Source organism: Gadus morhua, chromosome 8 (assembly GCF_902167405.1).
Source record: "Gadus morhua chromosome 8, gadMor3.0, whole genome shotgun sequence".
NCBI lineage: Eukaryota > Metazoa > Chordata > Actinopteri > Gadiformes > Gadidae > Gadus > Gadus morhua.
Window position 1 is genome coordinate 24,974,461 of NC_044055.1, and position 72,089 is coordinate 25,046,549.

Genomic DNA, 72,089 nt, shown 5'->3' on the forward strand with positions numbered 1-72,089 from the left:
AAGGGTCGCTGCACGGCCCTGGACGCACAGTAAGGGAGGGAATTGTATCTAACGGGTATTGGAATAATATCGTGCACCAGGCACGGCGTTATGGGTGGGCCTGACGGACCCAGGCCCACCCACTGTTCAACAGGCCCACCCAAAACTTAAAATAACAAAAATAAAATAACATATATTAGATATTTAATTTACTGCACGGCTCTTTTCAATGCTGTTGAACGAAAGCGTCAAGGGAAGTGTTTTTGCCTCTGAATCACGTCTTTGATATCACTCCGCATGTCAGGTATTCATCAACCCCAGCGTATTCGGTTGCTAAGCAACGTTAACGTCTTATGCAGACTATCTCTCTGCTAATCAACGCTACGAATAGTAATTATAAAAAGACACACTGTGTGAAGTTATTTTTTCGCATTGGCAATATAGCCTTTAACTTCACGTCTAATAGCCTCCAGGCCATCACCGCATCAGTGACAGACACGATTGATTTGATCGAGAACCTCAAACAAGAACTGACAGACATTCGCTCAGGTGATTGTGCGTTCTTAAAGGTCCCATGACTTGCAAATCTCACTTTATGAGGTTTTCTAACATAAATATGATTTCCCCTAGCCTGCCTATGGTCCCCCAGTGGCTAAAACTTGCGTTTGGTGTAAAACGAGCACTAGCTGTTCTGCTCGCCTTTGAAAAAACGGAGGCTCAAGCGCTGATTTGGAATGTCTTTATTTATGTCGTGATAAAGCATCTAAGCTCCTCCCCTTCCTCTGCCTGGCCTGTCCAGAGACGTTGGCCCGCCAATGAGACACGACCGTGCGAGCACCACAAGTGTGTGTGTGAATACACACACTGTAACGCAAGTGTTTCTTGTCGGTTCTTTGACGTCTCTTGTATTTCCACAACGAGACAGTGGGGGTTATCTGAGCCATGGTTGAGAAGGAATTGGGGGAAAGGAACTTTGGCTTTGACTCGCTGAAGTACATGAACTGCGACATGCCGCCGGTTGCCGCGAGGCACCATTGCCCGGCAGCCGACAACAGGCAGAAAGTGGAAGAACCAGAGACGTCGCAGAACCCAACAAAGTCGTTTGTGATTCATAATATCGTCTGGAGGCGCACACAGCTTTTGGCCGTGATAATATGTATTACAGTTGCAAGAAAAAGTATGTGAACCCTTTGATATTACTTGGATTTCTGCATAAATTGGGCATAAAATGTGTTCTGATCTTCATCAAAGTCACAACAATAGACAAACAGTCTGCTTAATCTAATACTGTACAAAAAATTATATGTTTTCATTTTTTTATTGAACACAACATGTAAACATTCACAGTGCAGGGTGGAAAAAGTATGTGAACCCCTAGGCTAATGACTTCTCCAAGAAGTAATTGGAGACAGGAGTCAGCCAACCTTGAGTCCAATCAATGTGATGAGATTGCAGGTGGTGGTTAAAGCTGCCCTGCCCTATAAAAACACACACCAGTTTTGAGTTAGCTGTTCTCAAGAAGCATTACCTGATGTCAACCATGCCTCGCACAAAAGAGCTCTCAGAACACCTACGATCAAGAATTGTTGACTTACATGAAGCTGGAAAGGGTTACAAAAGTATCTCTAAAAGCCTTGATGTTCATGTGTCTATGGTAAGACAGATTGTCTACAAATGGAGAAAGTTCAGCACTGTTGCTACTCTCCCTAGGCGTGGTCGTCCGGTAAAGATGACCGCAAGAGCACAGCACAGAATGCTCAATTAGGTGAAAAAGAATCCTAGAGTGTCAGCTAAAGACTTAAGTATTTTAAGAAGCTGCATTACCCTCACATAGCCACAAGGGGAGCAAGACCTTATTGAAGGCTGCTCCACCACAGAAGGCATCACCTTTAGTTAGGTGAAGAAGCCGAAGCCATTACGTCACCCTGGCCACGCCCTGTAGGCCACGCCCACTTGACGTCCTCTCTAGCGGGTGATTTCGAACTCCAGAGGGAGAGATCAATAGGTAGACGGCGCAGAAAGCCACCTGGGCCTAAGCCCGGGGCGCTTGAAGTAGATCACGGTATTTTCCTCTCACACGCGTTAGATACAATTCCCTCCCATAGCTTCAGTTACCATACCGAAACATGCCTACGTAACAATAAAGTGAGTTAAAAGCAAACCGGGATTGGACAACTTTCTTCAAGAATATGCAACATATTTGGTGACCCCGACGTTTGGAAGAAAGTCCCGAGAATCCCGGCGGGCGCGACGCTAAAACAACTTCAACAGGCCACACAAATCTGAGGTAAGTAGAATTCATCGTCTTAAAGATTTAATCTGAAATAGGATTGGTTATAAGAACATTTAGGTGTAAGTTTGTTTTAGCCACCGTCCGATCGTGCTGCTCCAGAGGCCTAGCATAACAACACGTTTAGATCAACGGTTGCAAGGAACTCTGAAGGCCCTCCCTCCCCCATTCTATACACTTGAGTTGTTTTGAGTACTCGTCGTTAACGATCATTCTTGGTACTGGTTGAGAGGTAAAGTCCTCCACTATCGGTCTCTGTATAGATCGGGCCAAAATAGTATATTAACGAGAGTTATATTTCACTTCTCCGCTGAGGCCGGCACGGTCTGTGTTCCTAAGCAGTAGCACCATAGCGGACGTTCGGAGTGTATACTATCTTATCTGCCGATCCGCTAAATGCCACCCAAGACTGCATGTTACATTTTACATTCAAGTCTGTTGGTATTTTGTTATTAAAGACGATGAATTATTAAGGTAAAAGACCCCCTGACCCCCTACACACGTGAAGTCCCCACCGCCCCCCCGCAAGGCCCCCTACACACGAGTACCCCCCCCCCACCCTTTGTCCCAGTCTTCACAGGTCCGGTCGTCAGACCCCCCCCCCCCCCCCCCATCCTTTTGTCCCCGTCTCCACAGGTCCGGTCGTCAGATCCCCCCCTCCCCACCCTTTGTCCCTGCAAACACTCTCTTCCCCTACCCTTCCTTATTCATATTGCTTAGCCAAGGCCACTCGCCTTTCCATTGTTAGTTAAATTGAAGTTCTTGTCTTATTGTTCTTTCTTCCCCTTCCACCCTCCCACCATAGACCGGGTCATGTGTTGGAACCAGATTGTAGATTTAGCATAGGTGTTTGTATATTTGAGGGTCTGTGTGTCTGGGTGCTGAAATACAAGGAGCCAGTCCCTAGTTGATATCGGCAAAACACGCAAATATTTGTGTAGGTTGTAATCAATGTTTTTTGATTCACCAACATTAATAGTTTAAACGATCTGTAAATGTTCACATTTGTACTAAATTTGTTCTTCCTCTTCAGGCCTTTGCAACCCAAGCAGTGATGGATACCCGACATTCATGGTTTTAACCGGTGCACAAGGCGGGAGTTAGCTCAACTGCTGTAGTTCAATTACAATAACATTTGTTTCAACCGATAACTTCTGAATTTTTCTTTTAGGTTCAGTTTTTGTTTTGTTTATAGAATATCACCATATATTTAATACCAAGATGTGCATAATTGTTGTAAGTTTGGATGACTCTTTATTCTACCTAGTTTAGACGGTTTTGATTGACCTAGCTCAAGATTCACCAGGTGTCAGACGTAGGATTGTGGCACTTCCTGGGAGCCCCTGAGCCACACGTCGACTGCACCAGGTGTCCAGACGTAGGATTGTGGCACTCCTTGGGAGCCTCCGAGCCACGCGTTAATCGACTAATCGTTCCTGCAGTGTTCTGAGGTGGTAACGGTGGAGCTCAATGGGAGGCCCCGGGAGAGTTGTCAATCACGGGCTCACACGGGGAGAAATCAAGTAAGTCAGTAAGTCAGAAGGTTGAATTAATGTATCGATTTGATGTTGACCAACAAAAAACTAGATAATTATAATAATAAATACTGTTCATGTAATGGTATAGTTAGGTCTGGGACCTGCGTAGCTAAAAAAACTGTTTTGGAAATAGTAATGAACGTGTCCGGGACATGTATAGCTATAAAATAAGTAAAGATAAAACTGGGTTTTACTTTTCTTCACTTTGCTAAGACATATGCACGTTTGATGTGGTATGCAAAAGGTAGCGCAATAGGATGTTGTGCAGAGAATAAGGCGTATGCACGTTTGATGTGGTATGCGATGTACATAGGAGTGAATCAAAGTGAGGACAACATCAAATGCGAGCAATAGGTAGAATAAATGAAGATTAGGTCATCCAATATAGATAGTTAGTGTAGGACAATCGGGTAGTATGATGAAGGTAACTGTTATTATGAGATACGGTTAACACAGAAGTGATATTGAACATGCAAATTTTAACATTGTTATTTCCCTTTTACATCTTTTTGGTTATAGCAACTTGGTTGCACTACGGCGTTGTTAGGTTTGGTTGTCATTCAATGCGCATGGCTGAAGCAATGCGCAAGGAGGGATGTAGTGTGAAATTAAATCAAAGTAGATACTGTAAAACAATTAAAATTAGAATTAATGGAAATATGTTTTTGAACAACTAACTGCTGTACATGAGTTTGTATTTATGCAATAGAAACAAAAGTTCCAGAACCAGATGCAGACACACCCGGAGCCTACAAACTACCACCGCCGAGCATGGACTAAGTCACATGAGGAGATCAAATAACAGCAGGATTTGAATCGGTTCTGTTTTGGTTGTCCACCATTAGAAAAATATTGTTTTGTATAAATAACATATCATAATCAGCAACAGTTCGTACAGTTTTCCACGAATAAGGTTAAAGGAATATATAAGGTATGGATATGTTATTGACAGAGCAAGGAGGGATGTATGCGATGATAAGGCACAACATGAACATGTTTTACTTTTATCCCCAATAACACAGTTCCGGTTGGGTTGGTGGCCAGGGCGCTGGCATGATTACAATCCCTCAGGTTCGAATTGGCAGAGAACTCCGGCATTAATGACCCTTTCACAGGATGGATGGAGAATATGTTTGGGAGGTGGAAAGGCATGATCCAGTAAGTGCCCGTCGCGGGAATAAATGCAGAGACTGTGTTAATTGTCACCGGCTGCCGTTGTATTTCCTGTGCACAAGGGCTACTGCATCTGCTGATCACCACAGCAGTGGGTGCTACAGAAGCGCCAAGTGCCATTCAGGCTTACATGGGGATCAGATATGATCCGATGAAAGTGAACGATACATCACTTGAGGGGCCCGACCCTATCCAGCTGTAATATGTAGAATAGTCAACACCTATACTATTCTAGTAGAATCGCCTGTATATAAGACAATCAATATCCCGGATTTACTTGAATAACAAATTTTGAACCACCAAGACGGGTTGTGTTTGTTATTATATAGTATTGTTTGGTTGCGAGTGCAACCCATTATTCTGTATCGCTGCATTGATAATGGTACTGTTGATCTTCTTTGAGACGGTTGTTTACAGGCCACCTGTTGCTGACACGACGACGACGGAGAACCTGTTTGGAGGCTCCCATGATGTAAAAGTAACCTCTCTGAGCCCTTGACAAGGAGGGACAAGTCTTGGGTTCATGAATTACAGGCCTGACGGCGACAGAAGAAACAATGGCTACGATAATAACGCCCAAAACCACCCACATGCAACAGCGCACCAATACACGAAGATCACCTGAACCACCCAAATCCATGCTAGCCTATCAATAATTTTGAATTTTTAACATTTCATTATGACTACCAATTTTTATTTTACTTTTGCACATGTTGAAAATTGTATGACCTTGTAGCACATAACCAAAAGTATTAGCTCAGGATTTCTATGGATACTTTTGTTTGTGTGCTGTTTGACCATATGATTGTATGATAACCAGGATACATGTTCATTGTTGTATTGTTAATGACTTGTATTACCTATGAGACCCATCAGGGCAAATGCCGTTACAGTGTTATGGTAATCCGTGGTGGTTTTTTGCTCGGTAAAAACCGAGTTTTCCCACTCGGTTGGTGGTGTTGATGAATTATCCTACTTTGACTATGTTTTCGGTGTGGTAAATGGTGTTTATGACTTAAAATATTATTGTATGGTCATCTGAGATGACCAAGGAGGGATTGCTAAGTATTTTAAGAAGCTGCACTACCCTCACATAGCCACAAGGGGAGCAAGACCTTATTGAAGGCTGCTCCACCACAGAAGGCATCACCTTGAGTTAGGTGAAGAAGTGAGGGGAAAAACGGTCTGTCTAGTTACTGGACCAGATACAATGAGACGGACAGGTAATAAAGTCTGTCGGCACGAGGACCTTGGATTTATTAAGTAAAGTGGCGACGGTTATACAGAGTCATAAAGCGTGAGAAATCGAATATGTCTAAGTCCCTAATCAGCGCTGATGGTTCGTCCAGAGCTTCGCCTCCGTGGAAGGTCTGCTTCAGAAGAAGGTGCAGAGTCCCTGTGTGATACAGTCTTATGCTGTATCCTCCTCTCGATGAGGTGTGTGCGTTTGAGGTGTGTGTGGTTCTGTGTGTTTTTGCTTGACCTTGGCTCCCAGGCCCTAGTATATGCATGTGTATCTTCTTGTGTTCTTCCTAACAGGGGAGTGCCCCCGAAGTGTCTCCTGTGTGATAAATTAAAAAGGGGGAGCGCCCCCCCGAAGTGTCTCCTGTGTGATAATTTAATGTGGTTCTCAGGCCCTGGTATGGGCAGGTGTATCTCTTGGTTCCTCCTAACGGGGGAGAGCTCTCAAAATGTCTCCTGTGTGATAAATTAATGTGGCTCTCCCGTTCTTGAGGATGACTGGTGCATTGTCTGAGTGTCTACCATTTGCCTGGAGGAGAAATGGGGCCTTCGGCTCCGGCCTTGACCTGACTATATTATCATGTTTGTGTTATGTGTTCGTTGGGTTAGAGCAAGAGTTCACTATATTGTAATGTGTCTGCCATGTGATGTGCTCATCAGGCTAGGGTAGGAGTTAGCTATATTTGTAATGTACATGTGATGTACTCAGCAGGTTATTTTTCCCAACAGAAGCCGAAGCCATTACGTCACCGCGGCCACGCCCACTAGGCCACGCCCACTTGGCGTCCTCTCTAGCGGGTGATTTCGAACTCCAGTGGGAGAGATCAATAGGTAGACGGCGCAGAAAGCCACCCGGGCCTAAGCCCGGGGGGCTTGAAGTAGATCATGGTATCTTCCTCTCACACGCGTTAGATACAATTCCCTCCCATAGCTTCAGTTACCATACCGAAACATGCCTACTTTAACGATAAAGTGAGTTAAAAGCAACCCGGGATTGGACAACTTTCTTCAAGAATATGCAACAAGACTGACAAAGATCTCTGGTACATGCTAACATTTGTTGACAAATCTACAATAAGGAAAACATCAAACAAGAATGGAGTTCATTGGAGGACACCACGGAGGAAGCCACTGCTGTCAAAGAAAAACATTGCTGCACGTTTGAAGTTTGCAAAAGAGCACCTGGACGTTCCACAGCACTACTGGCAAAATATTCTGTGGACAGATGAATCCAAAATTTAGTTGGAACACAACGCTATGTGTGGAGAAAAAAAGGCACAGCACACCAACATCAAAACCTCATCCCAACTGTGAAATATGGGGGAGGGGGCATCATGGTTTGGGGCTGCTTCGCTGCCTCAGGGCCTGGACGGATTGCTGTCATCGATGGAAAAATGAATTCCCAATTGTATCAAAACATTTTGCAGGAAAACTTAAGACCATCTGTCCGCCAACTCAACTATTCGATTCCTGACCACTTTTACAGTCTATCTATAGGCCTTATGTCTGTAAAGTCACGCGCCAAAGCATGATGCGTAATTGAGATTCCAAAAGCGCTCCTTTGTTCAGAGCCAAGGAGAGCGAACGCGGATGGGTCCGTCCTATGCAACGAAACTTTTACAATGCAACAAAATATTAAAGAGCATCAAGTTATTAAAATCTCTACTATGCACAGATAATATAACAGTATATTAGTCAGTCATTTTTATTAGGTAAACAGGGATTTGATAACGTTTTTAATTTAAGGACCACCCACAATATGTCCGGCCCACCCACAACTGGAATCCTGACGCCGTGCCTGTCGTGCACTACTTCGAGTCCCGGGCAAAGGCCCAGGCCACTCAGCCGGGCTTACCTATTGATTCTCGCCTCTCAATCTGAATTCTGCGCTGTTGATCGTCAAGTGGGCGTGGCCTATGTGAAGTGGGCGTGACAGGTGTGACGTAATGGCTCCGCTATCCTCACCTGTCTAAAGGTGCTGCCATCTGCGGCTGGAGTAGTTATTGCAGCTTATTTGTTCGATCCTGCTTCCTAGTGTCACGCCCAGCTTTACCGTGCTGGGTGGGTCTGTCGATCTGGCTACCTGGCGTGCCAGTGGTACCTGTTGTTCCTTTGTTGTCACTAGGGGAGCTGTCTCTAAGCTGATTGGACGGGAGATAAAAGGCGTCTTTTCCCGACGGCTCGCTCTCTCACTGCTGCCCGGCCTGACGCGGGAGGGCTGGCTGCAGCTGCGCGCCTCAACTGCACCTCATTTTGCTGTGTCCGTCATCTACTGATCTGCACTACACTTTTGGTTCTCATTACTGATAACATCTTGTATTTCGTTCGTCCTTTAATAAATGTTTGTTATCCCTTTTTTGATCAGCGTGGTCTCCCTGGTTATGTCAGTTCTACTCGAGCCAAGTGGTCCTGACACTAGTGGCTATGTGGGGGCAGCTTATGTGCTTAAAAATCGTAACAGCTGATGCACCTATGTCAGTGGAAACAGAACATTTAGGGCATTTAGCAGACACTTTTAACCAAGGGACTTACAATAAGTACATTTGTCTAAGAAGTGCAACAATATATCGATATAAGGATGTTCATAGAACCAAGTGCAAGTACAACAATCGCTAGGCTAACCAATTCCCCTTGTTACAGCAATGATAGCAGCTACTGCAGTTGCTACTTAGTTAAGTACTATAATACAATACAACACAATACAATACAATGTACAATGGTGGCCAGAAGGGGGAGGGTGGCTATGCAGAGTCGAGGTGGACTATGAATAGGAATAGTCTGACTTGAATTCTGCCCCTGTGATGGAAAGCCTCCATCTGTTTCCCAGAATTAAAAGAATTGCTTTCTTTCTTTCTTCAAAGGGGGCCATATTTGAAAAATGTAAATACCTCGAAGGCCGAATGCCTCTCCTGTCGTATCTTTGGACCATAATAAAGTCACATATACTAGTGAGTTGACCTTACATTTATTAACTGATGAAAATAAAGCCCAATCAAGATAACTTAAATGTATGAGTTGATTTGTAGCGCAAATTACATTTTATAGTGGATTTGATTTATTTTTAACCTGTAAAAATAATGCTTGCTCACTACATATATCTGCATACATCACATTATATACTTGCTCAGGATTTTTTTCACTGACCAACAGTTTTATTGTAAATAAATGTTTTGCAACAAAACGCAACAAAGAGACAGAATAGCCTTGTATATACCTTGGCTAAGCTTATGGGGAAATCAGGCGATGTCAAACAGATCACATCCACAGTACCCTCTTTCAATGAAATCTTCACAAAAAACTATCAAATGTTAAACCTGTTAAAACTTGTAAATTGTTGAATGCCAGCTAATGTAACAAATATATAGTGTAACAAAACGCAACAATGAGCATTTACAAAAAGTGCATCAAAACGAACATCAACGATGTAAAAAGCAGTGTAACTCTGCTTTTTATGCTTAGTTTTTCTTCCTCAAGAGTCGGTTTTCTAAGCCATGAACCAATGCAGAACATTGCCCTCCACCAATGTCCATAAGCACCTTCTGAATTACCTCAAAAGTGTACCTAAGGCCTCTGGGGTAGTCGATGTTGAGGGCAAAGAGCAGACCCATCAGCAATGAAGTTTACATTTTACCCACTCAGAAACTTCAATTTAACATTTTACATGGCAGAAACAGGCAACTTACTGCAACTAATGAGAGGGGTGATACTGAGATCTGGATTGCAGGACAGGGGTCAGGTCTGGTTTGACAGCAGTGGTTGAGATGCGTAAAATGTCACGCAGGTGGGCGTCAGTTAGTCTGGACCTCAAGCAGTTCTTGTTCAAGTTCATAGCAGAGAATGTCTGCTCGCACAAATAAGTGGAGCCGAACAAGCTCAGCATTCTCTTTGCAAATGTTCGCATTTCTGGAAATCTGCCTTTTTCCAGCTGACGATAAAAGTCAGTAAGTGAGAGCTGCTGCTGTTGGCCGCGCAACTCATTATCGCACTGTAGTTCAATAAGTTCCAACTGCAGCTGATGTGGGGCGGAGAAGGGAGATGAGAAAAGTGAAATATCCTTTTCCATGCCATAAAAGTCCCGAAAGCACCCGCTGAACTCTGCAGAGAGAACGATATGCGATAATAGCTGCATATCTCCCTGCTTGCGCACCGATATTCCCCGGTGGAAAACTGTCCATGACCTCGCGCAGCGCGGGGAAATGGGCGGTGCTGGGCTCCCTCTGTGACAGGTGTCTTTGGAAAAGCTGGAGCTTGCTTCTAAAGGCCTTGATGTGTGCAAACAGCTGGCTCACCACTGCGACTTTCCCTTGTAGACTAATGTTGAGCACATTCAAATGCTTTGTGATGTCGACTAAGAAAGCCAAATCCCCCAGCCAGACAGGATCCGACAGTTCTTGCATCGGTTTTCCCTTTTCAGCCAAAAATTGTCCAATTTCCCTTCTGAGGGAAAAAAAGCACTGCAGCGCTGACCCGCGGCTGAGCCATCTCACGTCGGTGTGATAGATAACGTCTCCATATTCCGCATCAATGTCGAGTAGGAACCGCTGAAATTGACGGTGGTGCAGCGACTTGGAGCGAATGAAGTTAATAGTTATTACCACCGGTTGCATAACATGTTCACATTTCACACATTTAGCGCAGAGGACCTGTTGGTGAGTTATGCAGTGTTGTTTAACAGCGTTGCCTCCCTGTTCGCTGACTTTGTCACATATCAGTTTTGATAAGCCCCTGTGTTCCCCAGCCATAGCGGGTGCGCCATCGGTAGCAATGCCACTAACTTTACTCCACGGCAGTTTAAAGTCATCAACAGCTGAACAGACAGAGTCAAATAAATCCACTCCTCTTGTCTGGCCTTTTAAACTTTGGAGGTCCAGCAGCTCTGTTATATTCATTTCATCATCCACTCCTCGCAAAAAAAAAAGTAACTGTGCAGTGTCAGACGCGTCTGTGCTTTCATCACAGGCTAAAGAAAAAAAGTCAAAATTCACTCCCTGTCACCCACTTGCCTCTTTACGTCCGCTGATAATTCTTCAATTCTGCGGGCCACGGAGTGGCGCGCTAGAGACGTATTAGCAAACTCTTGCTGCTTTTCGGGGCAAATGTTATCCACCATCTTCATTACACAGTCTTTGACAAACTCGCCCTCTGTAAAAGGCTTCCCGTGTTTAGCGATTAGCATCGCCACTTCATAGCTGGCTTTGGTGCTGTTTTCTACTGAGTCCCGAGCCTTGGTGAAGAGCCGCTGCTGGGAAGCTAAACCGGCTTCAAGCTGCTTTACTTTTTCTGCACAGTCGCTCCCTGTGAACTTGTTGTATGCATTAGCATGGGTTGTCTGATAGTGTCTCTTCACATTGAACTATTTTGCAACGGCGACACTCTGTTTGCAAATAGGCCAGGTTCATGGGGGTCGCGGTTGTGGCTAGCGCCAGAATGGTGCTGCCATCAAGTGGTGAAAAGAGAAATTGCAACGTGGCAGGCTGGCGGGCCATGAATAATAAATTTTCGTAAGGGAGCCGCGGGCCAAATAAAATATAACCCCGTGCCAAGATTGGCCCGCGGGCCAGACTTTGGACGTGCCTGACCTACACCATCCAGCGCACCAGTCGAAAGACTTTTCAGTCTCGGGAGTCTTGTGCTCACTCCAAAATGAAACCGTCTTGGAGATGGACAATTTCAGCGCCTTCTTCTGTTGCGCTATAACAGGTATTTTAGTACCGGCCTGAGTAGAATTGTTGACGGGGGGGGGGGGGGGTTGCAGTTGTTGACGGGGCTTCGCTGAGTTGCAACCCGGTCTCACGAAAAGTCGTGACACTGTCACGTTATTTAATCTATTGAAACGTGATCAGGATCACGTATTTTCAAAATTTTCGTGTTTTAAAGCACAAATTTCCGGCCGTGGTGCAAACAATATTATTCAAGAGTTATAATCAAGCCCAACACATCAATATTAGTGACAACCCATTAAGTACGATATGATTTCTAGATGTCATGGCAACGTCCGCTCGCGACACTGGACTTGCAAGGCGTCGACGCGGACTTTCATTCACATAACCAAAAACAAGACAGTAGATGGCTAGATAAAATAAACATCAAGACATACAGCGCACCTGCATTTAATATATCCGTGAATTGTCACAATTTCTCAGAATCAAAGGTGAAAGTAGAAACGGGTGGCCTAAAGCTGTCATATTGTTCACAGACAAGTTTAAGTAGAAATGGGTGGCCAAAAGCTGTCATATTGTTAGTTATCATTGACTTGAAATACATGGGTTTGAAATTTGTGCTGTAAAACACGAAAATTTTGAAAATACGTGATCCTGATCACGTTTCAATAGATTAAATAACGTGACAGTGTCACGACTTTTCGTGAGACCGGGTTGTGAGTTGTTGATGGGCCCCTGAAGGCTATATAAGTTAATTTTACCAACCTTGTTTGGCTGCATGCTACCTGTTTATTTATTTGGTAGTAACAGGTCCTCTGTTCAGACTTTTATTTCCATTTGTTCATGTAAAGCCACTTTAATTTCATTTTTAAGCACTTTGATTGTGATTTGTAATTTTGAAAAATTTGGCTATCCCCACAGAACATAGCCTTAGCCATAGGTCAAGCTATGTCATTCATTATGCTGTGAATTCTCTGTGAATGAAAGAAAATAAAGGGATAGAAATGCAAAAAGGGTTGTGTATCTTGTTATGTTTTTTATTTTTTATAATCTACAGTAGGGCTGGGCGATGCGGACCAAAACTCATATCTCGATATTTTTTGTTCGAATGGCGATATACGATATTATAACGATATTTTGAACAAAACCGGTAAAGTGTGTCGTTTTAACTCCGCGCCACAAGTATTCACTATACACCATTTATTTAGTGTTTTTTGTTTTTTTTGCTCAACGAAGCACAGCTGTGCTTTAACAATAGATATGTAAGGGATAATGTAAAGAACGCCGGTCATTATCGGGAAAATAAGCCCCGACAGGGCGAACAGGACACGACCTGAAGGGGCTTAATTTCAATAATGTTACGTATTTTAAGAACCTAAGCTACCCACACATAGACCCTATGAAGCAGCATCAAACATATAAGCCGTAAATACTATACATAGCCACAAGGGGAGCAGGACCTTACTGAAGGCTGCAATAAATACTTTAGCCACAGAAGGCAGCACCACAGACAAGTGAGGAAGCCGAGGGTAATACGTCACAACGGCTTCTCCCACTCCTCCCGTTCTTGCGGATCAGACCATAACACTGTAAACACGGGCCAGAGGGCTCCAGAATCTCTCGGCAGCCCATACGATAGGGTTAATAATGTTTTGGTCAGCTAGGAGACGCTCGTCACATGCTAGACACACTTTCAACCTCCTTTTGCTCCATAGTATTAGTTACCATACCGAAATACTTTACCAAATAAAGTAACTATTAAAAGCTATCCTTTGGATTTGACCACTTTCCTTGAAGAACTCTGCAATAATGACCGACGACGTTCTATACATTATCCCGCTTATTACATGGCTACTTGCTAAATGAAAAAATAACTTCATGGTGTCTTTTTACAATTTATTTGTAACCAGCATTCGTAGTGCAGCATTTTTCGAAGAAAGTAGTCCAATCCGGATCACTTTTAACTGACTTTATTTGTTAAAGTATTTCGGTATGGTAACTACGGAGGAAAAGGAGGGGAAGTGTGTCGAACACGTGCTGAGCGACTCCCAGCTGATCAAAACTCTAACCCAGGAGTCCTGAGCTACCTGAAGTTTCTGAGGTCCAACCTCTCTGTCGAGATTGATAGGGTCAAGTGGGCGTGGCCTATGTGACGTATTAGCCTCGGCTTCTTCACCTATCTAAAGGTGCTGCCTTCTGTGGATGGAGCAGCCTTCAGTAAGGTCTTGCTCCCCTTGTGGCTATGTACAGTATTTACGGCTTATATGTTTGGTCCTGCTTCCTAGTGGCTATGTGAGGGTAATACAGCCTGCGTGTTTTTGAATCTGCTTCCTAGAGGCTATGTGGGGGCAGCTTATGTTCTTAAAATACGTAACAGTAGTGTTGATCAGCAGAGAAATAGTCCGCCATAGACGTTGACGTCGCGTAGCAACCGAAGACGCTGGAGTTGACAAGTTACCGGACTATTTGCGGAGTGATACCAAAGACGTCATTAGAAACAAAAAAATCCATTTTCCTTGACAGCCTCTTCTATAATATGAATGATTTTAGCTTGTGTGTGCCCGTGCCCGCGATAAAGCACAAACAAGCTAAAATCAATCAAATTAATGTGCTTTATTTTTATCTTGCACTATTGGAGCACGTACTACTCTCTTGCGCTCCGCCTCTGACTATGAGATGGTTAGTGTTACAACTTTCTGCTGTCGACTCCCAGACATGTTCTCTCCAGGGCCGATGATCTCTCAGGGGCAACAGACCCTTCACTTTGACCGGCAGTGGGTCTGCTTATAGGTCGGAATATGGTCGGAATGAAGCGGCCACTGATTCTTGCCGGGTGCTTTATTCTTTTACACACAACCGGACTCGATCATTACTTCACTAAACTGACATGCACGCTACCGCTCGGTCGTCCACTGCACTCATGTTGGGCAAAATAACCTGCTGAGTACATCACATGTACATTATAAATATAGCTAACTCCTACCCTAGCCTGATGAGCACATCACATGGCAGACACATTACAATATAGTCAACTCTTGCTCTAACCCAACGAACACAAACATGATAATATATAGTCAGGTCAAGGCCGGAGCCGAAGGCCCCATTTCCCAGGCTGGCAGATGGTGGACACTCAGACAATGCACCAGTCATCCTCAAGAACGGGAGAGCCACATTAATTTATCACACAGGAGACACTTTGAAGCTCTCCCCCGTTAGAAGGAACCAGGAGAAACACCTGCCCATACCAAGGGCCTGAGAGCCACATTAAATGATCACACACGAGACAGTTCGGGGGGGCACTCCCCGTTTTAATTTATCACACCGGAGACACGAGGAGCTCTCCCCCGTTAGGAGGCATACACCAGGGCCTGGGAGCCAAGGCCAAGCAAAAACACACAGAACCACACACACCTCAAACGCACACACCTCATCGAGAGGAGGATACAGCATAAAACTGTATCACACAGGGACTCTTCATCTTCTTCTGAAGCAGACCTTCCACGGAGGCGAAGCTCTGGACGAACCATCAGCGCTGATTGGGGACTTAGACATATTCGATCTCTCACGCTTTATGACTCTGTATAACCGTTGCCACTTTACTTAATAAATCCAAGGTCCTCGTGCCGACAGACTTTATTACCTCTCCGTCTCATTTTATCTGGCCCAGTAACTAGACAGACCGTTTTTCCCCTCACTCACACGCTGACCACACACACACACACACACAGTGAAATGCGCACCAGATACTTTCTCGTGCGAACAAGATACTTTCTCGTGCGCACCAGATACTTTCTCGTGCTCACGAGAAACGTTAAAATCATTATTTTTACCCAATGTCCCTTTACGGGTTCAGTACTCTCTACCACCGTGTCCGCCATGTTTTTGTTCGAAGTTTGTTGTTGTTGGGGAAAATAACCTGCTGAGTACATAACATGTACATTACAAATATAGCTAACTCCTACCCTAGCCTGATGAGCACATCACATGGCAGGCACATTACAATATAGTCAACTCTTGCTCTAACCCAACGAACACATAACACAAACATGATAATATAGTCAGGTCAAGGCCGGAGCCGAAGGCCCCATTTCCCAACCAGGCAAATGGTGGACACTCAGACAATGCACCAGTCATCCTCAAGAACGGGAGAGCCACATTAATTTATCACACAGGAGACACTTCGAGGGGCTCTCCCCCGTTAGGAGGAACACAAGAGATACACATGCATATACCAGGGCCTGAGAGCCAAGGTCAAGCAAAAACACACAGAACCACACACACCTCAAACGCACACACCTCATCGAGAGGAGGATACAGCATAAGACTGTATCACACAGGGACTCTTCACCTTCTTCTGAAGCAGACCTTCCACGGAGGTGAAGCTCTGGACGAACCATCAGCGCTGATTAGGGACTTAGACATGTTCGATCTCTCACGCTTTATGACTCTGTATAACTGTTGCCACTTTACTTAATAAATCCAAGGTCCTCGTGCCGACAGACTTCATTACCTCTCCGTCTCATTTCATCTGGTCCAGTAACTAGACAGACCGTTTTTCCCCTCATTGTGATGCGAAACGTCCGTGGGTGGGAGAACGCTACGTATATATAAGGGGCAGGATTGAGCAGCTGAACATGGTTTGTAGGCTCAGAGAGTAGCGGTCGGCTTTAAAAAATAGCACTCGCAAGGCAACATGAAAATAATATATAATATACCGGTATGGCGATATTGTCTCAACTACATATCGCTTTTGTTACGTATTTTAAGAATCTAAGCTACCCACACATAGACCCAATGAAGCAGGACCAAACATATAAGCCGTAAATACTATACATAGCCACTAGGGGAGCAAGACCCTATTGAAGGCGGCTCCACCACAGAAGGCATCACCTGAAGAAGCCGAAGCCACCACGCCCACTAGGCCACGCCCACTTGACGGTCTCTTACCTGTGCACACTAGGTGAAGGTGAAGACACCCGCGAAGGGTCACGGGCCTCTGCCCGTGGCCCATAGTAGCCAGAGTTATTATCTCTCACACGTGTTCTACACGATTCCTAGACTTTCGTTCCATAGCCAGTTACCATGCCGAAACATGCAGACTTTAACAATAAACTGAGTTAAAAGCAATCCCGGATTTTGAACCTTTCCTTGAAGAAATACGTAATACTTTCAAAAATATACCGGTATATCGCCCAGCCCTAATCTACAGTAGTAGGCTCTAGCTCTATTGATTTCAATATAAAGACCTAAAGATACAGTATTTCTATTATAAAATGTATTTCTCCTTGTGCCATAACTGCGACCATTATATTGTACTTTTGTTAGCCTTAAGCCTAGCTCAGCCATTATGCCAACCACATCACCTCCTGCTGCATTGAAACCAAGAAGATCTATTGAGAACACCAAATCCATATTTCCTGTTATTTTGGTGAAAGTAATGTAAAAGTAGTGTAATGCCTTACAATTCAAAGAAAGTGATGTTGTAATGTAACTAATTACTTTGAAATGACAGTAACAAGTAACAAATAATGCATTACGCTTTTGAAGTAACTTGCCCAACAATGATGGTATATAGGCTATGCTACTACGACAACTTGATAAAACACGAGTGAAAAAAATGATGAATGTCTAGCCATAGGCTACAGTGCCACCCCCTGGTAGATGTAGGGACCTGCCTCTGTAGTCATAGACTATAGCTCTAAATCTCTGTTATCGATTAGTCAGACCTGTTTAGGTGGCTAGGCTAACAACCGTCACCGGAGCAAGTCCGGTTGTTTTTCAAAGCATCTGTCATTTCAAAAGCGACAACAAAGCAGACACAAGGTTTTCGTGGCCCTTTTTGTCCCTGCCGAGCGAATCGCCATTTGCCTACGGTAAGGATACTTTTCTTTTTAATGATCACACAACTAGCGTTTCCATACAGCTCATTGGTGTGCACATACTGCTAGGCAATAGAAAAGGTGCCCATTTTCATCCACGGCGTTTGCATAAAATTACCTAATTAGGGAAGACATCTACCCATCTATAGCCATAGTAGTGTGCAGAGTGTTCCTGGTAAATCTCAGGTTTTGTGGTAGAGCTATCTGTAAACAATCTAGTCATATTAGTTGTGGATGTCACATGGGATTATTTATGTATCAATGAAGTGTTTCAGATAAATGTGTTCCATCATAAAGCCTTTCTATGAACATGGAATGCATGCAACCATGTATGAATAATAAATATAACTAAGCTGTCATGACTCATGCCCTGTATATTTTAAAGTATATTTGAAGTACATTCTTTACTGCTTTCTTTGTTAGGTATCTGGCCACTGGCGATTCCTTTCATACGATTGGCTTCAGCTATCGTGTGGGCACTTCGTCAGTGTGTAGGATAGTGCGGGAGGTAGCCAGTGCCATCTGGACTGCTTTGGTGGAGGAGGAGATGTCTGTTCCCACGAGGGCGGACTGGAGCACCATGGCCGAGCAGTTTGAGTGGCGCTGGACTTCCCCAACTGCATCGGAGCGATTGATGGGAAGCATGTAGTGATACAAGCTCCAGGTAACTGGCTCCTTGTATCACAACTACAAGGGTACCTTCTCCCTGGTCCTCCTCGCTCGTAGTGGACGCCGACTACTGTGGTAGAAATTAGTGAGTATATTCTATGGTAAACCATGATTATTAATAGGTTTTATATTTTTAATTGTGGAAACCACAAGATGCTTGCAGAGTCTGTTCAGAGCAGATGGTAGGTGCACAGGAATGTATAGGGAACTGGGGGGAAGCTAAGTTGGTCTCAGCCCTTTCAGCCTTGGGTCAAGCTAAAGTTGACCTCAGTCCTTTCAGCTTCTGTCATCTTGGCTAATGAGGTTGATCCATCCGGACAACAGAAATGGGCAGTTGATAACATGCTGCGACGAAGATTGACGGGCGGAAACCCGTTGTGACTCCATTGTAAACAAAGAAATTCCTATACTTGTATAAAGTGAGGCTGCAGCCCAATGTTGGGCCAGTGACTCTGCAGACCCACTCAGGCTGTTGTCGTTGTTGTTTTTCTTCACGATAAAGTCTTTTTCAATTCTTGCTCCGGACCCCTCGATTTCTTTTACTCTCTCTCTCTTAAATTAGTCTAAGTGTTTTAAATCTCGATTAATCTACGACACTACCTGTCCGGGTTGTGGATGTTGGAGGCTACGGCAGGACGAGTGACAGCGGCTCCCTCCGTAACTCTGCGTTTGGGGAAGCTCTTCGTGATGGCACCCTTGACCTCCCTCCCGCCCGTGTCATCTCCGGAGCAGAGCAGCGGGGGCCACTTCCTCACGTGTTTGTGGGGGATGAGGCGGTCCCACCCATGACCCACCTGCTGTGGCCATTCCCTGGACAACATCACACTCTGGAGAAGCAAGTGTTTAACTACCGCCTCATCCGGGCTCGTCTGGTAGTGGAATGTGCCTTCGGGATCTTGGCATCTAGGTGGCGACCTAAAAAAAATCTCATCCTCGGAGGGGGGCTGTGGCTGCGGCTGCGGCTGTGGCTGCGGATGCGGCTGCGAGGCAAGTGTAGCCAGTGGCTTCATTAACGCAAGCATGCCCTGCTCAAAAGAGGACATCTCAGGCCTACGTCTCTTTCTACCCCTGCCCTCTTCTGGGGGCTGCACACGCCACTGGCTCCTACCCACAGGTCCACTGTCCGCTGCTGGGGCCGTGGCTGCCTCATCTGCCATTGCTGCTGCTAGTGCTGGGGGTGACAGCGCACCTGCCTCTTCATGTGAACCACCTCCATGCTCCTCTGTCACCGCCACCACCGACACCGGGGATGGGTTCCGATGCTGGAGGTTGGAGGTGGTCCCTCTATCTTGGAGGAATGGCGCTAGGAAGCCCATCACCGCCATGTACCTCCATACAGGCTGCTTCTCACTGGCCCCTGCCCCACTCCTATGGGCTTCCTACTCCTTCATCCTCTCCCTCCGATATCTGTCCCTGAGGGATCTCCACCTCTTCACACATTCAGGCACTATAAATAAATATATATGAAATAAAATTATTGATCACATTACAATCTACTTCATTCTTTTCATTATTATTTTCTGTAAAGACTTGAACATTTATGTCTATGTACTCTTTATAATCTATGTGTCAGCAATTGCAACTATACGTTCTAGGTAGCAGTTAATTATATATTTTGGACGATGCTAATGCTGGACCATGCATGCTGTATTGCTAGCAGTCATTCAACACTGATTCAATTTGAAAAGTACATACATACATCGAAAATAATCAGAAAAAAAATACATATCACCTGTTTCCCCCACCTCCAATGACACATGCCCGATCTTTGAGTGTGGTGTCCCTGTAGGTGTACATGGACTGGTCGTATAAAATTGGGCGAGAACCAACGGCGATTATTAGTTTGTCCTCCATTTTTTAATTAAATTCCCCGCCGCTTTCCCGCTTTCCAGTATCGTCAGAGCCCGAGTCTCGTCACAGTTAGTCAGGTTCACTATGTAATGTCGCCAGAATTTTTTGGAGAGTATCAAAACTATATATTATATCAATATCTCAGCTTCTAAATAACCTAGAGCTTTTATTTTGACAGCTAAACTACCAATTTCAGGGCCAAGGAATCCAATGGTAACAAAATAAATAAGCTAGATTCAACCTAAAACTTAATTGACTGAAATTTTTAGTTTTATTGAATGTTTTATAAGTGATCAATCATGAGCGTTCCACTAAGTTAATGTCCATTAAGAGCCAACATGCTCCTCATGACAGAAATGGGTTTAATGTTTAAGGCAATCAAGGAGTCTTTACATATCATCACCCTCATCGTCATCAGTTTCATACTTATTCTCGTGTGTCCTCATCATTCTGACACGCACTGCCAAAGATCGGTGCAGGATAAGTTGTTTTTTCTGCAAGAACATCTGGCAGAAGAACAGTCTATTTTGCATTGACAGCTAACCATCTCAATGATGGCCTTTGGAGCTGGAAGGGCATCTGTCATGGTTGGTTTCAGCTGGCCATCAGACTCCTTGTGGTAGCCATTCTGCAGGGGATCCATCTGAGAATCTTGCAGAGCAATGCTGGCCTGTCCCCACACTCTGGCTTGGATATGGACTCTCAGGACATGTTGTCTTAGAGCTCCATGGGTAGGAGGTAGCTTATCACTTTCTGCCATATGCTTGCAGAAGAGATGCCATCGTAGTTCGGAGATGGTCTTGATGTAGATGCCTTTGAGGGAGTAGGCTGCACAGACGAAGCTAGCCAGAGTGGCCAACATAGTTTCGGTCACTTCTTCCTCTGTTGAAAGCATCTGCAGTGAACTGATTACATCTTTATCTGCATTCATGTAAACTTGCAGCCAGGTTGCTTTGCCTATACGTGAGAACCTTCCAGTGTTGTCAGCGCCAGTGAACGCATGGAAGGCTGGCAAAGCCTTTGCTCTTTCTGACCCTATTGCTCTCCATATTGGCTCTATCCCCATAACCCCAGAGGCCATGGAAACGGACGTGTTCTTCAGCATGAGGTCATAGTTTGCTATGACCAACACTAGGACATCTGTGTCTGGGGAGAAGAAAACCATCTTTGCATCAGGTGGGTTTCGCTGTGTTGCCAGCACAGCCTGGTGGATCAACAGTGTGTCTGCTTCTTCGTGATTGTTGTCCTGGAACACCAAGTCTTTGTTGCTCCTGGTATGCCCTGAAGAAGAGGTGATGACCAGTTTTATTGATATACTCTTGTACTACTTGAGTCTTTGCAGCAAGATAGTTGGTTAGGTCAGCCTTCGTCTTGTCATGTGAAAGGAACCTGCTCATTGGGATGTGTTTTATGTTTGTGTCATCTCGGACCTGATACTGGATTGGTGCTCTTCCTTGCCTTCTTCTATCCCTGGTAGCACTCTTCAGAGAATCATCCCTGTATGTGTCGAACACAAGGATGATTTCATCATAATCTCGTGTGAGGGACATCAGCCTGTCGTTGAAGCATTCACTGAGATGTTTGACTGTCACTATGGTTGCTGGTTTCTTGGCCATTTTCTGCAGAAGAACCATTGCATCTACCAGGGCTATCTTGCGACTTAGAGCATCTGGTGTGGTGTCCATCCCATTTTCTGGCTGCTGATCTTCCTGTGGAGTTTCTGCTGTAGCGAACTTGTTGAGGAGGTGGATCAACTTTGATTTATCAGGATTGTACCATCTGGAGCAAAAAGGGCTCTTGGTGTCAAAGTGAATTCGTAGTTCCCAATGGCCTCTTTCTGGTTGATGTCTCTGCTGGACCTGGCCAGTACCATCAGTCTGCCATACAAGTCCTTGGTCTCCTTTAGATCCACATTCTTGTCTCGAGTTTTACTGTGATTTTCTTGTTTGCAGACATGAACATCTTGTTGTTCTCCTTCTTTACTGGTGCCCATAAGCTAACATCTCCATTAATTCGCTCTGAAACGTTGTCTTCATACAGCTTTTGACCAGTCACATCTGCATTCAAGATCTTTGGTACATACTCATCAGGGATGTAGGCATGAGTGATCACATTGTGCAGCTTGTCACCTTCAACAGCAAATGGGTTTCCATGTTTCAGTATGGCTGCCTTGATCTTGTCAATAACATCATGCACCTTCTTGACAGCACTTGGCCCAAGGTCATGATGCTCTCTGGTTTGGTCGGGTTCCAAGTCAAACTGACTCTTGAACTGTTTTGCAATACGGGAGAGTTCTGGTGTGACCAAGAAGAACCTCTGTCTAGCATTGGCATTGTTCGAGATGCCGACGAGTCCAGAATGAATTTTCATCAGCTTGTTCAGATGCTCGTATGCATGGTCCGCCCCGATGGATACAAAGGGAATGTCATTATTCGTGACTGCAAGGTTGCCTGCTTGCAGCTCTTTCCAGGTTGCAGGGTGATTGGTCCTCAGATCATGCATGTCTGTGATGTATCTGGGCCACAGTCGCTTGTATTTAATCCGGTCAAAGGCGAAGAAGAGCTTGCTCAGCTGCTCTCCGGCTTGGAGATGAAGCTCCAGCTCAGCATTCCGGGTTGCAGCAACAAAGAACAAGATTGCTTCTACTCGATGTAGGTAGTTGCATTCTTGGATCTTTGTTTCTCCCATTCTTGGAAAACTGTGATGACATCAGCAGTGGTCAAGGCCTCAAGTAGGGGGGTATTGGCTTGTTTCACAGACTCAGCTTTTGTGTGCTTGCTCCCATCTGAACAGGCAGCTTCAACTTCCTCTGTTGCCTTCAGACAGACCTCTTTCAGTTGTGGGTTGTCGTTGAACTCCTCCAGTGCCATTTCATAGAGAGCTACATATGAATAGGTGTGGGCACGAAGAGCACGCTTGTAATGGGTACATTTCAGGATTTGCCTTGTTGTTGCAGACCCATAGACATCAGCTTCTATCCAGGCATCATCGATGCCGGAGTTCTCCATGGAGGTACCAAGAGCGCGGAGGGCAGCCATGACAACATGTAGCTCTCCCAGTCGTGGGACAACTGTGCGTTTCAGGTCAGGTCTGTTTTCTAGCAGTTTGACCACCTTCTCATGAAGAGCCATGTCAAAAGAAATTACAGTGGGGTGATCTTCACCAACAGCCAGCATTCTCAGTTGCTTGCATGATCACAGTCAGCAGGGTTGACCACTCGTGTGCCACCTCTGGGAGTAGTGGTAGGGCTCCGACCTGGGTCAGTGGCTTGCTTTCAGACAATAGTGAGTTGTATCCTGCCCAGCCTGGAATATTGCTTGATTCTTCCCCTGCTTCCATTCTGGATAAAGCAGTAGCAACAATCCATCCTAGTTGTGTCAGCTGGTAGGATCCTGAGATTCCCTTGCTGGTGACAAAGGGGTCTGTTCTCTTGGCAAGCTGTGGTTTTGGCTTGTCACAGTGCAGCATATCTACATGGTATGGAGTGATAGATAGACTCTGGGCATATCCTATCTTCAAGGGTGGTGCAACTTGTTCTCCAGGTACCTCTGCCTTCTGGTACACAGCAGTAATCGTTCCATGGGTGGTTCCTTTCCCGTCAGCAGTGTCCTCTGAAAAGTCTGTGTTATCTATTGCGAAGAACACAAAGGAACCCTTCCTCAAGAATGGTGGTACATACAGACCTTGGAACTCTCTGGTGTTTTGTACAACAGCATTGGCCAGAGCTGTTTCCAGTAGCAGTGTACGGCCATACGGAATACAGTAATCATGTGCACTGAAAAGATCCAACAGCATCTTGTTGCGGGTGACGTGATGAATAGTCAGAGCCAGCCCCAGGACCTGTGGGTTTTCTCGCGTATGGGGTGGCCTGAATGCTGCTGATTCTCTTCTTGGCTTGTAGTTGACCTGTCGGTTGGATTTGGATCCATACATGATGTTCTGGCTCACCGTGAGTGCTGCTCTGTCAACAACTTTGGCCCTCCTTTGAGTTTCCAGGCAGTCAGCAGGCCCTATCATGATCAAGCGGATCATGGTATACAGCTCAACTGGAACGTCATGGATGTCACTGGTGACCTCTATGGTGTTTGTATCCTTGGTTGTCTTGGTAAAGTTTGCGATGCTTTTCCTTATCACCTGTGCTGCTCCTGTGCTGCTCTGTAGATGTCTGAATGTTGTCCTCTTCATCGCCATTACTTTCCGTCGCAGAATGAACCATGCTTTCCTCGCATACCTCTGGGGAATAGAGAACAGCTGACTTCCTTCGATTTTTTTGAAGGCAGGACTTAAGGTGTGGCAAGGCATTGAGGGTCTTTTCTTTCAGCCACTTTCTATTGAATGTAGGTACGTGATTTTCCAAGCCTTCTTTGCCAAGCATATTCACATATGGGGTTTCGATATCGTCCATAGGTAGGTATGCTTGGTTCTGTGTTTGGACATCAATAAGGTTGATCAGCTCGAGCAGACTTGCACGCTGTAGCAAGGGTTCTTTGCGCCCTGTTCTGCTTCTACTGGTGTTCGCTTCTCGCTGTCCATGGAAAACATGCTTTGTCCAGCAGGATTTGTGGTACCGAACATCAATGGAATGTGCATCCCCTGGTGAAATACATGAACTCGTCTGTATATAGAATGAGGAAGACGAGCGCGATCCCCCTACTGGAGCCCAGAGGCATTACCAACAGATTGAATAATCATTAAACCACACACATAAGGATCTGAATTACCTATCTGCATTCCTCTTCTTGGTATTACTCTTTAGTTGCATCGTTTTCATATACATTCACAACTACCATAATTGAAATTACATATTCTAAAAACTGAAATTAGCTTTTCAAATGAATTATGTTTACCTCAAAATAAATTGTATGTATGAATAAATTGTTTTATACAACTTGTCACACTTACATGTAGGGTAGAGTTACCTATACAATATAGACCTACTACAATAATCAGACCACTAGATAAAAATGTCCTTGTGTTTGCTGCTTAGTATGCCTAATGACCAATTTGTCTTACATAATTAGTAACTTTTTGCAAGAACTGCTGTAACAAATGTCTCAACACCTCTGCAACTAGTAACATTGGTTTCCACGGCCCTGAAAATGGTAGTTTAGCTGTCAAAATAAAAGCTCTAGGTTATTTAGAAGCGGAGATATTGACGAAAACATTTTTCACCCAGCCATTTTGTAAAATTCAAGATGGCGGCCATATAGGACTCGAGGCAAATGGAAACATTGTTTTTCTGATTGCTTATACTATAAGGTTTCCAAAAATGTATAGTTTTCATACTCTCCACAAAAAGCCAACGGAAGCTCAAATCCAACCATAATGAACCTGACTAAGTGCTTAAATTTGCATACGCAATCTGATTGGATGAAGGATCCGTCGCTGCCGAAAAAGTTGAATTTTTTTCAACTTTTTGACGGAGCCGAAGGCTCCAACGGAACGAACGGATCCACAATGCATTGCGCGTCCGTCCCCATTCAAAGTCAATGGGGATCAGTCAATGGACGGAGGTAATGGACACGAGGCGTTAGGCCCGGGTCTCTGTGCGGGTCCGTCTATCTCTCGGGACTCCAATCTCACTGCCGCGCTGGTTAGGGTCAAGTGGGCGTGGCCATCTGAAGTAGGCGTGGCCGGTGTGACGTATTGGCTCCGACCTCCTCACCTGTCTAAAGGTGCTGCCATCTGTGGCTAGAGTAGTTAATGCAGCTTATGTGTTCGATCCTGCTTCCTAGTGGCTATGTGAGGCTAATGCAGCTTGTCTCCTGCTTCTTAGTGGCTATGTGGGGTCAGCTTATGTGCTTAAAATACGTAACAAGCTTTACATTTGCGGCAATACTTGTCGTGAAATTATAGTGAGGAGGCCGGGCGTGCTGGTGTCATATACCATTGTTGGGAACGGCAGTTACCGTTCCTGAACGGCATATGCCGTTCCTGAACGGCATTTGCCAGTGGTCGCGGTGGCACATGCCACAGGCCAATAAATGATCTCGGCGTCTCTCCTTTTCAGGGCACTGAAGCTGCACTGGCTTCAGCCGATGATACCGGCAACACCCTCACTAACTTCTCCAACTAACCAAACCGGTCTCTAATCTCTCTTGGCATTGCTTTAAGAATACCTGCTGCCTCCCTAGTAGACCTAATTGGAGGTTTTGAGCGAAACATTGGAAGCTGTATCTTGAGTATATCCCTGTTTATTTCTGAATACGGTAAAATGACATCATCTATATGCCCTGTGATGAGAATATTATTTTCTCCAAGTCTGGTTGGTTGAATCTTTCCCTAAACTGCACGTCCAAACAGTCCAACACCTTGAAAAACTCCCTCTCCACCTTGAAAAACCCTAAAGAACTCCTCAGGAGTCTTTTGCCTTGCCTTTGGTAGGGGATTTGAATGGGTTCTATTCCAAGATCTTCAATCATAGAAGATGCCTTCTCAAACACCAGAAGATGCCTTCGCAAACTTTTGTTCAGTCCTTTTTGCTTGAAGACTTGCTTACATAGGCAACAGCAGCCTGCATGCCACTAATCGTTTCGGACTGTTTTATGTACTCTGTTTAAACACTCTAAACTCTCCCAATATTGCAGAAGCCACCAGCAATCCAAGAACCGTCTTTCCCTTAAGAAAACGTTCCAGTAGACAATTGGCCCTGGGTCCAGAGTCAGGTGGAGGCCATTTCCTCCAGACTGATCAACACAGACTCATACTGACTAAGAACTGTATCAACAGCTTTGCCACAAACTGTCCACCTAGTTGGACACAGAGGTTTCACTCTTTTATTGTGCCCCTCACCTATTGCGGGTCCTGTCAAGATTCCTTAGAATTTCCCTGATTGGTTACTCAGGGTTCTGAGTTCATGGACCTACTGCAATGTGTTGCGTACTAAGGTAGAGGCACTGCAGGCACACTGTGTTATAAGTTTCACAATGTGTGCACCACAGTGCACATACAACGCTAGTGGCTGTTCTTTCTTCAAAACTGCCTGTGCCCCAGAGAACTTCCCTGCCATATTGGCTGCTCCATCGTATGTCTGACCTCGCAGGCAAGAGATTGGAATATTCAATCTCAGGAGCACATCAACAGCTAACTTGGCCATCTGCTCACCAATTGTCCCTGGCACCTCATACTTTTCCACAAAATCTTCCTGTGGCACTAGGTCTTCATCCACATATCTTAAACAAATGGAAATCTGCTCTTTCCCCTGCACATCCTCAGTGCCATCCATTAAAATTGAAAACTGAACCACTGGCAGGGACCTGATCTTTGAGACAATTCCCCATACAATTGCGTTACCAAACAAAGTCAGGTACTCGTTTTGGCAAGACGGACTGATATAATCATGGGAACAGGTACGCCAAGAAGTCAGAACAGGGTCAGCTGTTGCCATAAATTTAACAAGGTAGAACAAATTCCCTTCACCCACATCATGTCCTCGAAAGGCAAGCCCCTGCCTTGCAAGATACCTCATGCATCCCATGATTTTCATAAGGCAGTGCCTTGCCTCCACCTGCGTTTTAGCCATTACACTAAGTAATTGTTTATGAACTGGGGTTTGCTCCAGTGCATTAAAGTAACTGCATGATGGTGTGCATTGCTAGCATGATGGCTACTATGGGTGCACTCACACTAGGCCATCTGGCCGTGGCCGTTGGCCGTTTTCACACCTAACCGTGTTCAACTGGCCCCATTGTTCTCTGGCCTGCATTCAACCTAGGCCATCTGGCCGTCGCAACTGTGGCCTGGCCACGGTAGGCTCTTGTACATACGTCATCACGTCGTAACACTTCATCACCAAGCGTCCGCTGCATGGACCATAATAAAGTCTGCCGCCAGTCAGAGTTTTAACAACAATGGACAACAACAAAGAGAACACAGTTCACTTTGCGTCTGTTGCTTATTGTGAATGTCGCCGTTCGCAGATAGAGCCCACTCTCACTGCTGGTTTTTTCGAGTACGCAAGGCAGAGATCTGAAGTTAATCGTGCTGCACGCGGAAGAAGATTTGGTAACACTTTATAATAACCCTCCATAATAAACCATTTATGAAGCATTTGTTCATAGTTTGTTCATCATTTACAAATTGTTATCCCAACAATTACAAACCTTAGTAATGTATTTGTAAATGAGTAGTAATGTATTTATGAACCTGTTTTCTAATGATCTATAAGAGTTTTTTATAAGGACATTAGTTAGGGATTTATAAATGAGTATTAATGTATTTACAAACATGTGTTAATGTATTTACAAACATGTTTCAAATGATTTTCTAATGATCTATAATATCATATATAAGGACATTAGTAAGCTATTTTTGAATGAGTATAGATGTATTTATGAACATGTTTCAAATGATTTTCTAACGATCTAAAAGATAATTTATAAGGACATTAGCAAGCTATTTGTAAACGAGTAGTCATGTTTGTAGGAAAATTTTTCAAACCATTTTCTAATTATTTATAAGATCATTAATAAGGTATATAATAATGGTCTGCTCACATTTTACAAATGATTAAGCAAGCAGGTTTCAATGAGTTAGTAATGATTCATAATATCCTTTATAAGGCATGTGATGATGGTCTGCTCACCATTTATGGGTCATCATGAATAACCTTTATTTAAAAAAATCCAGTCTGACACCGCTGGATTTTTAAAAAAAAAAAGTTAGCGGTTTCACAATAACTCTCAAAATGTTGCAGTTTTCGGCTAACGCTTAGTTCAAAACCCTGTAGAAACCCATAGTAGCTAGCTAGTCTCGCTGCTAATACGTAACGTTAGCGTGCCCACAAAGGCAAAATTATGTTTGCCTCTCTGTTGTTATGTGCATTACGTTAACTGCATTACCCCGAATGCAGTAGGCATACTGGCAGTAGACTGTGATATACATGTAAGTCGCCGAGTAAAAGTTATAGTAAATCCCACGATGACCGTGTCAGCCTTTTATTGTAGAGTGCACTACACGGTATAACAGCCTTCAGTCTCCTTCACTGTCGTTTTATTTAAGGTCAGCCATTCTAAATAGGTTTTAAAATACATGAAATACATTCCCTATTTAACGGATAGAGAGCAACCAGCATTACTCCGTAGCAAATTACTTAAGATGTCAAGAATGGAATTTAGAATCTAAAGCGTTACCAATTCATCAATGGCAATAACACACAACAAAACAACAAGGAAATACAGTGCAATATTTAATTGTACATTTTAGAAATGTCATACAGGAGCCGACCAAGTACCCCATGTCTGTGCTTTTTCCCCAGCCATTCACTCCACTCAATTACATTGAGGTGCTCAGAGAGAAAACTCTCCGTTCTATTTCCACGTAGCCTCCATATCTGCTCCTTGTAGGTGCGCCATGCCCTCTCTATGTTCTGTGTATGGGCACCAGTACGTGGATCCACGTACCACCTGCTGTGGTTTACCGTGAAGTGGCGGTATCCTAATGCAGGGAGGACACGATAAGCTCGCCACTCATCACTTACGATGGAGGAGCCCTGCCTCACATGACGCGTAATCATTGGTAGAAGGTGTCTTCTGGATCTTGTTTCGACCAGCCGCAGTATTGGCTTACCCTTCTTTCTCCCGTCATTCCTCACACTCAACATACCAAAGACCCACTTCTTCCTCTTCCATCCTCCAGCCATTCTTCCTCTTCCATACTGTTGGATTAATGTAATTTAAAAAAGCAAACAAAATGGATGACAGCAAAGAACGAAACATAATGCAAATACCCGAATAACTGTGAATAGGCTTCATAATTGTAGACCCAACATAATTTTTTTTGTGCTCAAGCAGCCAATTGTACTCCACCTATGTATTAAAATTGGCCGATATTGCCACGGAAAGAGATGCGGCGGAAAGACAAAACACACCTTTCTTTTATGTCGTAAATGGCTCGCATCAATCTGGACGAATTCTCTCCGTCCACCAATGACCTGTCCTCTCCGTCTTCTAAATTTTTCAATCGCTGTCACACAGACCCTCCGCAACTTTTTAGACATTTTAGTGAGGGTAGCAGAGCTCCCTGCTATGTCGTAAGCCATCATATCGATTTGTCTCATGCGTAGTCCCTATGAAAATCTAAATAAACATAAAGTAAACATTGATTTAAATGTATTTACTGTATATTGTCTGCAATGTGCACCGAATGCAGCAATTGTATACAGTCATACCTGTGAATGAACCGCATCCAGTCACAGAGAGAGGTTTTCGAACGGCTGAATATGGACCTGTGCCTGACAGATTTCTGTCTCTTATGCCCTCTGTGCACTGCTCGTTGACATATCCTATTAAAATAGTATCAAACATTGTAAATAGGCATATTGGGATAACAGTAAACCAGGATAGATTTGGGATAGTGCATGAGACAGTCAGAAGCATGTTCACTGGTAATGCGCGATGGCTTTATGATAGGACTATGAAGCATGGGGACATGCTTCCCAGAAACAGGGGGGGGGGGGGGGGGGAGCCTAATTAATGTACTTTTACTGTAGTCTATACATATTTTATCAATTAGCTTAGGCTGTCAATATGCATCAATAATCCACATTGATATTAACACCTTTTCTTACCAAGTGTAATTGTCTCCTCCCTTGTCTTCTTTCAATTTCATCCTGCGATTGCAGAGATTGCATTTCATTTGTGGCCTTAACAGATGTTTTTTCTGTTCTATTAGCTTCAGGCTTCGTTTCTTCGACCTGCGCCTATGAATAAGCTCCAGCAATTTCCTATTCAATCTATTCATCATTAACTAGTATTCCAGCACACGCACTTATTTGGCACACAGACCAATGTTTCCTCTTACTAATGCGTAATGGAAGGAAGGAGAAGGTAGAGTTTTGGTACAGTCCCGTCAACGGTGGTTGTTCTTCACCCACAAATGTCTCACCAGAAAACAAAAATAACTAAAGTTGGCTAACCAGCAATAAATTGAAAAGTTGTTCAGAAGAACTTTCCAGTTTATTTAGCGCATATTTCCATCACATGAAACAATTAAACATGTAACATGAAATACTTTTATTTAAAACCCATTCATAGTTCCTGCAGTGTTGAGCAGAGGGGGACTGCCAATCAGGTGGGCACTTAGATTCATCACACGAGGGAGTCGGAACACAACTGCCAACTTGTTGCAGACATGAGACGTGCTGATACCCGCTCTCGGTCTAAACGTCCAACGCTGAGCTCGGCAAGGAATACCCCTGCCGCCGGAGACGAATCGGTTGAGGAGGAAGCGGCGGGAACGTCTTCCACCGGTAAGTTGCAAGGCCAAGCTAATGCACATGAGAGCCGCGGTGGTAAGCGAGCTAGCTAGCTTGCCATTGACAGCTATTGATAGTTTATTATCCGCGTGTTCAACTGTCTCACGCCTGAGTGTCGTTCCGACAGGCATTAATGTACAGATGTACCACCTAACTAGTAACCTAGACTATCAAAACGATTTCCCTTCTTGCTTAATATGCATATGATTATCCTTCATTATTGGAAATGAGCGGTGTGAACATTTTTATTGAAAAGTTGTATTCTTTCCCCCAAACATTAAGCTAGGACCACAGTCGCTCCTAATGCCCAACTGGCTTCAACGAGACTGCGCCATGAGCTGCAGATGGCCAGGCAGAAGTTGGACTGGCAGCAGGAGCTGGTTAAAGACTTGACCAAAGAAAGGGACTTCCTGCTGGAACAACTGGCTATGAGTAAGTCAATTTGCCATATTTGACAATACACTTGCTAACTTGAAACCTTTTCGTGCCAGCCCAAACGTGCCCTCATGGTCTAATACCACGTGCTTATAATCTCTTATGCTAACATAAAGTTATCATTGTGTTGCCGTATGCGTTACTGATGATGTAAGTGCATAATTGTATGTTCCTGCTAGCATTAGCCTACTCTCTTCGTGTTTATGTTGATTAACATTATTGGTTAAATTCTAGTCATTTCCTCACGTACGTTTGCATCGACCTATGCTAGCCTGTCTCCTACACTGTGCCACGGAGATTTGCGTGTTCGGATCGTGGTGGTAGCTGGACATAGGCTCCTAGGCAATGCCTGTATTTTCCATTAGTGGTCTTAGAGCGCCATTTTGTGGTATATTTATGTAACTGCATTGTAATTCTAGTGTTTATAATACACTGAGTGCAGGTGATTGGTATAACAATTATTATTATTATTTCAGTTGTTTGCATAGCAAATCTGCATATTGCATAATAGTGAATTATATATTATGAATTATTAATATGCAATTGCACAATAGTGAATTATATATTATAAATAATGAATAATTACTATGTATATTGTTAAATATTAAGGATATTGGTACAGGTTGCTATTATGTATATTTGTTTTCTGTATTCTGTATTTCTTTATTCTACAGAAAGCCAAACTTTAATTAATAATAACTAATGAATTATGATATTTTTAATACGGTAAATAATAAAACAAAAAACAGTAACGGGATGATTTTGAACTCAGAAAACTATCTTCCAAAGACCATCACACTTACTAGTGTGCCACGCACATGCCTATATTTTCCACTAATCATCCTCGGTCATTGTCTGTTTTTAGCAGCAAGAAAAAAGGACTAGGGCAGTCCACCCCAGGCGAAGAAGTGCCAGTCGCAGGGAGCCGACTCAACCGACTCGTCCAAGTCGGGGCCTGATTCTTCCCACTCTTCTTCCGACTCTTCTTCCGACTCTTCCTCCGACTCTTCCTCCTCGGATGAGGGACGGAAGAAGAAGAAGAAGAAGAAGAACAGCAGGGGAAAAGGACGGAAGCAGGGGAAAAGGGCAAAGAACCGGAAGGGGCAAGGTGTTTACCAGCGAGGTAATAAGAATATACAGTGGCGGGGGAAAGTGTACACCCACTTTCAAGTGTATCAAGTTTGATAATTGAATTAGTAGTATATGTATGATGTGCGCTGTACTCATTTTACCTTCTCTCATTTGAAGCTAAAGATCCTGAAGAGGTGGTGGCCCGGTACCGCAAGGTGCTGAAAATCTGCAGGAAGGGAAGAACCATGGGGGCAGCCTTCAAAGCTGTGGGGGTCGACCGCAACACCATTGTTGTAAATGCCCCCATGGCAGAGCTGTGCATTGCTGCCCCAGAGGCGTATGCAGAGCTAAAAGAGAGCGCCCCCAAAAAGGAGAAGCTCTCCAGTTTTGCACAGAGGTGCAAGGATGCCATAGACGTGGACGAAAACATTGTTACCCGAATCAAAGAATATAAAGACTGGCAAACGTTTGCCAATTACTAAAAAAAACTAGCTGATCCCCTTATTTAAAGTTACGTTGTTGTTGTTGCTGTTGTGTTAGATATTCGATTATTAGAATGCATGTTTAAAGTGAATTTATTGTCAGTGTGGTTTTTTAAATAAATGTTTTACAATTTCACTTCATTCCCTCGATGCTGTTGTGTGTTTTTGCCATTGATATGTTTAACAACATAACGTTTGAGGTCATTTTTGGAGTTGTTGCTGCAGAAGTGTCTTCTAATGGTATGTCCCTCAGTAACAGGCCATTTGTAAATGCTTATAAAGTATAGACAGTACCAACTTTATATCAACCCATGCAAAACACTTTACTAATGGTAAGTAAATGGTTTCTATAGTATGGTCCTCAGTTACTGGCCATTTGTAAATGCTTATAAAGTATAGACAGTGCCAACTTCATATCAACCCATGCAAAACACTTTACTTATGGTAAGTAAATGGTTTCTATAGTATGTTCCTCAGTTATTGTCCATTTGTAAAGGCTTATAAAGTATAGACAGTGTCTACTTTATATCAACCCATGCAAAACACTTTACTAATGATGATACACAGCCTCTCTACCGCCAAGTCTCCTACAGTGCCTCCTCGTGGCCACACACGGTAACTGGTACCTTGCGGTTCCAGGCTAAACTGGAGGAGATCTCGGAGCAGCAGTGGGCCCCAGTGACACGGTGTGCAGGCCCGCCAGCATGCGGACACGCCCTGGCACCTGTCAACCACTGTCCCAGCTATGGGTAAATAGTGAGCAGATGGGGCTCTGCCATGGTAGGCCACCCATCTAGGAGAAGGTCACTCCGAACAAAAACCACAGGCGTTGCTCGCGCCTGGCTCCGCACCGTATACCACCTGAAGGTGTGCAGCAAGGGCGGACGAAGGCATTAAGCCTGAAACGGCCAGAGTAGGGCTGTGAGGAGCTGCGCCCCACAGTCTTTAATAATGTGCAATGTATAGCTTCCATGGAGACACAAGACATCGATAATCCTATACTTCCAGCGGCGGGAGTCCGCAGGAGCCACGCAGCGGACGGTGGTGCTGGTCCTCCTCCGGGGGGACACTATGACGACTGGACCCCAAACCCTCTCCAACGGGGAGGGAGGGTTCAGTCTGACCACAGCCCAATGTCCAATGCACTCTTGCGCTGTAGAAGGCCACTTATTATGGCAACCTACAACGCAAACACAGTGAGGGAAGAGGCGAGGTTGGAAGAACTAGCGCACTGTGCCGAGGATAGGGGAGTGGAGATCCTGGCAGTCCAGGAGCATAGGAGAGTACACACAGACCAGACAATTAACTATCGCAGAGTGGGGGGACGCACGTTCATCACCTCATCTGCATGGCGTAATGATGCCCAGGCAGCAACGGTGGGGTGGGACTCATGGTGAGCCCCCGAGCACGAAAGGCCCTCCGTAGGGTGCACCCGCACACCAACAGGATCCTTAGTGCCGATTTCGAGGGGAACCCAGTAACAACGGTCATGAGTGTATACTCTCCCACCAACGTAGCACCGATCGAGGAAGTGGAAAAGTTCTACGATGACCTAAGAACAGCGATCCACCATGTGCCGGCTCACAACTTCCTCATAATCCTGGGGGACTTCAACGCGAGACTCGGACCGGAAGACGCACCGTTCACGTACCACACCAATACCAACCGCAACGGAGAACATCTAGCTGCCCTTCTTACGGAACATGAACTACTGGCCGCCAACACCTTGTTCCGTAAGAGAATGGGCAAGAGATGGACATTCCAGGACCGAGCCAGCAGTATGCGACGTCAGCTGGACTACATACTGGTAAGGAGGAAGTGGAGGAAGTCCATCCTAAATGCAGAGTCCTACAGCACGTTCGATTCTGTAGGCTCCGATCACCGTGTGGTCGCCACGAGGCTGCGCCTGAGCCTAAGGGTCCCCAAGAGCGCCCCGAGAGCCCGGCCCGACTGGGAGGCCTTCGCGGGAAGCCCTGAACTCCAGGCCAAATACACAGCGGAGGTGAGAGCCCGCCTACATCTGGCCGAGGAAGGGGAGCCAACGGCCTACGAGCGGTTCCTATCCGCCAACGAAGAGGCAACCAGGAAATGGGTGCCAACAAAGGGGAGACATAGAGCCTCTCCTAGGTCCAAACACCCGGAGGTTGTGCGAGCGCGGACACTGGTGGAAGAGGCACGCAGAAGCTTTGAGAGAGAGGGGACCGCAGAGAGTAGGGTGGAGCTGAACAGCGCCAAACAGCAGCTGTTCAGCACCTACGACAGGATCAAAGGGGAAGAATTGATGGAGAAGGTGAAGAAGGTGGAGGCAGAACATGGCAAACAGAGATACAAGGAGTCATGGAAGGTCATAAACGAGATGAGTGGGCGCAAGAAGACGAGAGAGGGACAGCTAGCAGGCTGCAGCCCAGAGGAGAGAGTGACCTCCTGGTTCACCCACTTCCGGGATCTCCTAGGCACCCACCCAACAGTGGACGCAGCTGAGGAAGAGATACCTGCAGTCCTCACAAACCTCAACATTGACGATGGCCCCTTTACAGCTACGGAGTTTGCCACAGTGAAGTCCACCCTGAAGCAAGGAAAAAGTGCTGGGCCGGACGGTATCCCCCCAGAGGTCCCTAAACACTGCGATCTAGATAACATCATACTGGAGATCTGCAACCAGGCTCTGATAGAAAACATCAAACCCGATATATGGTCCCTCTCTAATATCATCCCGGTGCCCAAGTCTGGAGATCTGGCTAAGCCGGACAATTATCGTGGCATTAGCCTGACCTGTGTCATAGCGAAGATGTACAACCGCATGATACTAAACCGGATTAGGGACGCCATTGACCCACACCTGAGGGACAACCAAAATGGCTTCAGAAAGGGAAGAGACACCGTAGGCCAGATCCTGGCCTTAAGGAGAATCATTGAGGAAGTGAAGAGGAACAACTTGACAGCGGTGCTATGTTTCATTGACTTCAAAAAAGCATTTGACTCAATAAACAGAAGCATGATGCTGAAAATCCTTAAAGCTTACGGGGTCCCCCCGAATCTACTCCGGGCCACAGAGGCCATGTACAAGGGCACAAGAGCCAAGGTGGTAACCCCAGATGGCATCAGCGAGGAGTTCGACATTCTGGCAGGGGTGCAGCAGGGGGACACTCTTGCCCCCTTCCTCTTTATCATAGCCCTTGACTACACGCTCAGGAAAGCCATCAACGGGCGGGAGCAGGAGCTGGGCTTCACAATCACACCAAGGAAGTCTAGAAGAAGCCCTGCTGTAGCCCTGGCAGACCTAGACTACGCAGATGACATCTGCCTGGTGTCTGACCGCGTGGAGCAGGCACAGGAACTCCTGAACAGAGTAGAGGTGGAATGTGCTAAGGTTGGCCTCAGACTGAACATAAAGAAGACTAAGGTAATCACCTATAACATCTGCACAGACCATCTGCCGATTACAACATCAGGAGGCAGCTCTTTGCAAGAGGTCAATGACTTCAAATACCTGGGTTCCTGGGTAAACTCCACAGAACAAGACCTTAAGGTCAGGAAGGCAATGGCGTGGAGAGCCCTGAACGTTATGTCAAGCATGTGGCGCTCAAATCTCCCTCGTCGCATAAAGCTGAGCCTATTTCATGCCACTGTGGAGTCCGTCCTCCTGTATGGCTGCGAAAGCTGGACCCTGACGCCCACCCTGCAGAAGTCCTTGGATGGGTGCTACACCAGGATGCTACGAGCAGTGCTGAATGTAGACCAGAATGCCCACATTACCAACAAGGATCTGTACGGGCGGCTGCCGAGGCTCAGCCAGAAGGTAGCATCCAGGAGGATGAAGCTGGCCGGCCACTGCCACAGACATCGGGAGCTCCCGGCCAGCAGGCTGGTCCTGTGGGAACCAACGCGCGGGCATCGATCGCGAGGACGTCCCGCGCTAACGTACGTGGACGTGCTTAAGAAAGATGCGGGAGCTGAAAGTTCTTCGGAGCTGGCCGGGTGTATGGAGAACCGAGAGGATTGGAGACTCCGATGGAAGCTCGTCTGAGGACGACCGAGAGAGAGAAATGCTTTCTAAAAACCTATATTAAGCATAAACTAAGGTGTTACATGTGCTCACATATATTAGTTCACTTATGAATTGGACGATACCTTGTGCTTGACAAAGGTTATTCATGATGAGCCATAAATGGTGAGCAGACCATAATCACCTGCCTTATAAAGGATATTATGAATCATTACTAACTCATTGAAACCTGCTTGCTTAATCATTTGTAAAATGTGAGCAGACCATTATTATATACCTTATTAATGATCTTATAAATAATTAGAAAATGGTTTGAAAAATGTTCATACAAACATGACTACTCGTTTACAAATAGCTTGCTAATGTCCTTATAAATGATCTTTTAGATCGTTAGAAAATCATTTGAAACATGTTCATAAATACATCTATACTCATTTAAAAATAGCTTACTAATGTCAATATATATGATATTATAGATCATTAGAAAATCATTTGAAACATGTTTGTAAATACATTAATACATGTTTGTAAATACATTAATACTCATTTATAAATCCCTAACTAATGTCCTTATAAAAAAATCTTATAGATCATTAGAAAACAGGTTCATAAATACATTACTACTCATTTACAAATACATTACTAAGGTTTGTAAATGTTGGGATAACAATGTGTAAATGATGAACAAACTATGAACAAATGCTTCATAAATGGTTTATTATGGAGGGTTATTATAAAGTGTTACCGAAAAACGTACATGCGTTAGTGGGCTTCTATACCACAAAGGAAAAATAAATAAAACGCGACATGGCCCGTTCCAAGACCACCTCTGCTGCCAGAGCTGACATATCTGACTCCTGTTCCCCCTCCACCTTTCATCAGCCAGCTCTTCCTATGATGGTTGCAGTTCGTCACTTCATGATCAAGTGAGCCAATGCTCACAGTGACTCTGCCAAGTAATCGTGACTTGTCCCGGGCTTCAAGGTGGGATCTTACCCGTCGTTGGCTAACCAGCCTTCCTTATTGGAAGGCTGGTTAGCGGCTTATTGCAGGATGCCGTACCTGGGATTCAATCAATCCCCACCCATACAGTGGTATAGATCGCAAGGCGGAGGGATGGAGACAGAGTCTTCAGCCACATCTGCCCTATGCAGCCAAGTGTGTGCGTAATGGATACACATCAGGGAAACTATAAAACAAAAGGTAATTTATCAGAGTTAAAATTATTAAAGTGTTGCAGCAGCAGTAGTGGCATTTGAAAGGTAAACCCACTACTTACGAATCCAAAATGACAACATAGCATGTAGGACCCCTTCCCAACAGATGTGGCGTCAATCCACCTATTGTCCTTAACTAGGGAGATGTGAAAGAAAACAAAAATCACAATATTAAAACTTGCATTTTCAATATTGGGCGACTCACTGCTGTCTTAACCATTACTCAAAATCACAATTCTCTTCATAATCCTACCCGATTGCCCTTGACTATCTATTTAAATTGGACGACCTAATTAAACCTTTTATTCTACCTAAGCATTTTAGTGTTTTCCACATTTTGATTCACTACTATACCCAACCCTAACCCTCTATGTTGTCCTTATCTAGTTTATTCAACACTGAATTGATACATTGTTTCCATTTACTAATTAACCATATTGTTTTATCTGAAGTATGCTTTCAGTATCCCCTTGTGTCTTCCATCACTCTGAGTAGGAGAGGATTCTCCCCTACCTCGGCGGCCCTGACACACACACACACGAGAACAGGCTCACACACAAATCCTTTCTTATTTTATTTTAAATGACATTTGTCATTGTGGACAACCTGAATTAGAAATTTGGATAACGTTTTATCGTACTTATTTGGTCTAATTTGAAGTATTGCCGATTGTTATTTCTAAATTATAAGATCACTTTTAATAAATTGTCTATTACTATCGTAATCTCTAAGAAAATATTTTATTTGTGTTGTTATCTTGGCACCTAGACCTCGTCAGGTCCAAGCACCAAAATAACATCCACCTATCCACGCAGAGTCCATGGGTTGGGTCAGCTCCTCTTTTGATGAGTGCAACTGTGTTTACCCTGGCGCCATTGAACCCCTTGACTCCTGTGGAGTGTGGTGTGCAGACATTTTTAACGCTAATTGCTCATGTTTTGGAGTCTAGATAATTATTCCTAAATCCTGTGTTCACCATGTAACTTGCTCAAGACAACTTCTCTACCTACTGAGCTAAACCGACCCCCAGCCTCCTCTCCGCTGATTTATTAGGGGTCCAAGCCAACAGGTTTTAGGGGTCCAAGCCAACAGGTTGGATCCCTATTGTTTTTGTAAGGATTCTTTTTAGGGGTCCAAGCCAACAGGTTGGATCCCTATTGTTTTTGTAAGGATTTTTAGGGGTCCAAGCCAACAGGTTGGATCCCTATTGTTTTTGTAAGGATTTTTATTTTTAGGGGTCCAAGCCAACAGGTTGGATCCCTATTGTTTTTTATTATACTTCCCGCGCTAAAAGTGGGCCCACAGCCCAAACCGTAAATGGTGCGGACATGCCAATAGCATGACTAGATTCAGGTCCGGCACCGCTACTCAGATAACAAAATCCAGACACGCCGGTCACTAGGTGGCGCTATACCAAGGAATACGCGTTTGGGGCTATATCTCCCACACCGAACCTCCCACAGTCAAAAACTTGTACGCACATATTCACTGGAGTATGCTGCATCTTTTGGCATAGGCCACGCCCATTTGCGTCCATAATTTTTTTTCGCTAAATCGCGAAAACCGCAAAAATGTTTTTTCGCTACTCCTCCCACATTTCTCGACCAATTGACACAAAACTTTGCACACGACATCTTCAGACCTACACGAAAAGAATTCCTGCATTACTTTTTTGATCCGTCCTTCGATAACGAAACGGTAGCGTTTTGAATATTGGTTTATTAGCTAAATTAGACGTGGAATATCAAAAATCCAAAGAAATCCAAAATTAGACATCGGATCGAGTCCACATTTTACACACATGTTGGTGCTAACCTTATTGTCGTTCGATAAAAATTTCGGAAAATTTCGCCATTAGGGGGCGCAATAAACAAGGAAATTGTATATCTTCTACAAAATTTCGCCGCGAAAACGCTACACTGACTTCTCGCTACTCCTACCACAGTCAAATCCTCTGTATCCACAGGTTCAGGGTAGCGTTTTGAACACATGCTTCGCTTTGTGCCGGCGAAACGCACATTTCTTGTCGCGTTGTGCCGGCGAAATGCACACTTCTTGGACCCCTGCATAACTGCTTGCAGTTCTAGTTAGGGGTCCAAGCCAACAGGTTGGATCCCTATTGTTTTTGTAAGGATTTTTCCTATTATTATACTTCCCCCCGTACTTGTGGGACCACAGCCCAAACCGTAAATGGTGCGGACATGCCAATAGCATGACTGGATCCAGGTCCGGCACCGCTACTCAGATAACAAAATCCAGACACGCTGGTCACTAGGTGGCGCTATACCAAGAAATACGCGTTTGGGGCTATAACTCCCACACCGAACGTCCCAGAGTCCAAAAACTTGTACACACAGATGCACTGGAGTCTGCTGCATCTTTTGGCCTAGGCCACGCCCATTTGCGTCCATAATTTTTTTTCGCAAAATCGCGAAAACCGCTAAACAGTTTTTTCCCTACTCCTCCCACATTTCTTGACCAATCGACACCAAACTTTGCACACAACATCTTCAGACGCACACGCATAGAATTGATAGACACTTTTTTGATCGGACCTTCGACGACGAAACGGTAGCGTTTTGAATATTGGTTTATAAGCTCAATTAGACGTGGAATATCAAAAAACCCCAAAATACCAAAATTAGACATCGGATCGAGTCCAAATTTTTGACACATGTCGATGCTCCCCTTAATGGCGTTCAATAAAAAATTCGGAAATTTTCGCCATAAGGGGGCGCAATAAACGAGGAAATTGTATATCTTCTAATTTGCCAGAAGAATGTTCTTCAAACTCGGGGGAAACCATCAAGGGGCGATCCCGAGTCTATATAGAAAATATGGCCAAGAATTATTAATGTGGGCGGGAGTTATTTGGCAAAGGAAAATTGTCTTTGGAATATTTCGCCACAGGGCGGCGCCAAAAAACCACGACATTGTCTATCTCCTATTTGGCCAAGGGAATGTTCTGAAAACGCGTTTTAGGCTATAACTCCCACACCGAAGCTCCCACAGTCAAAACCTTTATATCCACATGTTGTTCACGGTAGCGTTATGAATACTTGCTTCGCGTTGTGCTGGCGAAATGCACATTTATTGTCACGTTGTGCCGGCGAAATGCACACTTCTTGGACCCCTGCATAACTGCTTGCAGTTCTAGTTTTTATTAGGGGTCCAAGCCAACAGGTTGGATCCCTATTGTTTTTGTAAGGATTATTATACTACCTCCCCGTGAAAGTGGAACTACAGCCCAAACCGTAAATGGTGCACACGCGCCAATTGCATGACTAGATCCAGAATCGGCACCGCTACTAAGATAACAAAATCCAGGCACGCCGGTCCCTAGGTGGCGCTATACCAAGGAATACGCGTTTGGGGCTATAACTCCCACATCGAACCTCCCACAGTCCAAAAACTTGTACACACAGATGCACTGGAGTCTGCTGCATCTTTTGGCATAGGCCACGCCCATTTGCGTCTAGAATTTTTTTTCGCAAAATCGCGAAAACCGCAAAACTGGTTTTTCGCTACTCCTCCCACATTTCTCGACCAATTGACACCAAACTTTGCACACGGCATCTTCAGACGCACACGCAAAGAAATGGTAGACAGTTTTTTGATCCAACCTTCGACGACGAAACGGTAGAGTTTTGAATATTTGTTTATTAGCTAAATTAGACGTGGAAAATTAAAAATCCAAAAAAATCCAAAATTAGACATCGGATCGAGTCCAAATTCTACACACATGTTGGTGCTAACCTTAATGACGTTCGATAAAAATTTCGGAATATTTCGCCATTAGGGGGCGCAATAAACGAGGAAATTGTATATCGTCTACAAAATGTCGCCGCGAAAACGCTACACTGACTTCTCGCTACTCCTACAACAGTCAAATCCTTTGTATCCACAGGTTCAGGGTAGCGTTTTGAACACATGCTTCGCGTTGTGCCGGCGAAACGCACATTTCTTGTCGCGTTGTGCCGGCGAAATGCACACTTCTTGGACCCCTGCATAACTGCTTGCAGTTCTAGTTATTTTTATACTTCCCGCCATAGAAGTGGTACCACAGCCCAAACCGTAAATGGTGCACACGCGCCAATTGCATCACTAGATCCAGGTACGGCACCGCTACTCAGATAACCAAATCCAGACACGCCGGCCACTAGGTGGCGCTATACCAAGGACAGACGCGTTTGGGGCTATAACTCCCGCACCGAATCTCCCACATTCAAAAACTTGTACGCACATATTCACTGGAGTCTGCTGCAACTTTTGACATAGGCCACGCCCATTTGCGTCTATAATTTTTTTTCGCAAAATCGCGAAAACTGGAAAACTGTTTTTGCCCTACTTCTCCCACATTTCTTGACCAATCGACACCAAACTTTGCACACGACATCGTCAGACGAACTCGAAAAGAAAAACTCAAACACTTTTTGATCCGACCTTCGACTACGAAACGGTAGCGTTTTGAACATTTGTTTATTAGCTACGTTTTACGTCGATACGCAAAAATTCAGAAAATACCAAAATTAGACATCGGATCAAGTCCAAATTTTAGACACATGTCGGTGCTACCCTTAATGGCGTTCAATAAAGAATTCGGAATATTTCGCCATTAGGGGGCGCAATAAACGAGGAAATTGTATATCTTCTAATTGGCCAAAGGAATGTTCTTCAAACTCAAGGGAAACCATCAAGGGGCAAACCCGAATCTATATAGAAAATATGGCCAAGAATTATTAATGTGGGCGGGAGTTTTTGGCAAAGGAAAATTGTCTTGGGAAAATTTCGCCAACAGGGCGGCGCCAAAAAACGACGACATGGTCTATCTCCTATTTGGCCAATGGAATGTTCTGAAAACGCGTTTTAGGCTATAACTCCCACACCGAAGCTCCCACAGTCAAACCTTTATATCCAAATGTTGTTCACGGTAGCGTTTTGAATACTTGCTTCGCGTCGTGCCGGCGAAACGCACATTTCTTGTCGCGTTGTGCCGGCGAAATGCACACTTCTTGGACCCCTGCATAACTGCTTGCAGTTCTAGTTATTTTTATACTTACCTCCCTAAAAGTGTGCCCACAGCCCAAACCGTAAATGGTGACGACACGCCAATTGCATGACTAGATCCAGGTCTCTTCGGACTATGCAGACGACAAAATCCAGACACGCCGGCCACTAGGTGGCGCTATACCAAGGAATACGCGTTTGGGGCTATAACTCCCACACCGAACCTCCCACAGTCAAAAACTTGTACGCACATATTCACTGGAGTCTGCTGCATCTTTTGGCATAGGCCACGCCCATTTGCGTCTAGAATTTTTTTTCGCAAAATCGCGAAAACCGCAAAACTGTTTTTTCCCTACTCCTCCCACATTTCTCGACCAATCAACACCAAACTTTGCACACGACATCTTCAGACGCACACGAAAAGAAAAACTCAAACACTTTTTGATCCGACCTTCGATTACGAAACGGTAGCATTTTGAATATTTGTTTATTAGCTACGTTTTACGTTGAAAATCAAAAATCCAGAAAAATACCAAAATTAGACATCGGATCAAGTCCAAATTTTACACACATGTCGGTGCTACCCTTAATGGCGTTCAATAAAAATATCGGAATATTTTGCCATTAGGGGGCGCAATAAACGAGGAAATTGTATATCTTCTAATAGGCCCGAGGAATGTTCTTCAAACTATAAGGGAACCATCAAGGGGCAAACCCGAGTCTATATAAAAAATATGGCCAAGAATTATTAATGTGGGCGGGAGTTATTTGGCAAAGGAAAATTGTCTTTGGAAAATTTCGCCACAGGGCGGCGCCAAAAAACGACGATATTGTCTATCTCCAATTTGGCCAATGTTCTGAAAACGCGTTTTGGGCTATAACTCCCACACCGAAGCTCCCACAGTCAAAACCTTTCTATCCACACGTTGTTCACGGTAGCGTTTGGAACACATGCTTCGCTTTGTGCCGGCGAAACGCACATTTCTTGTCGCGTTGTGCCGGCGAAATGCACACTTCTTGGACCCCTGCATAACTGCTTGCAGTTCTAGTTCATTCTCTTTCTCTCTGTCCAGCCCCCACCGGCGGTTTTTCCTTACTTACGTTCCTTCTCTTTACCTACTTCCTTTGCTTTCACAAGTCTCCGTAACCATTTTCACTTTCAGTAATCCTTTCCTTTCCTTTCTGGTTTATTTGTTTTTGGACACACTCCAAAACTAGATTATTAATCTCAAAAGGCCATCGAAAGATACGAATCTCCCCAAAGAAAATTCTAACCGGAAAGCCTTCTCCAATCTCATCGCCACTTCTCGTTGCCAATCCACACACTCTTCCTCTTTCCTTCTTCTTCTTCTCTGTCTCACTCTTCACAAATCACTTCATCCGACCCCTCTAACTCAACTCAATGCTAACTCTTTCTCACTCACTCACTCACTCACTCACTCACTCACTCACTCACTCACTCACTCACTCACTCACTCACTCACTCACTCCTCACTCACTCGCTCACATATATACACCTTAAAATAAGAATTCTCAGATTGTCATCTTTGGAGCTGTAACGCAACTTCATCCGAATCTAATGACCTGGCCCATCAGGATTCACTTTTAGGACATACTATCAACAACACACACATACCAAATTCAGAACAAAGGAAAAGGTAAAGTTGTTTTCCGCTTCTGTTAGCTTTGTAATTTCTTATCACTACCTCCATGTCCCTATACATTATTGGATCAAAAAGTCCCTCCCATGGGCCATATAGTGCCTGATCCTTCTGTTCTTTCCTCCTATTTCTCAGAGATTTTTTCATCTCACCTTTAAGCAATATACGGTCTCTACTCAAAATCTCTACGGCTGTTGGTGCCATATTAAATTATTACTCTATTTATTTATTTCGAAATACACTATTTATTAATACAATCTATTAAGTTTATTTTATTCGTAATTTAGATGTACTTTCTTTATCTCTAAGGCTGCAGATGTGCACCTTTCCCCGGCGTTTATCTCCCTCCCTAAGATTGGAATGTGGCCCCCACCCTGTTTTCTATTTTTAACCCTGCTAATGCAGGCCCCTGCTTTGCTCGTCCCCCCTGATTTCTCTGTGCGCATGCAGTTAGAGTCAGCGCGATAATGTTTAAGTCAAAGAAGGTTTACACATTTATTCATTACTTCAACAAATTAACTATTCTCTATCTCTCTAATTTATTTATGATTATCAATTACTTCAAACAAATTGACCTCCTAATATTCTCTGTCCTCCTAATTTATTTATGACAGAATCTGTCACAGTTGCTCTATGATTTGCTCCACAGGCATTGGTTCTTAGACAGGTGCGGGGCGTGGCGAGCGGAGCTGGGCACCGCAACGTGGCACACCTGGACCTCATCAACTAATTACACTCTTTCTTAAGCCTGGCGGGAACTTCTCGTCGGCGCCAGATTATTCCGTCTCATTCGGTATTTTGGCTGACGTGTGTACATCGACCTTCGATTCCTTAACCTGATTTTGTGATTCCTAAACGTTGTGTTATCTTTTCGCCAGTTGCTAGTTCCTCGCCAGTGGATTAGCCCCGGACCGCAACACTCTCCGGTGCCTCCGCCAGCTACGCCTACCCGCTCCTGTCTTCGCCTTGCCCGCTGGTTATCTTTTGAGTTTCCCTTTGTTGACAATAAACCGTGGATTGTCCGTACTGTCTCTGTCTCTGCATCCGGGGTCCAAACATACCTTCTCGCCAACCGTAACAGAATAATCTGGCCAACAAGGACCCCGCAGAGTCAGACAAGGTTCGGCAGGCGCTATCCTCGCAGGGCACGAGGATCGGTCAACACGACGCCGCGTTACAGGAGTTTTCCGATGTCCTTCGAGGTTTCTCCGTCGGCATGTCGGAGCTGGGAGCCCGTATGGAACAGATTGGTTCCCAGGTCTCCTCCCTAGCCGCTCCCGTCTCGCTCCATGGACCGGCAGTCTCCTCCGCGTCGGACTTCCCTGCTGCGGCGCCCCTTTCCTCGCCCAGCCAGCTCCGCGAACCGTTTATTCCTACTCCGGTCAGGTATGCGGGGGAGTAAGGCCGTTGTAGGCAATTTTTACACAAGTGCTCCCTAGTTTTCGAACAGCAGCCGTTGACTTACGCCAGCGACAGGACTAAGACTGCTTCTATGATGAGTCTGTTGAGGGGACTAACTGACCGTATTAGAGACGAGCTCGCGGTTAGGGACGAGACCAGCTCGTTAGACAAACTCATTGCCTTAGCCTCCCGCTTGGACAATCGATTAAGAGAGAGACTGAGGGAGAGACGCAATCATCCCGACACTCCGCCCGCCGCTGTTGGTTCTGGATCTACCGGTTGGCCGGTCGCCCGGTCTAACCCCATGTCTCGTTCTGCTCCCAACGCTTCTTCCACCGATGTAGGACTCGGGCCCGAGCCCATGCAGGTGGGGAGAATAGGGTTGCCCTCTGCAGAACGTCGCCGTCGTACTAGGAACAATCTCTGTCTTTACTGTGGGGAGGGGGGTCATACTCTTGACGCTTGCCCACAGACAGTAAAAGGGCAGGCTCACCAGCTTCCAGGGGGCAGCTGGTGAGCCGAGTAGCCGGTCCTCCGGGTTCCCCCACGCGGATCCTAGTACCGGGTCAGTTACCAGGTATTCAGCATTTCGAGTCTTTTTTTGTTTTTATTGACTCGGGTTCTGATCTTTTGTTCTCAGGCCCAGCTGAGACTGGACTTACTCCCTGAGCCCAAGGAAGTCTTTGCCTTGGATGGCCGCCTCTTGGCTCGGGTCAATCACTGGACCACTCCTGCTCTCGGGCAACCATCAGGAATTAATTAGTTTTTTTGTTATTCCCTCCCCCACGTCCCCCGTTGTGCTCGGCCTTCCCTGGCTTAGATTGCATAACCCCCACATTGACTGGTCCACCTCATCCTTAGTCAGCTGGAGCACTTTTTGTCATTCTCGCTGCCTTCGGTCGGCCACGCCCCCTAGTAAGTGCGCCGCTCCTCCTCACTCACCTGACCCCATAGACCTCTCTGGAGTTCCCTCCTTTTACCATGACCTCCAGGAGGTATTTAGTAGAGATAGGGCCCAGTCCCCGCCCCCTCACCGTCCCTATGACTGCTCTATTGACTTGTTGCCCGGTGCCCCCCTGCCTTCCATCAACTTGTCTAAGCCGGAGAGAGTCCATGGAGAACTATATTTCCGAGTCACTGGCGAATGGCCTCATTCGTCCTTCTTCCTCTCCCGTGGGAGCAGGGTTCTTCTTTGTGGAGAAGAAGGACAAATCCCTGCGCCCCTGTGTGGACTACAGGGGAATAAACGACATCACGGTCAAGAACAAGTACCCTCTTCCGCTTCTTGACTCTGCCTTTGCTCCTCTTCACCAGGCCACCATCTTCACTAAGCTGGATCTCCGGAACGCCTACCATCTGGTTCGCGTCCGGGAGGGGGACGAATGGAAGACAGCATTCAACACTCCACTGGGTCACTTCGAATATCTCGTTATGCCTTTCGGGCTCACTAATGCATGGTTCGGTTGGTGTTACGGCGGTTATGGGAGAACAAGCTGTTCGTCAAGGCGAAATGTTCCGAAATGTTCCTTCCACACCGACTCGGTCAGTTTCCTGGGCTTCGTGGTGCACACGAACAGCTGCAGCGCACACCCGGAGCTCCTGTTTTCTTTTTGGGTTACTTTAACCACTGTAAACTTGAGACAGCTTTGCCGGGCTTTGAACAATTTGTAAAATGTGACACAAGAAATAACGCGATTCTAGATAAATGTTATGGCAATATAAAGGGAGGATACTCAGGAAAACCAAAGCCCCCCCTTTCCAACTCAGATCACAACACCATACATCTAATACCCGCATATAATTCTGTCTTCAAATCAAGTAAACCTGAACATAAGACGGTTAATGTGTGGTCAGACGACGCAATTGAGACCTTAAAGGGGTGTTTCATGTGCACAGATTGGTCCCTGTGCCATGCACTAGAACTGGATGAGGCCACTGTAACTATAACGGACTACATAGAGTTTTGTGTTGGCATTGTGGTGCCCAAGAAAGAAATCGTAGTCTACCCCAATAACAAACCCTATGTAACATAAGAAATAAAAGACTGTATAAATAGGAAAAAGCAGGCCTTTAGAAGTAAAGACAGAGCAGGGCTGTCAGTTGTCCAAAAATAACTCAAACAACTTCTCACTAATGCAAGAGAACAACATAGGCAAACAATGGAACATAACCTCCAAATGTCAAATACAAAAAAACGTTGGCACACAATGAAATCAGTCACTAATATGAACCCTGTAAAGAAACAAATAATCACCCTGGACGAGCACCAAAAATCAAACGAGTTGAATGACTTTTACCTGAGATTCGACAATCAAAACTTCTCTCAGGAGTGTGACAGGGTTTTGCAGTCCCTGCCAGACACTGATGACACCTGCTGCCTGGAAGTCCACCCGACCAGCATCCGCCGTCTCTTTAGTAGAGTATGTACAGGCAAGGCCGCAGGCCCTGATGGCCTGCCAGATTTTTTACTCAATAGCTGTGCAGAGGAACTAACAACAGCATGGTGTCCAATATTCAAAAAGTCACTTAACATTCACACAGTTCCAGCTCTGTGGAAGAAGTCAATTATAACTCCAGTGCCTAAAAAGCCCTGTGCCACAGAAAACAATAATTTCCGTCCCGTAGCCCTTACTTCTATTGTTATGAAATGTTTTGAAAAATTTGTTGTGTCACTGCTCATGAAGGATGTTGAGCCAAAGTTAGACGTGTACCAGTTTGCGTATAAGCAGGAATGCAGTACTGATGATGCAATCCTTTGCACCTTGCACTTTATTTCCAAGCACCTTGAGAACACAAAAGCTTATGCTAGAATTGTATTTGTTGACTTCAGCTCAGCTTTTAATACAGTGCAAATTCACATACTATTGGAGAAGCTCAAAGGCATGAGTGTAAACCCCACCTTGAACAAATGGTTTTACTCTTTTTTAACGAACAGAACACAGCAAGTGAAGGTCAACAGAACACTGTCAGACACCAAACACTGTAACACAGGAGTCCCACAGGGTTGCGTTGTATCACCAACACTGTTTACGTTGTATACCAATGACTGTAGGACTCTGCACCCTAACAATTATATGGTGAAATTTGCGGACGATACCGTGCTCCTGAGCCTTCTACACAAGGATACGGACCCCTCTGTGTACCAGGATGAGATAGACCTATTTATTAAGTGGTGTGACACCAACCATCTTATTCTAAATGTGACCAAAACACAGGAAATGGTTTTGGATCCGAGGCAAGTGATCAAAAATCAGAAAATCACCCGGGTATCCTCATACAAGTATTTAGGGGTTCATATTGATAATCTTCTCTGCTGGAAGACACATATTGACAACCTGTGCAATAGACTGCAACAGAGGCTGTACTTTTTGCGAAGATTAAGATTGTACGGCGTAAGCAGCCACATCATGATGATTTTCTACCGTGCCATTGTAGAGAGCATCCTTAGATATGGGATCTCCTCATGGTTTGGCAACCTAACCGTTAAGCCAGTGGTTCCCAACCTTTTTTGGGCTGTGACCCCATTTTGACATCAAAAATTTCTGGCGACCCCAGTGTAATGATAAGAGTACACAATTAATATTAAGATAAATACTACCACAAACCACTAGGTGGCGGCCCCTGTAACTAATTGTATACTAACTATATATATTTGTTTTTAGAGTAAGACAATGAAAAGCCCCGCTTGAGTCACTAGGTCAAGGAGTTACCACAATAAAGCCATCTGTTCCTAAAGTCAGTTTCTGATTAATTTAGTAACATTACACCCAGAGACTTTTTTTTCTAGAATTATATTTTGAAAATGTTTGTTATACTGTGAACAAATACAGAGTAGCCAGGATAAGTGCACTAATTGACAAATTTATTTTCTCTGACGGCTGTATTCACAAGGCTGAAAATTAAAAGGCCTACTGTGCAAGCAATCTCTCATAGGGAATTATGAAAACAAAACAAAAAAAACTACTGCAGAATTACTGGCCACAGTGAACATTTGAACGAATGAAATGTGGTGAAATGACCTCATCACATTTAATGAGATGGCTGAGCCTGAGCACCTCGCTGCAGCCTTTCAAAGTCAGGTGCTGTATTAGACAAAGCGCATCTCATCTCTGACGTAACATCCAGTCGAGAACGGTACTTCGACTTCACGCAAACAAGAGCACTAAATCCAGCTTCGCACAAGTATGTGCTTCCAAAGGGAACCAACCGTTTTAGAGCACACAGTGAAATCTCTGTTAGGGAATTATGAAAACAAAACAAAAAAATCTACTGCAGAATTACTGGACACAGTGAACATTTGAACGAATGAAATGTGGTGAAATGACCTCCTACAGCGGTTTTGGTGGTCCTCCATGGCTGCCGACACCAAGGGTTTCGTGGCTGCCTGTTCCATCTGTGCTTGCGGCAAATCGTCACACCGTGCTCCGGCTGGTCTTCTGCGCCCTCTACCTGTTCCACACCGGCCGTGGTCGCACATAGCTGTGGACTTCGTGACTGGTCTCCCGCCCTCAGACGGTAATACGGTCGTACTGACTATTGTCTATCGTTTTTCCAAGGCTGTGCATTTTGTTCCACTTTCAAAACTCCCCTCAGCTCTGGAGACGGCGAACGTGCACGTGTTCCGGCTCCACGGTATCCGCCAGGACATTGTGTCGGACCGCAGTTCTCCTCACGAGTTTGGAAGGCGTTTTTTCAGGCGTTAGGGGCGTCGGCCAGCCTCTCCTCCGGCTACCACCCACAGACTGGGGCAGAGCGTCTGGCTCTCCTCTCGGGACCTGCCCCTTCAGACTGAGTGTAAGAAGCTGACACCTAAGTACATTGGTCCGTATGTGATTTCGGGTATCATTAATCCGTGTGCTATCAAGCTCAAGCTACCCCCTGCGCTCAACATCCATCCAGTCTTCCACGTTTCACTGCTAAAGCCTGTTTCTGCCAGCATTCTCAATCCTCCGGCCGAACCCCCTCCACCCCCCCGGCTCATCGATGACCACCCGGCCTATTCTGTCCGGGAACTGTTGGATGTACGCAGACGGGGTAGGGGGTTCCAGTTTCTGGTGGACTGGGAGGGGTACGTGCCGGAGGAGCGGTCCTGGGTCTCCCGATCCTTTATTTTGGATCCTGAGCTTATCAGGGAATTTTATGAACGCTTTCCAGAGAGGCCTGGTGGGCCGCCAGGAGGCGTCCGTTGAGGGGGGGGGGGGGTACTGTCACGGTTGCTCTATGATTTGCTCCACAGGTATTGGTTCTTAGACAGGTGCGGGGCGTGGCGAGCGGAGCTGGGCACCGCAACATGGCACACCTGGACCTCATCAACTAATCACACTCTTTCTTAAGCCTGGCGGGGACTTCTCGTCGGCGCCAGATTATTTTGGCTGACGTCTGTACATCGACCTTCGATTCCCTAACCTGATTTTGTGATTCCTAAACGTCGTGTTATCTTCTCGCCAGTTGCCAGTTCCTCGCCAGTGGATTACCCCCGGACCGCAACACTCTCCGGTGCCTCCGCCAGCTATGCCTACCCGCTCCTGTCTTCGCCTTGCCCGCTGGTTATCTTTTGAGTTTCCCTTTGTTGACAATAAACCGTGGATTGTCCGTACTGTCTCTGTCTCTGCATCCGGGGTCCAAACCAACCTTCTCGCCAACCGTAACAGAATCAACTAAAAAGAAAACGGGCCGTACAAGTCTCCGAGGTAACTTAATCCTACCGCGGCCTGAATACAGAATACAGAAATAAAAGGTTGACCGAGCGTTGAAGCTGGCCTTTTGATTAAAACATGAACGGTCGGATATATAATCAATCAACCAGAATTTCAAACAAGTAAGTATCGCTTCACCGTGCCAAGATCAGAATTACAAATTAACTATCTCAGTTTATCCAAGAGCTGCATCTCAATTGGTCCACGATCAGCACATTTAACTCATTCACACGGCACTTTAAACAACAAGCCTTTTCTTCTAAAATAATGGTTGAATACATAACTACTCAACCAGATCAAGAACAAACAAACAAGAAACTACCAACTCAAACGGTACCCCAACCAAGAAACGTATCTATTCAAAAGTGCGAGAAGCCTGTTTTCTCAAGATGCCAAGATCGGAATTAGAAATTCACCGTCAATTGGTGCAGGATTTGCAGTTCAACTGGTCCAAGCAAAGAATTGAAAATTCACTATAGTCGGCATCCCAAGGAAGCTCTTCTCAAATAAAAACGAATTCATCCACAGTAATGAATTCTAACCCAACTCCAGCTGGGATCTCAAAAGTCCAACAGATACGCACTAATTCGACCTGTGGACCTGTACTGTCCTATTGGAACCTTTCCACTAATCCGTTCCCCTAGATAACAGTCGCAGGACTTTATAGCAGACCTTAACCAACTCCAGCTGGGGTCTCAGAAATCCAACAGGTACGCACTCATTCGACCTGCGGACCTGCGCTGTTCTATTGGAACTTTCTCACTAATTCATTCCTCTAGAAGACAGCCACAGGACTTTATAGTAGGCCTACCTAAACAAAACATCAAAACACCAATAACAACTCGTATCAAATAGGGAGCCACAAAGCGTCTTGGTTCTTTAAAACCACAGAGCGCGTATGGCCTATGTGCGCGCGCACGTCAATCTCTCCCGGAGCTCCCGTATATCTCTCTCGCTCATTATCTATAATTTTGGTTTGTTTGATCGAAGAGACACTTTACCTGCTGCTCAGCGTTCAGACGGGGCAAGAACAGATCAAACGACTCTATCCTATATATGGCAAGACAACTTACCCTTGAGCTCTGGTCGTATGATCCGCTCGCGTCCCGTCCTCCGGCCAGGCAGCTGGCGAGTCCCTATTTCATCCTGTTCGTGACGCCAATTAAGTCGTAGATTTTAACCGAGATATAAAAACACACAAATTTAAGAGAGAGTAAAAGAAATCAAGGGGTCCGGAGCAAGTATTGACAAAATACTTTATTGTTTAAAAAAAGCATCAACGATAACAGCCGAGTGGGTTTGCAAAGACACTGGCGAATGTATGTTGCCATGGTGACGGCGCGGCTGTGTCCAGACGCCGTCAGGGTCTCTATGTTTAGACTGTGCATTTTACCTATTTTTTTTATATTTAATCTTTTTTACTGATGTGACTTTTAGTATGATCACATATGATCACCAAATGCTTTTAGAAATAAGGGATCAGTGCGGCATATTTTATGTTAGCACGTCTTTTGACAGCAAGTCGGCGTTTCCAGCTGAGATTCTCCAACAAACTGACGGTCATAACAGTAATAGCGACAAGCCCTGGAAACGGTCAAAACACAGAGGGAGAAGAGGGGGGATCCGGGACAGACTGAGGAGGAAGGTAAACCATCCACCTTTGCCCAGTATTCTGCTAGCAAATGTCCAGTCTCTAGAGAATAAGATGGATGATATTAGAGCAAGGATTGCCTTCCAGCGTGACGTCAGAGATTGTAGCATTTTATGTTTTACCGAATCCTGGCTGTCCCCATCTATCCCGGATCACTCTGTTACACCCGCCGAGCATTTCTCCATCGCTCGCATGGATAGAACGGAAGAGTCCGGAAAGTCCAAGGGTGGAGGAGTTTGTTTCATGACTAACAACAAGTGGTGTGATCCGAGGAACATTACCGTTCTCTCCCAGGGCTGTACTCCCCATCAGGAACTTCTGTCCATTATGTGCCGCCCCCACTATCTACCCCGTGAGTTCACCGCAATCATCACCACCGCGGTTTACATCCCCCCACAAGCCAACACAGATACTGCCATATCCGAGCTGCAGGAGGTGATAAACAAACAATAACATCGTCATCCGGCAGCTGCTATCATCGTTCTCGGTGATTTTAACAAAGCCAAACTTTCCCGGGGCCTGCCTGAATTTAAACAGCATATCCACTTCCCGACGCGAGGAGACAACACCTTGGATCACTGCTACACTCCGTTCAAGGACAGCTACAAGGCTATCCCCCTGCCTGCATTCGGAAAGTCCGATCACGTTGCCATCTTCCTTCTCCCTAAATACAAGCAAAAGATCCTTAACGAAGCTGTGGTGACTAAAGAAGTAAAACGTTGGAATGACCAATCAGAAGGCTTGCTGCAAGACGCGCTTGACAACGCTGACTGGGAAATGTTCCGGGAGTCCTCCGACAACGTCAGTGAGTTTGCGGAAGTGGTCGGGAACAACATATACCTACTGGTAAATGACATTATACCATCAGTCAAAATAAAAGTTTTCCCAAATCAGAAGCCATGGGTAGATGGAACTGTCAGGGCAGCACTTTCAGCGCGTACTGCTGCCTATAATGTTGGGATTAATACGGGGGACATGTTGGACTACAAAGTGGCTGCTTATGGCCTAAGGAAGGTCGTAAAAGCTGCAAAGTGCCGATATAAGGACAAAGTGGAAGCCGACTTCACCGCTGGTGACCCCGCTAGTGTGTGGAAGGGCCTGCGAATAATGACAGACTTTAAGAACAAGGCCGGCTCGGTGTGTAGCTTTGACCCCTCCCTTGCTGATGAACTCAACACTTTCTTTGCACGGTTTGAGATGGAGAGTGAAGATCATAACTCAATGGTAGTCATGGCCGACATGTTTGGGAATAACACCAAACCCCCCTTCATAGTAAGTGAGAGTGATGTGAGGAGGGTGTTCAAAGGGGTAAATGGGAAAAAGGCTGCCGGGCCTGACCAGATCCCTGAAAGGGTCCTTAAATCCTGTGCTGACCAACTAGCTCCAGTGTACACCATGATCTTTAATACATCCCTGGCCCAAGCTGTCGTCCCATCTTGCTTTAAAAAGTCTATCATTGTACCGGTGCCCAAAAATAGTAAACCATCATGTTTGAACGATTACCGTCCAGTGGCCCTGACCTCTGCAGTGATGAAATGTTTCGAAAGGCTGGTGAAAAATTACCACTGCACCTCCCTGCCAAACTCGTTCGACCCCCTCCAGTTTGCTTACAAAGCAAACAGAAGCAGAGACGATGCCATCTCCAACCTGCTAAACACCTCTCTTACTCATCTGGATGGTGGGGGGAGGAACTATGTGAGGATGCTGTTCATTGATTACAGTTCAGCTTTCAATACCATAGTCCCCCTCCGCCTGATCGACAAGATGAGGTCGCTGGGGATCAACACCCAAATGTGCAACTGGGTGCTCAGCTTCCTTACTGACCGCCCCCAGGTGGTGAAAGTGGAGGGTGGTGTAACCTCTGGGCCGCTGACCCTCAACATCGGTTCCCCCCAGGGCTGTGTTCTGAGCCCGCTGCTGTACAACATCTACACTTATGACTGCACAGCCTCCGGAAGTCAACCTCCATCATTAAATTTGCAGACGACACTGTGGTGCTGGGTCTTATCTCTGATAACAACGAGCAGCCCTACCAGAACCAAGTGGCAGACCTGGCACTGTGGTGTCAGTCCAACAATTTGGCCCTAAATATAAAAAAGACAAAGGAAATGGTGGTGGACTTCCGGCGGAAGCAGGACAGCGGGTTCACCCCCCTCATCATCAACGGGGAGCCTGTGGAGAGGGTTCCTAGCTTTAAGTACCTGGGTGTGCACATCACTGAAGACCTAACCTGGACCCTCCACACACAACATGTGACAAAGTCATTTAGGCAGCGACTGTACTTCCTCCGGAGGCTGAGGAAATTCAAGGTCTCCCCTTCCATCCTGAAGACCTTCTACTCCTCAGCCGTAGAGAGCGTCCTCACAGGATGCATCTCCGTCTGGTACGGAAGCTGTACCGCTCAAGACCAGGCCAACCTACAGAGGGTGGTGCGCTCAGCTAAGCGGACTATCAGAGCGTCCCTACCCAACGTGAAGGACATCTACCACAAGAGGGTGGAGTCGAGGGCAAAAAACATCAGGAGGGATGACACACACCCCAATGCCAGCCTCTTCACCCTGCTGCCGTCGGGTAGACGCCTTCGAAGCCTTAACTCAAGGACTGAGAGACTTAAGAGAAGTTTTTATCCACAGGCAGTGAGACACTTGAATTCAAATTTTTAATTCAACACCTTATTTTTAAATTTGATTTTATTCACTTTTTTTTTTAATCTAAATAAATTAACTAATTTATTTTATTTTATATTTTATTTTATTTATTTTTGCACAGTGTGGAGCATTGACCCTTTAACATTTCACTTCAATTTATTGTATGTGACAAATAAAAACACTTGAACTTGAATTAAGATTCCAGCCTCTTCTTGTACACACACAGCAGCACAGTACTCAGCAGTTTCTTGTTTTAGGTGTCCACCCATAATCAATCACAAACTCTTCTAACCATATGGTCACTGAGATAGTTTAGGACCCCAGGAGTGGAGTCAGCATGCATTGTCTCCGTAGCTTCCTGCTCCTGGGGGGTTGGGCCCCAACCCCTGCTCTGACCCCAGACTCCCAGGCACCGTGTCCAGCCCTGGATCAGAATCTAGAGACGCTTTAAATGTTTTCTACCATTAGATATACAGGCCTAATAATAATCATGGTTTACCATAGAATATAATCATTAATTTCTACCACAAGATCTGTTTCACCTCATTTATATTCTTATTTTTATTTATTTTTTGGCCTCCGTAAAGCTTTTTATACGGTCAGTTCAGCTGAACATTTTACATTTAGGGCATTTAGCCTAATATGCCGCTTTTATCCAAAGCGACTTACAATAAGTACATTTGTCATAAGAAGTGCATCAATATATCGCTGTCGGTACAGAAAGGATGTTCATAGAACCAAGTGCAAGTACAACAATCGCTAGGCTAACCAATTCCCCGTGTTACAGCAATGATAGCAGCTACTGAAGTTGCTACACAGTAAGTACTATAATACAATACAATACAATAATAATAATAACAATGAATTTTATTTGTAATGCACTTTATATTGAGCAAACAATCTCAAAGTGCTACATAAGAAAAAAAAAGAAAAGTAAAAGTTAAAATTTGGAGAGAGAACGTCTCTCCAAAGGAAACAACTAATGAAAGGCTTTTTTAAAAAGGTAGGTTTTTAGACCTTTTTTAAAAGTGTCCAGGGTCAGTGGTGCTCTCAGGTGGTCAGGGAGAGCATTCCAAAGACAGGGAGCGGCGTGACAGAAAGCTCTGTCTCCCATGGTTCGGAGTTTGGTCCTTGGGATCTGCAGGAGGTTTGCCTGACCGGAGCGGAGGTGTCGTGAAGTGGGCTGAGGGGTGATTAGCTCCTTCAGGTAAATAGGAGCATTACCATGGAGGCACTGGTGGGTCAGTAGGGAAACCTTGTATTCAATCCTGAATGGGACAGGGAGCCAGTGGAGGGATTTGAGAATTGGTGTGATGTGGTCAAATTTTCGTGTCCTTGTAAGGATCCGGGCAGCACAGTTTTGAATGTATTGGAGTTTTTGGATGTTTTTGTTGGAGATCCCGGCAAGAAGAGCATTACAGTAGTCCAGCCTGGTGGAGACAAAGGCATGGACGAGTTTTTCTGCATCTGGGAGAGAGAGTGATGGACAGAGTTTTGCAATGTTTTTTAGGTGGTAAAAAGAGTTTTTGCAAAGCTGTTTGATGTGAAGTTCACAGGTCAGGTGGGGGTCCATTATTACACCAAGGTTGGTGACTGATGGAGAAAGGTGGATGTCGTGGCCGGCGAAGGTGATACTGGTAATGGTGGATGACCGGGTCTGATGTGGGGTGCCAATGAGAATGGCTTCAGTTTTTGAACTGTTAAGCTGCAGAAAATTCTCCTTCATCCACGCCTTTGTCTCCCCCAGGCAGGTGGTGAGTGTGGAAGATGGCAGGGTGTCAGAGGATGCTGGGTTGATTTTGAAATAAAGTTGGGTGTCATCAGCATAGCAATGGAAAGATATTCCATGCCGGCTGATGACACGGCCAAGGGGAAGCATGTAGACAGTGAAAAGGGGGGGTCCGAGGACTGACCCTTGGGGGACACCACAGGAGACGGGGAGTGTGTCTGACTTGGCTTCTCCCAGGGAGACGTATTCAGTTCTGTTAGTGAGATAGGAGGTAAACCAGTTGAGAGTTGAGTCAGATAGTCCGATGGTGGAGTGTAGGCGATGGAGGAGAATGTGGTGGTCAACCGTATCAAAAGCTGCAGTGAGATCAAGGAGAATGAGCAGGGATGGTGAGCCAGCATCAGCTGACATCAGTAGGTCGTTAGTGACCCTGGCCAGAGCAGTTTCCGTGCTGTGGCCAGGGCGGAAACCAGACTGAAATTTTTCAAACATACAATAAACACAACACAATACAGTGTACAATGGTGGCCAGAAGGGAGAGGGTGGCTATGCAGTGTCGAGGTGGACTCTGAACAGGTGAGTTTTGAGTCTTTTTCGGAAGATAGTGAGCGACTCTGCGGTCCTGAGAGCGGCAGGGAGCTCGTCCCACTACTGAGGTCCCAAAACCGAGAAAAGTTGTGACTTTGCTGAACGGCCTTTGCTAGCTCTTAGCGATGGCGGTACCAGACGTCCAGCTGAGGTAGTTGAGCGGAGGGATCGAGCTGGGGTGTGTGGCTTGGAGGTAGGCAGGGGCAGTTCCATCGACTGCCTTGTATACCAGTACCATCGTCTTAAATTTGATGCGAGGTACTACAGGGAGCCAGTGGAGGTCCCGGAAGAGGGGGGGTCACATGGGAGAACTTCGGTAGGTTGAACACGAGGCGCGCTGCCGCATTCTGGATGCGCTGCAAAGGTTTAATCGCAGAGGCAGGAAGTCCAGCCAGGAGTGAGTTGCAGTAGGCGAGGCGGGAGATGACCAGTGATTGGACTAGAAGCTGAGCTGCTTCCCTTATGAGGAAGGGCCGGATTCATCCACCGCAGTGATGTTTGCGGTGCAGCATAACTGATTGTCCAATACCACACCGAGGTTTCTGGCAGTTGGAGAAGGAGATACAGTGATGTTCTCAACGGTGACCAGTAAGTCAACGTGTGGGCAATCTTTCCCTGGGATTAGGAGGATCTCGGTTTTGTTGAGGTTAAGCCTCAGGTGATGGGCAGTTGTCCAGTTGCTGACGTCCGCCAGACATTCCGATATGCGTGTTGCAATCAGGGCTTCATCAGATGAGGGGAAAGAGAGAAATACAAAAGTGACAAAGTGTCGTCAGTATAGCAGTGATAGGAAAAGCTGTGTGATGCAATTACCGAGCCCAGAGATCAGGTATAGAGGGAGAACAGAAGAGGCCCCAGTACAGAGCCTTGAGGGACACCAGTTTCAAGCGTGCAAGGATTGGACAAGGAGCCATTCCGTGTCACTTGATAGGTGCGGTTCGTCAGGTAGGATGTCTATCAGGAAAGAGCAGTTTCAGCAATGCCAAGTTCGGCAAGAGTGGCAAGGAGGATCTGGTGGTTCACCGTGTCAAATGCTGCGGACAGGTCGAGGAGAATGAGAACCGATGAGAGGGACGAGGCTCTGGCAGCACGGAGGGACTCAGTCACCGCGAGGAGAGCCGTCTCAGTGGAGTGTGCCTTCTTGAAACCTGACTGGTGAGGGTCAAGGAGGTTGTTAGATGAGAGATAGGAGGACAGTTGGTTAGCAACGGCACGTTCCAGTGTTTTAGACAGGAATGAAAGAAGATATACCGGTCTGTAGTTCTGGATTTCGGTGGTATTAAGAGTTGTTTTTTTGAGGAGAGGCTTTATTCTGGCAGTCTTGAAAGGCGCTGGAACAATGCCTGAAGTGAGGGAGGAGTTGATAATTGAGGTGAGAAATGGCAGGATGACGCTTGAGACATCCTGGAGGGGAGAGGAGGGGATAGCGTCAAGGGGGCAGGTGTTGGCATGGTTAGATGTTATTATTCTGTTGACCTCGTCAGAGGTGAGAGGGCTAAATTGGGTAAAGACAGAGGAGGGGATGGGAGGAGGGAGAATGGAGGCAGGGATAAAAGAGGAGCTAATGTCCTTCACTTTCTTCACTTACTGTATTACACACTGTAAGACATTTCAGGTCAGTTCAACTTGCAAATGAAGGTTCACCTGCTGCCTTAAAACTGCAAGTTAACTCAATTTAAGATTACCTTTGTTTCAACTCTGAAAATAAAGTTCAAAAGGTTGATTATACTACACTGTTCTAGTTGTCACAATGTTGTTTTTTAAGTTGTCAAAGTTGACTTAACTTTTAATCACTTGTAATCATAACTTGATACCATTAGTTGAAACAAAATATAATTATACATCATTGATACATGAAAACTTTTAATCACATCTTGTTTAAACTTGATACTGTGAGTTAAAACAACATTTTTTTAAACATTATCAATACAATAACATTCTTGAGCTAGTAAAACAAACAGATATTTCATTATTATTGTAACTCACAGTTCTGAGTTAAACTAACTTAGCCGTATTTATACGACTCCCCATTTAAAGTTAAGAGGATTAAAATTCTAAATTTGTTTCAACTTGCATGGTAAATGACAGAGCTTCACACTGAATTCTTGCATTTGTCCAAGAACATTTATTTTATAAATACATTTATATAAACTTTAACAGAAGTTAAAGGTTTTAACATGCCATACCCAATGTATGTCTCTGTAATGTAGAGAGGGTGGACTTGCAGATAGACATGACAGTAAGACAGAGGTTGGACTTGCAGACAGACAGACAGACAGACAGACAGACAGACAGACAGACAGACAGACAGACAGAGGGTGGACTGACAGCGAGACAAAGGGTGGACTCGTAGAAAGAAAGAAGGTGAGGTGGGGTTGAACAATGACGTATGTGAGATAGTAAACAGATAATCATAAAATCTCGACATGAATATGAACAATGTGGAACATTGATACATCTTAAACATGTCTTTGCATCAAAACAGGCCTCACTGAGGTTGACAACCGAGAGTGCTGAGGAAAGGGGGACAGATGGGCAGGTGTCAGAAGAGGCAAAAAGTGAGATAACCGGTCCATATCGTCATATGAACAAAAACAATGGAGCACATTATAAATACTTACTTACCAATCCTCACTTACATTTGTGTTAATTGAACACAATTTTAAAACTGTGAATGAGAGAATAAGTATGGTGAAGTTGTACAGAGGAAAAATGTGGTATACGCAGAGCTTTATAAAACATTAACATCCACGTCTAAAAGATTCTTTAGCCACAATTCGAAACAAAAGTTTGTTTTCATTATGCCTCAAAATGTTTTGCACATTTAAACTATTTTAGATTTTTCAACAATTTCAGATTTTTCAACTTCACAAGTGACACATTTGTCACGCATACCTGACTTGTGCTGAACAAACTAAGCCGATGAAAACCTGTATGCTAGTGTAAAGAACAAGGCAAGCTTCCCAAATAACTGCTGCCTCCTAGTAGTTGCTTGACAAGTGCATTTCTTTGTTTACATGCGATATCTAAGCAGTTTATTTCTGAGTCCATGGATTCTGGGTGAACATTGGTCCGGTTTAATGTTCATGACAACCCTCTGAAGGTACTCAAAAGAATACTTCATATTACGTGGGTACTCAAGGTTTAGGCAGTAGATTGCACCCAGTAACATGGCAAAGCCTGTTGACACATCTCGGAGGTCATGTAGGATAATCTTCTCCTCTACTACCAGAGCCACGTTGAAAACATCCAATGTAAATGCATCATGCAGAGGGCCTTCGTGTCCAATCAACAGTCCAACTTGCATCCCGCTCATTAGCACGTCAAGGGTTTCACCATTAGCCTGAAAACATAAAGACAAAAACACACATCTTAACTGACTGACTTAAACATCACTGCTAGGCTAATAGAGAAAGGCTACAAATGTCTTTGACATTAATTGAGTGAGTGTTGTCATTGCCTTTCTGAATGTTCATTGTTAAGCCCAAATAATAAAACAAACCAACAGTAATTTTGGCCACTAGGAGGAGCTAAACTGAGAGAAAATGTACTGAATGTTCTCTATTTCTCAAAAATGTAGTATATTCTGATTTTAAGTATGAATAAGAATTCAATGTTATATACATTGCATTTGAAATGAAAGAATGATTATAATAGACTATGCATCACACAGCTACATGCACATGGACAGAAACTCCGGGACACACCTCTTAACTAGCATATAACATGTGGTCCAAAAAAATAAATCTAGGATGCAGCCCACTACTTTATCATCCCAGCAAACCCTTTCTCTGATATACTATACTACATACTAAGCTATTTTAAAAAGTAGCCTAATGTGATAAGTTAACAATACATTATTTAAAAACAATATAAGTCTGGATATTTTATTACATATTGGTTAATTTACTGCATTTTAGGTTTCATTACATTTTCAATTTAAATTAAGGGCACATTTCATTAATTTTTCACTCATTTACTATTTTATTTGTAAAAAATTACCCCTTACGACTCATGAAAAAAAAAAATGTTAAAACAAAACAATGTAATATAAAATGTGTAAATACGGTGTCTTACATCACACATCCTGATTATGTCAGAGGAATCTTCTGCAAGGTAGCATGGAAGACCAAGTAGGACAGCTGTTCTTTTGTTTTGGTTCGTGTCCTACAAGAACAAGACAAGAGTTTGTGAATAAGATACCCAAGCCAGAATACTAATTTTAGTACATTAACAAGAAATGATTTCTGTGCAGTACATACCTCCTTTTGAAGACAACTGAGAACACTGCTCAGGCGCACCCTGCTGCCTGATGCAGCAGCTTCTCCGTACATCTGTAGAACACCTGGCACCAAGGCATCTAGTCCATCCAGGAATGACTTCAGCAAGTCTTTGGTGACGATTCTACTGAACTCAGCACTGAGCTGAAACCAATAATAAAACAGCAGAGAAAAGGGCAATGAGTGAGGGAAAAATAAGAGCAGCATAGAGGTCTAAGGCAGGGGTCCCCAACCTTTTCAGCATCAAGGACCGGTATGATTCTACGAAAAGTTTCACGGACCGGGGGGGGGGTGGTTGGGTTATGTTGCGCAGAGGTTGCCAAAAATGCAAACATGTTATATGCAATCTAACAACTGCATATAGACTTATGGCATGTAAAAGAGTGACAGTATTGCGAAGTGAATAAAATAAAATAAATAAATAATAATAAAAAATAAATAAATAATCTTTCTCTGCGGACCGGTACCAAATGACCCACGGACCTGTACCGGCCCGCGGACCGGGGGTTGGGGACCGCTGCTCTAAGGGACACACAAAAAACACAAATATCCTCTGTCAACCAAAGTAATAATTAAACTGTTCTCAGACACTTAACGTTAGTTAAAACAATATATTTTTTATCTATAAATGACGTTCATTTTCAGTTAATTCATCAAATTGCAAGCTGTCATGGGTAGATGTGTTCGAGCGACTTGAACTAGGTGGTAAACACTCAGTCGTGACGTGAATTTAAACCGCGTTGACGCGGCACGCAACCCCTAATACAAACACAAGACGAACATTTACGCTGTGTTAACATGTAACTAAACTAAATAAACGGACATGGAATTTAACAACGACATACTTGTTTGAGTAGTTATTGCAAAAGAACAGGTGACGTTAATGGTAAATGGTATTAAACAGAAAGTTGTAATGATGGTACTTGCAAGATTATAATAAACTGCTAAATATATCATTTTATTTATATATAAATAAAATGATAAATTATATGGTTGATAAACGATTTGAAAACAGTATGAAGATAACTGAACACATAGACAAACACACACGCAACATTTACACTCAGTCTCTTAATAATGTCCTAGGTAGCGTATCGCTACTGTGACGGTAGCTATGCGTCCCGTCACACAAGCTCCATCTGTCTGTGTAAAACATACCGGTAACAGGGGACTGCGGAAAAAAAACAGCGCATGCTGCTCATTATTAATTATCGGCATAATATCCATGTTAAAACAACTTTACAAAATGAATTGGAGTAACTAGTCAATATAAAATACAAAGTGAGCAAAGCACGAGCACGAAGTGACAGAAGCCCTAACACGCAGCCTCAACCGTTAGGTGGCTAACTAGCAAACTAGCTAACTCATGTCGGGCTCGAATAAAAACTAATGTTGCAGTCACATTTTCCAGGCTATTAAAAAAGCACAACCTACACATTTAACGTTATTACGTTACTACACATGAGGTTAATGTTAAAAGACTTAATTAGAGATAATTAAACTCACCTGCTGTTCCTCAGCCTCGTGTAAAAAAATCTACTTCGACACGTTCACCACTCGTCACTTCGGTCCCCGCGTCGTGTTACTCCGTCTCGGTTCTAGGCCATTGTCAGGCATAGTCTCTTCCCGCGTGTCGAAGTAGTCCTTGATCATTTACTACAAAGTGTCTGTATTTCGATATGATATATGACTTATCTGCGGTGTTTAAATTATTCTGTTCATGCTTCAGCCTTGCCATGAATTAAAGAAGACAATTAAACTCAAAAGTCCAAATATTAATTTTGTAGCTCCCATTGGCCCACTCCCGCCTTTTCCCCCACGCCCCGACCCCCCATCTGATAACTTTGAAACCCAAGTTCAATCAACACATACTTATCTGATAACATTTTCAAATAGTCAACACAATTAATTACAGTAAGTATTGTATTACAATATGGCCACAGTCTTTATACTAGATATACCACCTAATTGCAACATTAAAAAAGAAAGCTATTTCTAAACAATTCTATGCATTGGAATATGTAGCATTGCCTCATGAAGCCAAAACATATGTCAATAGTATTATGTTGCAAGTGTTTTGAATTGATCCCATCAGTGTTTAATTGATGCTCTCTAAGAGATATTCATTTGTTAGCTAGGTTTGTTTGGTGGAAAAAAATCTGTTTTGAGAAGAATTTTTGGCGTTTTGACAAAATGATTCATTCTTCTCAGGTTTGTGTTAATAGTTTTGAGAAATTGAGCAATAGTTTCAGAAAACAGTTTAAACTATTGAGAAAAACTATTTTCTTCCTTCATATTCCGTTTCTTTCATCATCCTCCTACGATTGTTCTCCTTCTCATTCTGTCCCAGAAGCACCTGCTCCACCCTGCACCCTCCATTATATCATCTCATCCTCGCTGAGCCTCTTCATCACAACCGCCTTATCTTCACTTTTCTACATAACTTCACCACTGCTTCCTCCACCTTTCAAAAAACCCATGTTACCCAAAAATGCTCCCCCTTTTTCGGCTCCCTCCTCTCCTCTGTCATGGACCGGGTGGAGACAGCCCTGTGCAGTAACTCAGCTGCACATCCCGGGACAGATCTGTCATTGTTGACACGATGGCAGCAGTGATCTCCCTCTGGGACCACAGACACCTCTAATCACATCCTCTGGGACGCCCGACACAGAGTGGGAGGTTGAGGAGCACAAGATAGATGCCGGACATGGAGGAAATACTGTGTGTCTGTGTGTGGAGAGAGAGAGGGAGAGAGTGAGTGAGTGAGTGAGAGTGAGCAGGCAGAGACACAACCTCTCCGAGCAAATTAGGGAACGTTTCAGCAATCATTTCAGCGGAGTTGCGGCTGGGAAAGAAAAGGAGAAAGAAACAGTGTGGCCAGAGGCACATCAAGCCCGATTTAACAACACGGGCCAGTGTGATTGACATGAGGGTCCTTGAGTGTCACTCACCTCATCTTATTAAGCTCTTTAGCTTTTTTCCGATTATATAATGGCATAGCGGGGGGCTTACAAGTTTTCTCTCTGAACTAGGCGAACACACATATCTTTTGATTGCTCGACAAGGACCAAGCCTCTGCTCTCGGGCTACAGAGACGAGATATGAGGCACCAACTCCCAGAGAACACTTCCATTTTCCCATTAAAACTCTGGTAACTTTCTAAAAGCAGAGCTCGGAGAGGAGTGGTGGCATTCTGAGGACCCCATGGAAGCCTTTGCGTTTCAGGACACTTTTTATTACAAATTCATGACTTGAAAGAGAGAATGGAGCAGCGTGTTGGACGGCTGGAGGGGGACCACCCCCGGGATGCTGTGAACAGTGACAGTGTCAAACCCCTCCATCTCGGGTGCTACGGCTTCCAGATCCACACAGGCTGAGGAGGTGGCATCAGAAACATGTGCAAGTGGCATTCTGCTCATCCAGAGCAGCATATATTCAGTTCGCTATATTTTATTGTATTTCGGAGTTTGTGTGGATTGGTTTTGGTTGGTTTGAGCAGCCTCACCTTGCCGAGTCTGATTGACTCGGGGGCTGGGTGGGGCTGCACCTGTTGCACATTAAGTGATCAGTGTCCACAAATATGTACACTTTATGTTGAAAGTATAGACCGTTGCGATTCCCATTGAAACGAATTGCGCTGTGACTAGTCTTCAAAACGAGAGCTGGTCAATTGTGAAAAAGGTATTAAACTGTAATCAGACAACGCGGTTATATTCTATAGACCCTACAGCATCTGTGCTATAAAGGCTGGGACGAATTTCGAATTATAAATATGCACAATGTATCCTTTAAATACGTCCATGCACTAGATGGCCAATGTGAATAATAGATAGCCTACGTGTGGACCGATGAAAACGTAAAACTTTTCCTTGCCCTCATCGAAGAAAAAAACATTGGAAGATGGAAAACAAGATGGAAAACAACAACGAAATTCCACTATATATAAGGAACTAAGAGAGAGCATGTTATCAAAAGGATACGACAAGCCCTGGAATGTGTGTATGGGTCGCGTGCGGCAGAACGAACCATGAAAGAACGAGAAAGATTAACGAGACACTCAAATATTTTATTCGAACTGTCAGCCAGTCAGCGACTAGTGGGTCTGGGAGGAGTCGAGTCCGAGAACAAACAAGACAAACGAGGCGAACGAGAGAGAAGAACCAGTTCGGTTCATTCGTCTTAAAGATTTGTTCATTCGAACTGATTCGTTCGTGACCGAGCTACCTTGCACAATATTTACAGAACAAGCCTGGTTCTGTAAATATTCTAGAACACATGGGAGTCCTGGAGCTCTATATCTAAATAACATCATATTATACATATATATATTATCACGGCTAAAAGCTTTGAGAGCCTCCAGACGATATTATGAATCTCAAACGACCGTGTCGGGTTTTCCCAACTCTGGTTCATCCACGTACACATCAATCTGAAGTTGACTGAACCACGACGTGGAGGAGAAAGGGATTGTTGCGCGCGATTGTTGACCGCGGTTGTCTCCCGCTGGAGCCTCGCCACATCGGCAGCAGTCAGCTCTTATGCCTCGTTTCCACATACGTACATTCTCGTATGCGATCCAACCGTCTCCGACCGAAAGTCCACTCATTCCTATGTGATTCTCCGTAATGTCCGTTTTTCCTCCGAGACTCCTCCCCTCCGTAAAATTTCTGTCCGGTATGTCCGTAATATACGTTCAAAAAATGTAACTTTCGCCGTCGTTTTACGGAGATTGGCCTGCCAGGTACATGTAGTACCTGGCAGGCCAAACTCCTCGCCGATCTCTTTCCAAGCCTGGTGGGTTTTGTTTTTATCTCTGTATATGTCGATCCTCATGTTCCAAAGTACCGGTCTCCTGAAAAAGGCCATTGTCATACGTTCCCCCATCTTTTTGGCTGTCCGTAAATAAATTCATGTCAATACGTAAAACACTAGTGGCCCCTTCCGTAAATTTACGGAAGCACGGATACGAAAAACATACGTATGTGGAAACAAGGCGTTAGGCACCACCGCCTCCTGCAGCGCCGAGGCGGTGGTTCCTCGGAAGCTGGGCTCAACCGGGAGACACTCGCGGCCAACAATCCCTTTCTCCTCCATGTCATGGTTCATCTACTTCAGGGAGTCAAAGCAAAAGTTCCTTTCCCCCAATTCATTCTCAACCATGGCTGAGATAACCCCCACTACGAGTCTCGTTGGGAAAATACCAGAGACGAGAGTCTGACGTGTTATGCACCATAACACCAACAGCAGGACGGTTATCCAAATAACAAGGGTGTGTACAACACTTGCGTTACAGTCCTGGAGCTCTATATCTAAATAATATCATATACATAGATATCTACATCATATATAATACATATTATCACGGCCAAAAGCTGTGCCAAAGTTCCTTTCCCCCAATTCCTTCTCAACCATGGCTGAGATAACTCCAACTACAGTTTCGTTGTGGAAATACAAAAGATATCAAAGAACCGACGTGATATGCGCCATAACACCAACAACCAACACACACACACACACACACACACACACACACACACGTCGTGTCTCATTGGCGCCGCGGGCCAAGTTCTCTGGGCGGGCAAGGCAGAAAAAGGGAAGGATCTTAGATCCTATATGACGACATATGGGACCACATTCCAAATCAACGCGCTTAAGCCGCCGTTTTTTTCAAAGGCGAGCAGAACACCTAGTGCTCGTTTTACACCAAATGCAAGTTTTAGCCACTGGGGGACCAGGCTCTTACCATATATTTTGGAACTGCTTATTCCCTTTTCTATTCAATCAACACAAACTTGTACCATATATGTTCTGCAACTTTAGTAAGTAAAACATGACAATTTACCCAGTAAGTAAGCTGAAACTATACTGTAAAAGGAAGCCTTGTTTGTTTCCGTGGTATTACCAGGCTCTTACCATATCCTTTGTTATAGGCTGTGTGTTTTGGATCAATGTCTTGCTGAAATGTCAACCCTCATTTCATCTTCAGCATCCTGGTGGATGGCAGCAGATTCTTATCAAGAATATCATGGTACTTCAAAAAAAGTAAAGTCTGACAGTGCCTGATGCTGCAAAACAGCCCCACAACATGATGCTCCCACCTCCAAACTCGGGTGATGTGCAGTGCCATTTCTCCTCCAAACATGGTATATGTTATGACGGCCAAAGAGTTCAATTTTGGTCTCTTCTGACCAGATAATATTTATCCCAGTATTTATCCCCCAACATTGGCTTGTCCAAATGTTGTGCAGCAAACTTTAAGCATCTTCCACATGCCTTTCCGTGAGCAGTGGTGTCTTTGTGGTGAGCGTGCAAGAGGCCATGGCGGTTGAGTTCATTAGATTCAGATTCAGATTCAGAAAACTTTATTGTCTGTCGTAACAGAAAATCATCTTTGACGTGGCTCGACATACAAACATGAAAATGTACTGATAGGCATTCATACAACAACATTGATCTCTGAGAGCACACACAGTGTGTATAGATCTTAAAACAAGTAAAAATAACTAAATAAAAGCTGTGGATATGTGTAAATTGTAAAGTGACAGTGCGTCAGGGTTCCTTTGTCCATAGTTCATTGTTTATTTAAGCTGTTTATGGCAATGGGTATGAATGAGTTTTTGTGTATGTTTTTCTTAGATAGGGGTACTCTATACCGGAGGCCTGATGGCAGAAGTTGGAAGGACTTGTGCAGGTGGGTGGGATCCTGTGTAATGAGGTGGGCTTTCCTTTTAACTGCCTGGCTGTGGAGTACTGATAATTGAATTTGAGTTTTGCCAGTTATTTTGCTTCCTTGATTGACGATCCGGGAAAGCTTTGATTTGTTTTTGACAGAGGTGAGGGTGAACCAGGATGTGATGTTGAACGTGAGTACAGATTCTATGAGTGAATTATAGACAGCTGTTAAAATGTCTCCTGAGTTTCCTCAGCAGGAACAGGCGTTGCTGTGCCTTTTTGTACACAGAGTCTGTGTGAGTCTGTCTGCGTGAGTCTGTGTGAGTCTGTCTGCCCATTCAGCCTCAGAGGTTCAAAGAGAGGTTGGGGGGAAGATGTTTGCCTCCCCCCACAACACAGCTCCTTGGTCTTGGAGATGTTGAGCTCCAAAGAGCTCTCTTTGATCCACTGCATCAGGGTGTTGACCTGCTGATAGTAGGCAGCCAGAGAGGAGTGATCCTTGATGTCGGCCAGCAGAGCCATGTCATCTGCATACTTAAAAAGGGGAATGTCACTGTTGTTGTTTGTTATGTTGTTTGTGTAGATGGAAAATAAGATTGATGATAAAACACAACCCTGGGGGACACCAGTGTTTAAAATCATGTTCTTGGATTTAAAGCCATTTACCACCACGTGCTGGGACCGGTCCTGCAGTCTTTTATCCACAGGATGAGTGATGGGTGGACTTGTAGATCCAGAAGGCGGTTGCAGAGGGTGGCCGGGTTGACTGTGTTAAAAGCGGAAGAAAAGTCCATGAATAAAATCTGTGTGTGGGAGTGGGGGAGTCCAGCTGTCTGCAAACGGTGTCCAGGAGAGTCAAACAGGCATCCTCCACCCCCCGCTTTGCCTTATAGGCACACTGAAGTAGGTCAAACTTGTCCACCACCATAGAAGTGAGGTGATCACACACCACCCTCTCCATACACTTAGAGAGAATAGATGTGAGGGCCACCGGTCTGAAGTCTTTCATCTCCCTGACGTTGGCTCTCTTCGGCACCGGTATAAGCGTGGACTCCTTCCACATCCGTGGGACACAGCTTGAGTCCAGGAGATGCTGGAATAGTCGAGTGATTACATCACCCAGCTGAGCTGAGCATTCCCTCAGCACCTTGCCCCTGAGCCTGTCCGGGCCAGAGGCTTTGTGAGGGTTGATGCGGCCCAGCCTGGATGTGACCTTCCCTTTATCCACTGTGAGTGATGAATTGCTGGTGAGGGTCCAGTCACTCTGGGGGTGTGGCATGTTGAACCTGCTGTAGTATGTGTTGAGCTGCTCTGCAAAGGTGGCAGGGTCAGAGCATTGGATGAGGGCCGGTTTCTGGGCTCTGCCCATCATGGTGTTTAGTCCCTGCCATGCCTCCCTTGCATTGCCAGTGGTGAATTTTTCCTCCACTTTGTTCTTATAGTGGAGTTTGGCCAGCCTGGTTTTCCTTCTCAATTCACTGTTGCACTCTTTCACTCTGTTTTTGTCTCCCTGTAGGAATGCCACCTTTTTGTTGTTAAGACACTGTTTCAGGTCCTTGGTCTGTCAGCAGATTAAGGTCTCCCTCACAGCTTTGGAAAAATATTTCCCAGTCTGTGATCTCCATGCAGCCCCTTAATGCATCAACAGAGTCATTGTTCCAGACTTGAACAGTTTTTGTTTGTATGTCTTCTGTTTTTAGTTTTTGTCTGTATTTTGGAAGCAGCAGAATGACATTGTGGTCGGAGCGACCAAGTGGTGGGCGGGGCTTTGCGACATAAGCTCCCGGTATGTTACCGAAGCACAGATCCAGCGTTCTGTCATGTCTGGTAGGTGTGGTGACATACTGCTCCAAGTTTGGAAGCAGTGTGGTGACATCGCATTTGTTAAAATCCCCTAGCAGGAGGACAGGCTGATCGCTGCTCTGATTGACAGCTCTGTTGTAGCAGTCAGCAATGCGCTCCGCTGCAAATGTGAAATCAGGTCCAGGGACATACACTAGGATGGCTGTA

The 72,089-nt window shown here is 44.8% G+C and overlaps 1 long non-coding RNA gene across 1 annotated transcript; it reads left to right on the forward strand.

The window, feature by feature from the left end:
* The first annotated feature begins 17,508 nt into the window (after positions 1-17,508).
* On the forward strand, positions 17,509-31,961 carry LOC115548251 (uncharacterized). The gene is made up of 4 exons (XR_003977561.1): positions 17,509-17,755; positions 18,185-18,515; positions 31,315-31,529; positions 31,818-31,961. It is a non-coding gene; the product is annotated as an uncharacterized LOC115548251 (long non-coding RNA).
* Positions 31,962-72,089: the final 40,128 nt, after the last annotated feature.